This window comes from Salmo salar, chromosome 11, assembly GCF_965601325.2.
Source record: "Salmo salar chromosome 11, fSalSal1, whole genome shotgun sequence".
NCBI classification, from domain to species: Eukaryota; Metazoa; Chordata; class Actinopteri; order Salmoniformes; family Salmonidae; genus Salmo; species Salmo salar.
In genome coordinates, this window is record NC_138301.1 from 52,012,102 (window position 1) to 52,083,484 (window position 71,383).

A 71,383-nucleotide genomic window follows, 5' to 3' on the forward strand; every position below is an offset into this window, starting at 1 on the left:
ACAATGACCCAAAACACACGGCCAAGGCAACAAAGGAGTGGCTCAAGAAGAAGCACATTACGGACCTGGAGTGGCCTAGCCAGTCTCCAGACCTTAATCCCATAGAAAATCTGTGGAGGGAGCTGAAGGTTCGAGTTGCCAAACGTCAGCCTCGAAACCTCCAACACAACAAGACATAATTTACAAAGGAGCATTTGTGTTTAGTGAATCCACCAGACCAGAGACCTATGAACGAAATTACAAACAACTTTTTTTTGTTCAAGCCCTCAAGAACTGTTGTCTGCTAAAGATGATGGTCTGTTTGCATCTGCAAATGTATGGGCTGTCCAGTATCCAGACAACCTGTCCCCAGAGCTTCCTACAAAGTTCATCTCTTTCCATAACGTGTTGAGAGCGGGAATTAAGGAGAATGCGAGGCTCAATTAAAGATGGTACAGAATAGATTTGAAGTATTTGAAGAACAATTCCCTTCTGCCCATTTTCCCTGAAGTTACAAAGGCAATCAAGCATTTTTTTTTTTTTTTTACCTTCCCTGTAACTGTTGCTTCTGCGGAGGTAGAGCTTCGTGAACTGTTAGGCTTTAAGAGAAAATGGCGAACAAATAGGTCTACCAATCAACGTGTATCATTAGCTAAAACAAAGCTAAGCCCTGGCACCACACAAGTCCTATCATCGATCCGATAGGCACGCAGCCGCATACACATGTCGCGATTTCAGCACCATGGACAACGATCAGTAGTGTATACCTTGCGGGGGACCAGAGAAGGTGCGTTATGTCAGTCCATGTAGTCTAATTAAATCACTATGGAGCGGAGGGCAGACCAAGCCGTAACAGTTTGAGCCCGACACATGGGGCAATACTTGGCTGTGCAATCACACAGTTCCATGGTTAGTGCAGGCAATAGACGGCATAGCCTACTATTGTACACTATTCACTATTCTCCCTATTCTAATTATATATACACTAAGCGTCCATCATTACCATGGGTTAAATAACTATTTCAGTGGATGGCTTAAGATAAATGTACTGAAAACCCTTGGTAGCAAGTTGGGAGGGTTTTCAGCGGTTGAATTAGGACTACGTTTATTTATTCAGCAAGCGCAAGGGAACCACACCTGCAAACCCCGTTAATTACGCACCTTCATAAGGTAGGTCTGAATATCAGCTAGGGAGAAGTAAGAAGGAAAGGCGTGATGCGGCGGTTGACTCATAACCCGCATAACCCCGCGTTATCCGCAGTCTCCCGCGTTATCTGCGGGGCGGGTGGGTTTAGGGTTATGGAATATTGTGTGGATGAATGCCGTGTGGGTGGCGAGCGGGTTGAATAAAGAGAAAATAATACCTTAAAAAAGATCCATAAATGTATCATTATTGTGCAATTTATATCTATAGACTACATTGAGGTTTTTCGTTTTAGGCTATCAGGCATTATTAGTAGCCTATTGAAACCTAAACTTCAGGGCGCGCACCAAATAACATATCTTATTGCCAAATGATTTTGGGAAGGGAAGAAAAAGTTCATGTCGATCCACAGAGGCTAAAAGGACAATGTCGGAGTTGAATTAAATAAGTGAAAAGCTGCGGAATGCAGAGTTCAAAATGAAGATTAGGGAGGCCCAGAGAAGTAGTCTAATGTTTGGGAAAGATTTGGTAGAGTGGTAGAGGATGACAGCAGTGCCAGGCTAGCTATGTTTTTTTTTTTTTTTTTTTTTACAATATATTTATTGGTATTTTTTACAATTTAACAATCATCAAAATATGACACAGATAATGCCCCGTTATTCCTTCCACCTACACAAAACACTATGCTACACGGGAGCACATCGAACAAAAGCCTTCCCTCCCCAACACAGGAACACCCCCCCCCCTCCCCTCTACAGGTATTAGCTTCAATGACAACAACAAAAAGAAACAGAATGAACTTCACATTCAATGCACGAAAATAAATGATTAAACGCAAAAAACAAGGAATAATAATAATACATTAATGAAGAAAATTATAATTAGCTGCTAAGGTGACGACTCTAGAAACTGCTGAAAGTCCCCCCACACATCGGTAAATTCAAAGGGTTTATTACGTAAATTGTACTTTATTTTTTTCAGCAAGCTATGTTATGTGTGATGATTGTGAGGCGCTAAATTCGACATTTACAAGATGGGGACTTCGAATATGCCTATGGCGTGTCAAGGGAACTGTACTCTACTATTCTGATGGGTTAAACGAAAAACGGAAATCTGGACACTGATTGTAGGTCTATAACCTCTCGCGTAGCCTTAATATTAACTCTTGCACAATTTCTTGCAGTAAAACGATAGGCCGAAACCAAATGTAAGCTACATTTTAACTTGGGAAGAGGAGTGGAGAAATATGATTTATTTATTTCAGCATCTTGACAGTATGTGAATGCTCAGCATGCGAATACGTAGTTAGATACACTACATGGCCACTACTCGACAAACCATTTCTGTATGCACCTCGCTTTAAGCACGGGGGCATTGTCATGCTGAAACAGGAAAAGGCCTTCCCCAAACTGTTGCCACAAAGTTGGAAGAACAGAATCGTCTAGAATATCATTGTATCCTGTAGCGTTAAGATTTCCCTTCAATGGAGCTAAGGGGCCTAGCTCGAACCATGGAAAACAGCCCCTGACCAGTATTCCTCCTCCACCAAACTTTACAGTTGGCACTATGCATTCGGGCAGGTAGCGTTCTCCCGGCATCTGCCAAACCCAGATTCGTCAATCGGACTACCAGATGGTGAGGCGTGATTCATTATTCCAGAGAACGCATTTCTACTGCTCCAGAGTCCAATGGTGGTGAGCTTTACACCACTACAGTCAACGTTTGGCATTGCGCATGGTTATCTTAGTCTTGTGTGCGGCTGCTCAGCCATGGAAACCCCTTTCATGAAGCTCTCGACAAACAGTTATTGTGCTGACATTACTTCCAGATGCAGTCGGTAGGGAGTGTTGTGAGTGTTGCAACCAAGGACAGATGATTTTTACTCGCTATGGTGCTTCAGCACTCAGCAGTCATGTCCTGTCAGCTTGTGTGGCCTACCACTTCCCGGCTGAGCCGTTGTTGCTTCTAGACATTTCCACTTCACAATAACAAGACTTACAGTTGACCGGGGCAGCTCTAGCAGGGCAGACATTTGACGAACTGGCTTGTATGACGGTGCCACCTTGAAAGTTACTGAGCTCTTCAGTACGGCCCATTCTACTGACAATGTTTGTCTATGGAGATTGCATGGCTGTGTGTTCGATTTTATACACCTGTCAGCAACGAGTGTGGCTGAAATAGCCGAAATACAGTCATTTGAAGGGGTGTCCACATACCTTTGGCCATGTAGTGGACCATCTGTAGAGATGCTGTCTTTATCAGCATCATAAATCCTGATAGCGTGGATAGGGACCGTCTCTAAAGGTGAAGGTACTGTCTTTATCAGCATCATAAATCCTGATAGCGTGGATAGGGACCGTCTCTAAAGGTGAAGGTGCTGTCTTTATCAGCATCATAAAACCTGATAGCGTGGATAGGGACCGTCTCTAAAGGTGAAGGTGCTGTCTTTATCAGCATCATAAAACCTGATAGCATGGATAGGGACTGTCTCTAAAGGTGAAGGTGCTGTCTTTATCAGCATCATAAAACCTGATAGCATGGATAGGGACCGTCTCTAAAGGTGAAGGTGCTGTCTTTTTCAGCATCATAAAACCTGATAGCGTGGATAGGGACTGTCTCTAAAGGTGAAGGTGCTGTCTTTATCAGCATCATAAAACCTCATACTATTTCAAACACATAAAATATGCATCTAAACCAAACTGAAATCTTATCAGAAACATGTTGGGTCGTTTTCACAGATTTCTATTTTCTTGCATTTTATCGCTGATCCCTAAAGGTCTTGGAGAAAGAATCAGAGATGACAGAGAAAACGTTACGGATGTCAACTATATTGAAGCATTCTATCGATCTATCAATTACATTATTCTGTTGAGCAAGGGTTGATTTAATCTTCTAGGTCAATTTATAATGACAGAAGAGAAGCTGCATCTAATTATAGACAAGTTGACTAACAAATAGCCTACCAAAATGTTGGAAATTATAAGCAGAAACATATCTAAATCAGGCAACAACAAAAATATCCTGCACCTCCTGTTTATTAAAAAAAATCCTTCTGCTGTCTCTGACTGTAGCCTACAGCACATTTTGTATATTAGTGGGTTAGGGTTGGGTGCGGGTCTCAGATGTTCACTTTATCACATATAGTCGGGCGGTTGCTGATGGGTTATTAGCAATTGCGGGCGGGTGCGGGTGAGCCAACAGCTGACCTAAGCACGGCTAGCGTGTGGAGGAAAGGCATAACTTCCTAAGTCAGAATCAGGCCCATGGTCAGTATGACGTACAGGCCTCAAGGCCTGTGAAACAGTGACAGAGGTACTTATCAATGTATAAAACCATTTTTGATAGAGGTCAGATTGCACTGTGCTTGAGTACAGTATCCCCCCCATTAACAAAGAAACCAAAATCCACAACCCCTCTCATAACACACCAAGATGACCACCTGACCAAAACAGCCAATAGAACATCACTACTCACGTTTCTCAGCTGGACAAAGTATAGAAAGTAAAAACAACACCAGACAACCCAGGAGGATATTTGCAGTTTGCTGTTTTCCTTTATAATTATATAGTTCCATGTCCTGGTTTTCAAGACGACACAACAAATGAAGTCCGTAGAGAGGACGAGGAGAGGAGACGATGGTACCAGCTGGTACTCACTGGGCATAATGCTTTGTCTGTGTTGCCCTGCCTGACGTGTGGGAGTCGACTACAGTTGCAATGTTTGTGACTTCATCTTAGGGTCATATTATGCCTAAAGAGCCTGCCAATAGTGGTCCGCTAGCCTCCTACTAAAATACTTGCATCTGTTTTGCTGCTTGAAGGGATCACACTGGAAGCGTCTGAAATGGCATCCTATTCCTTATGGGCCCTGGTTAAAAGTAGTGCACTATATAGGGAATAGGGCCCTGGTTAAAAGTAGTGCACTATATAGGGAATAGGGCTCTGGTTAAAAGTAGTGCACTATATAGGGAATAGGGCCCTGGTTAAAAGTAGTGCACTATATAGGGAATAGGGCCCTGGTTAAAAGTAGTACACTATATAGGGAATAGGGTGCCATCCATCCCAGATTACCTCCACTCAAAAAGAGACCGCTTCTGGATGGATCAGTGGGTGGATGGATGGATGGATGAATGGGTGGATGGGTGGGTGGATGGATGGATGAATGTGTGGGCGGGTGGATGGGAGGATAGATGGATGGATGGATGGATGGATGGATGGATGGATGGATGGATGGATGGATGGATGGATGGATGGAAGGAAGGATGGATGAATGGATGGGTGGGTGGATGGGTGGGTGGGTGGGTGGGTGGGTGGGTGGGTGGATGGATGGATGGATGGGTGGGTGGGTGGGTGGGTGGATGGATGGATTGGTGGGTGGGTGGGTGGATGGGTGGATGGATGGATGGGGCATTTGAATACCTTTTATTTAATATTTGTGAAACTGAAATGTCAGATCCAACCAGTCAGATGTAACCAGTCAGATATAACCAGTCAGATGTAACCAGTCAGATATAACCAGTCAGATATAACCAGTCAGATGTAACCAGTCAGATATAACCAGTCAGATATAACCAGTCAGATGTAACCAGTCAGATATAACCAGTCAGATGTAACCAGTCAGATGTAACCAGTCAGATGTAACCAGTCAGATATAACCAGTCAGATGTAACCAGTCAGATGTAACCAGTCAGATGTAACCAGTCAGATGTAACCAGTCAGATGTAACCAGTCGGATGTAACCAGTCAGATGTAACCAGTCAGATGTAACCAGTCAGATGTAACCAGTAAGATGTAACCAGTCAGATGTAACCAGTCAGATGTAACCAGTCAGATGTAACCAGTCAGACGTAACCAGTCAGACGTAACCAGTCAGACGTAACCAGTCAGATATAACCAGTCAGATGTAACCAGTCAGACGTAACCAGTCAGATGTAACCAGTCAGATGTAACCAGTCAGATGTAACCAGTCAGATATAACCAGTCAGATGTAACCAGTCAGATATAACCAGTCAGATGTAACCAGTCAGATGTAACCAGTCAGATGTAACCAGTCAGATGTAACCAGTCAGATGTAACCAGTCAGATGTAACCAGTCAGATGTAACCCGTCAGATGTAACCCGTCAGATCTAACCCGTCAGATCTAACCAGTCAGATGTAACCAGTCAGATGTAACCAGTCAGATGTAACCAGTCAGATATAACCAGTCAGATGTAACCAGTCAGATGTAACCAGTCAGATGTAACCAGTCAGATATAACCAGTCAGATATAACCAGTCAGATGTAACCAGTCAGATATAACCAGTCAGATGTAACCAGTCAGATATAACCAGTCAGATATAACCAGTCAGATGTAACCAGTCAGATATAACCAGTCAGATGTAACCAGTCAGATGTAACCAGTCAGATGTAACCAGTCAGATATAACCAGTCAGATGTAACCAGTCAGATGTAACCAGTCAGATGTAACCAGTCAGACGTAACCAGTCAGACGTAACCAGTCAGATGTAACCAGTCAGATATAATCAGTCAGATATTACCAGTCAGATGTAACCAGTCAGATGTAACCAGTCAGATGTAACCAGTCAGATGTAACCAGTCAGATGTAACCAGTAAGATGTAACCAGTCAGATGTAACCAGTCAGATGTAACCAGTCAGATGTAACCAGTCAGATGTAACCAGTCAGATGTAACCAGTAAGATGTAACCAGTCAGATGTAACCAGTCAGATGTAACCAGTCAGATGTAACCAGTCAGATGTAACCAGTCAGATATAACGAGTCAGATATAACCAGTCAGATGTAACCAGTCAGATATAACCAGTCAGATATAACCAGTCAGATGTAACCAGTCAGATATAACCAGTCAGTTGTAACCAGTCAGATATAACCAGTCAGATGTAACCAGTCAGATATAACCAGTCAGATATAACCAGTCAGATATAACCAGTCAGATGTAACCAGTCAGATATAACCAGTCAGATGTAACCAGTGTAATGTTTAGAAGTACTGACTCTACAACAACTCGTGGATCACATTAACCCATGGCTGAAATCAAAAGCTCTGCGTGCCATCATGATCAAAAACACCTCATCTTATTACTAAATCATATTGAGGTGTTTATAAAAGGACTTGTTTTCTGGACTTGGTCCTGTTTAGAGCGTCACTAGGACATATTTCACATGAATATAGCCACCACCATCCACTTTCTCCCATTCTCTCAAGGGGTTTGAAAAAAAAATAGGCACCCTATTACCTATATAGCGCCCTGCTTTTCACTAAAGTGTACTATAAGGTATAGGGTGCCCAACCCGTCCCCCGTCCCCCGTCTCCGTCCCGTTGGACATCTAATGACATACACACTGATACACAATGGGAGACATGTACCCCTCCACACAGGAACCATATATCACCCCCCCACACACACACACCACTCACACGCCCGTCCACCCCCCACTATAGACCTGCTGTGTGTCATAGTGTAATAGTGTCACATGAAACAAACACATTGTGTTGTGGGAGGCTGCCATACACCAGACACCATGGCATAATGACATGCAATAGGAGGGAGGGAGCCCCTAGCAACACTTGGAACAGTGTGGCCTCATTCTTCATGTCATTGCAGATTGAACTGTATGACTTACCTGGATGAATTGAATTGATTTACCTGACTACCCAGTGCTTGACTTGGGCTGGACCTCACAGGAACTGAGTTCCCGGGCCAGCACATCAAATGTTCTACTGAGTTCCTGAACCTCTTATCAGGTCAAAAGTATTGTGGAGTTCCGGAACCTCTTATCAGGTCAAAAGTATTGTGGAGTTCTGGAAACCTCTTATCGGGTCAAAAGTATTGTGGAGTTCTGGAAACCTCTTATCAGGTCAAAAGTATTGTGGAGTTCCGGAACCTCTTATCAGGTCAAAAGTATTGTGGAGTTCCGGAACCTCTTATCAGGTCAAAAGTATTGTGGAGTTCCTGCACCTAAATATATAAACAGTACCACCACCTATTTCAGTCCAAGTCAAGCACTGGACTTACCATGAAATGTAAAACTGTTGACACTTTAAAAGGTGAAATCGAGAATAGTTAATTGTCTCTCACGTGAGTGCTGTGTAACCAGGACACTGGGGAGGTGTGATGTCATTGTGAATATGTAATGAAGCTTAATTTTGCCAGCCAAGTGCTGTGGCATGGCGTCAGACAGACAGGTCTACAGTAACCACTACTACCAGGACTGTAGCATGGTGAGACAGACAGGTCTACAGTAACCACTACTACCAGGACTGTAGCATGGTGAGACAGACAGGTCTACAGTAACCACTACTACCAGGACTGTAGCATGGTGAGACAGACAGGTCTACAGTAACCACTACTACCAAGACTGTAGCATGGTGAGACAGACAGGTCTGCAGTAACCGCTACTACCAGCAGAGAGCAGCACAGTAGAGGTTAGAACAGAACAGCCTGTGGTTAAAGTAACAGCTCTTTCATTTTCAACATAGTTGAAGTTTCAAGTCAGATAAAGCAGGACTATGCTGGGTGATGAACTATGAACAGTCTCACAGACTAGCTGAACAACCTAGCCCACTCAAACCAATCACAACAATAGATTGCAGTAGGAATATCATCCCATTATCCCACACTGGTCTGGCTCTAAGGGTATAACTGTTCTGAGTGTGATTTGATTCAGCTGTTGCTATGTAACCAGTCAACATGCACTGACAGGCCTAATTAACTTAATCAGACAAGGTAAACAATCTAAACAGTGAGACTTTCAGACAGGCAGTTTCCAGGATAGGATTTGAGTATCCCTGCCCTTATAGGCCCAAGACAGTAGGAAAACGACCCGGGCCCAGGTTCCATACCCTGTCATCTCATACAGTAGGAAAACGACCCGGGTCCAGGTTCTAGACCCAGTCAGTCTTATACAGTAGGAATACGACCCGGGCCCAGGTTCCATACCCTGTCATCTCATACAGTAGGAAAACGACCCAGGTCCAGGTTCTAGACCCAGTCAGTCTTATACAGTAGGAAAACGACCCGGGTCCAGGTTCTAGACCCAGTCAGTCTTATACAGTAGGAATACGACCCGGGCCCAGGTACCATACCCAGTCAGTCTTATACAGTAGGAATACGACCCGGGTCCAGGTACCATACCCAGTCAGTCTTATACACTGCACAGCTCCAGTATCGAGGTACACAGCCCAGGGCAACACAGTTTCAACAGCAACAAAATGAGCCTCAGCAGTCTTAAGACTCCCTCCCAGAATTCTTTGCGCTAATCTACAGTAGCTGCTTACAGTGGCTGGAGGCTCACCCTGGGTTAGGGTTAGAGTTAGACGAGGTTAGCCATGCATGAGTCCTGTTTGGGACAGGATCACTGCCTGGTCTGTTGTTGTCTAAGGACGCTTGTCTAGGTCAGCCATGTATGAGTCCTGCTTGGGACAGGATCACTGCCTGGTCTGGTGTTGTCTAAGGACGCTTGTCTAGGTCAGCCATGTATGAGTCCCGCTTGGGACAGGATCACTGCCTGGTCTGGTGTTGTCTAAGGACACTTATCTAGGTCAGCCATGTATGAGTCCCGCTTGGGACAGGATCACTGCCTGGTCTGGTGTTGTCTAAGGACACTTATCTAGGTCAGCCATGTATGAGTGCTGTTCAGGACAGGATCACTGCCTGGTCTGGTGTTGTCTAAGGACGCTTATCTACTAAACTCTTATGAGGTGAGACAGAGTCCATCTGAGGACAAGGAGATCCTATAATCCTACCTTACATACAGTATATCCTCAGTGAGAACTCTTATGAGCTGAGACAGAGTCCATCTGAGAACAAGGAGATCCTACACGCATACAGTCTAGGGACTTGAACCCACAAAACTTGACATGTAATTGAACTTGCATAATGTTCACTTTAGCGATTATGTGATGTATTGAATTGAATAGAAGGTGGTGCATAATTGCTGTTGTTTGTTATCATATTGGAGGGTATTATTACAGGACCACATGACTTGCATCAGAGAAGGTCGCTTTTTCTAAACAGGTTGTTCATCAGATCACACTGCGTGCACAATTATTAGGCAAGTGAGTATTCTGATCTTATCATTACTTCTATGCACATTTTCCAACTCCAAACCATATAAACTTGAATGCTTATAGGATGTAATCATTTTCAGGTGATATGAATTTGTGTCACACCCTGATCTGTTTCACCTGTCCTCGTTATTGTCTCCACCCCCTCCAGGTGTCGCTTATTTTCCCCAGTGTATTTATCCCTGTGTTTCCTGTCTCGCTGTGCCAGTGTATTTATCCCTGTGTTTCCTGTCTCGCTGTGACAGTGTATTTATCCCTGTGTTTCCTGTCTCTCTGTGTATTTATCCCTGTGTTTCCTGTCTCTCTGTGACAGTGTATTTATGCCTGTGTTTCATGTCTCTCTGAGCCAGTGTATTTATGCCTGTGTTTCCTGTCTCTCTGTGCCAGTTCGTCTTGTATGTTTCCATGTCAACCAGCGGTTTTCCCCATTTTCCTGCTTTTTGCATTCTCCTTTATCTAGTCCTCTTGGTTTTGACCCTTGCCTGTTTCTGGACTTTGTACCCGCCTGCCTGACCATTCTGCCTGCCTTGGCCACGAGCCTGTCTGCCACTCTGTACCTCCTGGACTCTGATCTGGTTTTGACCTTTTTGCCTGTCCATGACCATTCTCTTGCCTATCCCTTTGGATTAATAAACATTGTAAGACTCCAACCATCTGCCTCCTGTGTCTGCATTTGGGTCTCGCCTAGTGTCATGATATATTTGTGTAATGAGGGAGGGTGTGGCGAAAGTGAATATCACCTTATATCAAGGTGTGCATAATTATTAGGCAGCTTCATTACCTCAGGTAAAATGGGCCAAAAAAGAGATTTAACTGACACTAAAAAGTAAAAAATTGTAAAATGCCTTTCAGACGGATGCAACACTCTTGAAATAGCTAAACTATTGAGGGGTGAACACCGGACAATCAAACGTTTTGTTGCGAATAGTTAACCAGGGGCGAGGGGGAAAAAAACGCATGGAGAAGAAAGAGCGCAAATTAACTGCAAAAGACTTGAAAATAATAAAATGTCAAGCTACCAGGAACCCATTATCCTCCAGTGCCACCATATTCCAGAACTGCAACCTACCTGGAGTGTCCAGAAGTACAACCTACCTGGAGTGTCCAGAAGTACAACCTACCTGGAGTGTCCAGAAGTACAACCTACCTGGAGTGTCCAGAAGTACAACCTACCTGGAGTGTCCAGAAGTACAACCTACCTGGAGTGTCCAGAAATACAACCTACCTGGAGTGTCCAGAAGTACAAGGTGTCAAGTGCTCAGAGACATGGCCAAGGTCAAGAAGGATGAAACACGACCACCCCTGAATAAAATTGACAAGAAGAAGCAGATCGAGAAACTGACAGACTCCATGGCTATATTGGTCACTGAATATTTTTTAAAGGCCAAAAATGTTATTTAATTGTCATTTTGTGTTACTTATTTGTTACACTTACTCTAACAATGGAGAATAAACAAGTGAGTTGGGAGACATTATTTTTGTAATTTAGTTGACTAATAATTGTGCACACATATATTCCCCTGAGAAAGACAAAACTCCCTTTTTCTTTGTTAAACATTCAGGTTTGAGATTCATTAACATTTTGGATTGACTGAGAGCATTGTGTTTGTTCAACAATAAAATTAATCCTGAGGAATACAATTTGCCTAATAATTGTCCACGCAGTGTACATGCCAGCGGATTGACTTGTTGATCTGTAAAACACACTAAAGCAACTTTGTTTTTTGCCCTTTCATAACCATCAACAACAAGACATTTCACACAGAATATAAGGTGTTAGTCCATAAGCTACAGTGGTATGCAAACAGAAAGAAGATTTCATACTTCTCAACTGTTTTTCCGAAGGATGAAGTTGGTCCTAGAATACTGATCTTAGATCAGTTTTGCATTCCCTCCCTAAGAATGAATTCATGTTTAGGATGAGGGCAAGCTGATCCTAGATCAGTGTTTAGGGCCAACTTCTACTCAGACTGTGTTGCTCTCCTCTCAGAGCTCTGGGCTAAAGGAATGCTGGTTCAGTTAGTAGATTCTGAATCATCTCCAGAGGAATTAGCATTGGGTTACTAGCTGCAATAAACCTACTAGCGTAAATGTGAGTCCTAAATGGCACCCTATTCCCTATACAGTGCACCAAATGGTGCACTGTATAGGGAATAGGGTGCCATTTAGGACTCACATATGGTGAGTCCCTATATGGTGCACTACTTTTGACCAGGGCCCATGGGGAAAGGGTTCCATTAAGGATGCCGCCACTGTTGTGTCCCCTGTCACTATGTAGTACACAATCCTACTTCACAAACCAGTGCATGGAATGGGTCAGAACTGAACCAATAGAAGACATGCTATACTGTGGAAGTGTACCATACCTTACGCCAACATGTGCTTAATATTCTGTTAAGAGACAAAAGACCAATTAAAAAATATATTCTGAATGAAAAAAAACAGCTTGATGTTTGTTCTGAATAAAACAATATTATTGTGTTTTGTGTTTTGATACTGACTATAATTGGGGAACATTCTGAAGTTTCTGGGCAATCATGCCGATATACTTTCTGAAGTAGAGATGCTTGTCTCAATACTAACTACTACTCTGTCAGAAAGAAAACCTAACAGAAGTATGAATTGACCTTTTCTGGAAGAGTTGAGGTTCCTTTGACATTGACTCTCATTTACTTAGATATAGAACAGACAGTTTCAGAAGATCCTATATGTTTCAGAAGATGCCATATGTTTCAGGAGATCCTATATGTTTCAGAAGATCCTATATGTTTCAGAAGATGCCATATGTTTCAGAAGATCCTATAAGTTTCAGAAGATGCCATATATTTCAGGAGATCCTATATGTTTCAGAAGATGCTATATGTTTCAGAAGATGCTATATGTTTCAGGAGATCCTATATGTTTCAGAAGATGCCATATGTTTCAGGAGATCCGATATGTTTTAGAAGATCCTATACGTTTCAGGAGATCCTATATGTTTCAGGATATCCTATATGTTTCAGAAGATGCCATATATTTCAGGAGATCCTATATGTTTCAGAAGATGCTATATGTTTCAGGAGATCCTATATGTTTCAGGAGATCCTATATGTTTCAGGAGGTCCTATATGTTTCAGGAGATCCTATATGTTTCAGGAGATCTTATATGTTTCAGGAGATCCTATATGTTTCAGCCAATCCTATATGTTTCAGAAGATCCTATATGTTTCAGCAGATCCTATATGTTTCAGAAGATGCCATATGTTTCAGAAGATGCTATATGTTTCAGAAGATGCTATATGTTTCAGGATATCCTATATGTTTCAGAAGATCCTATATGTTTCAGAAGATGCCATATGTTTCAGAAGATCCTATACGTTTCAGGATATCCTATATGTTTCAGGATATCCTATATGTTTCAGAAGATGCCATATATTTCAGGAGATCCTATATGTTTCAGAAGATGCTATATGTTTCAGGAGATCCTATATGTTTCAAGAGATCCTATATGTTTCAGGAGGTCCTATATGTTTCAGAAGATGCTATATGTTTCAGGCTGTTTCAGAAGATGCTATATGTTTCAGGAGATCCTATATGTTTCAAGAGATCCTATATGTTTCAGGAGATCCTATATGTTTCAGAAGATGCTATATGTTTCAGGCTGTTTCAGAAGATGCCATATGTTTCAGGAGGTCCTATATGTTTCAGAAGATCCTATTTGTTTCAGGAGATCTTATATGTTTCAGGAGATCCTATATGTTTCAGCCGATCCTATATGTTTCAGAAGATCCTATATGTTTCAGCAGATCCTATATGTTTCAGAAGATGCCATATGTTTCAGAAGATGCTATATGTTTCAGAAGATGCTATATGTTTCAGGAGATCCTATATGTTTCAGCAGATCGTATATCTTTCAGAAGATCCTATATATCCCCTTGATTAGAGAGGAACAGCTCTTAGGATTCTGTAACCTGAGAGTTTGGAGTGAACATTTGATCAAAAACTGCCACCCCAGCAGATAAGGTGATTAGATATCAATACGACCTGGAGAGCAGCTTCCTGATCATCTCTGCTTTCAAGCTTTCTCAGTATTCCACTCTACATCTCAAATACGTCTATGGCCTGTTTCTTAGACACAGATCAAGCCTAGTCATCAACTAGAAACCTCTTTCAATGGAGAAACGTCCATTGCTTTTTAGTCCAGGACTTAACTTAGTCTGTGTCTGGGAAACCAGCCGCAAAAGTCACAAAGTTCCATATCTCCTTTGTTTCCTTGTTGTCATTTTGCCATGGGCGGAGAGAAGTTAAGCAATTTAATAACTAACTTCCTGCAATTCTACAAATTTTGCCAATACTTGCCATGCTAATGATATCTAAGTGTCTAACGGAATCAATGGGACACTCTCTAGAGACAGCAGGAGCGGTAGAGATACTCTGAATGATCGGCTATGAAAAGCCAACTGACATTTACTCCTGAGGTTCTGACTTGTTGCACCCTCGACAACCACTGTGATTATTATTATTTGACCATGCTGGTCATCTATGAACATTTGAACATCTTGGCCATGTTCTGTTATAATCTCCACCCGGCACAGCCAGAAGAGGACTGGCCACCCCTCATAGCCTGGTTCCTCTCTAGGTTTCTTCCTAGATTCTGGCCTTTCTAGGGAGTTTTTCCTAGCCACCGTGCTTCTACACCTGCATTGCTTGTTGTTTGGGGTTTTAGGCTGGGTTTCTGTACAGCACTGTGTGACATCAGCTGATGTAAGAAGGGCTTTATAAATACATTTGATTGATTGAATTTGATTGACACCCCTGGTCAGCGACCCTGGGCATGCCCAGGTCTGTACTCGGACATGATTACTACAAGTTTAGATAGCTGGCTAGAATAATTTACCGATCTACAATTTTTTTACCTGACATGCCCAAATCATGTGACTGTCAGTGACTGACATAACAAGAGGAAAACTGCTGATGCACAACCACATTTTGAAATCGCACCATGTGAATTCTACTGTTCTACCTAGCAACAGGAAGTTGAGACCCCGACTGAGCTCCTTTTTTTGGGGTCGGGGGGCCCCCTAGCGGCCGGGGGCCCTAAGTGACCTCTTATGTTTCTAATGCCTGGAGCCGGCCCTGCTTCTTCTATAGGTGTAAAAACCTAGCTCCCATGACCCTAAACATCTTCTATAGGTGTAACTGTAACCGATGTGAAATGGCTAGCTAGTTAGCAGGGTGTGCGCTAATAGTGTTTCAATCGGTGACGTCACCGCTCTGAGACCTTTAAGTAGTTGTTTCCCTTGTGCTGCAAGGGTGGGGCTTTTGTGGAACTATGGGTAACGATGCTTCGAGGGTGGCTGTTGTCGATGTGTGCAGAGGGTCCCTGGTTTGAGCCCAGATAGGGGCGAGGAGAGGGACGGAAGTGAAACTGTTAGATATAGGTGTAACTACCTAACCTGACGATTCACACTACATTTTGGAGGAGACAGTGGTCTGGATGGTGGGAAGTCTGGAGGAGACAGTGGTCTGGATGGTGGGTATCATGGAGGAGACAGTGGTCTGGATGGTGGGTATCATGGAGGAGACAGTGGTCTGGATGGTGGGAAGTCTGGAGTAGACAGTGGTCTGGATGGTGGGAAGTCTGGAGGAGACAGTGGTCTGGATGGTGGGTATCATGGAGGAGACAGTGGTCTGGATGGTGGGTATCATGGAGGAGACAGTGGTCTGGATGGTGGGTATCATGGAGGAGACAGTGGTCTGGATGGTGGGTATCATGGAGGAGACAGTGGTCTGGAGGGTGGGTATCATGGAGGAGACAGTGGTCTGGATGGTGGGTATCATGGAGGAGACAGTGGTCTGGATGGTGGGTATCATGGAGGAGACAGTGGTCTGGATGGTGGGTATCATGGAGGAGACAGTGGTCTGGATGGTGGGTATCATGGAGGAGACAGTGGTCTGGATGGTGGGTATCATGGAGGAGACAGTGGTCTGGATGGTGGGTATCATGGAGGAGACAGTGGTCTGGATGGTGGGTATCATGGAGGAGACAGTGGTCTGGATGGTGGGTATCATGGAGGAGACAATGGTCTGCATGGTGGGTATCATGGAGGAGACAGTGGTCTGGATGGTGGGTATCATGGAGGAGACAGTGGTCTGGATGGTTTGGAACATCACTTGGTTGTTCCTGTTCCTTCACCTCACGGTCGCCCTCCACTGCAGACTAGGTCCATACTAAATCCTTTACCTGTCTGTTGCTGACCTGACCAACAGTATGGTATGGGTTATATCCCAAATGGAACCCTACTGCCTATATAGTCCACTACTTTTGACTAGGACCAATAAGGCACTATTGTGCACTATATAAGGAGTAATTTGCCATTTGGGACACACTCATGGAGAACATTGTCTGGTTTTGGGAACAGATTGCCCTGTTCAGACCACAGCCAGCCTGAGAGGTGGTAGTTGTCTTCCTGGACACAGGGGGTAAAGAGATCCTTTATAGAGCCATTTACCACTGGAGTAATAGTTCCTTCAACCTGATGAGAGGTTGAAACTCAACTTCAGAGAGTCACTGACACAGAAACACGTCATGACTTGAGAACAGCGGGAGAGAAAACTTGTGTGTGTGTGTGTCAAAATTTTTGAGAGTACGCTGTCGTTCTCATGATCAGTCTAGACACTTTGACAAGGGTATGGATCAGTGAGTGTGACAACAGAAGAGGTGAACCTCCTCCGTATGGGAACACTTGGCAAAATTGCTTTTTTTAATCAACCCCCGTATGGCCTTGCTAGAGCCGAGGCAATTTTCCCACTGCTCACCTGGGCTCAGGAGGTTTATATATAGTAGTATCATTAATAGGAGCTACACTTCACCATTCCCCTCTCAACTGGTCATGGAGATGGAGTGAAGGAAAGACATTAGCCTGTAATAAAGTCAGCGATGTGTCACAATCACATGGCTCTTGTCTTCCCCTCTCTCTCGTCTCTCTCAATTCAATTCAATTCAATTCAAGGGGCTTTATTGGCATGGGAAACATATGTTAACAATGCCAAAGCAAGTGAAGTAGATAATAAACAAAAGTGAAATAAACAATAAAAATTAACAGTAAACATTACACTCACAGAAGTTCCAAAATAAATGTTGTCTCTCTCTCTGTCTCTCTCTGTCTCTCTCTCGGTCTCTCTCAGTCTTTCTCGCTCTATTTTTTTCTTAACTTCTTAAAGTATTGTTAGTCAAGGGCTTGTAAGTAAGAATTTCACTGTAAGGTCTACACCTGTTGTGTTCGGGCGCTTTTGACAACAAAAAAATTGATTTGTCTGCTGTCTCCCTCTCTCTCTCCTCTCCCGAGACAGTCAGCTATGTCTCTCAGTGCATGGCTCGTGTCTGCTGTCTCCCTCTCTCTCTCCTCTCCCGAGACAGTCAGCTATGTCTCTCAGTGCATGGCTCGTGTCTGCTGTCTCCCTCTCTCTTCTCTCCCGAGACAGTCAGCTATGTCTCTCAGTGCATGGCTCGTGTCTGCTGTCTCCCTCTCAATCCTCTCCAGAGACAGTCAGCTATGTCTCTCAGTGCATGGCACGTGTCTGCTGTCTCCCTCTCTCTCTCCTCTCCCGAGACAGTCAGCTATGTCTCTCAGTGCATGGCTCGTGTCTGCTGTCTCCCTCTCTCTCTCCTCTCCAGAGACAGTCAGCTATGTCTCTCAGTGCATGGCTCGTGTCTGCTGTCTCCCTCTCTCTCTCCTCTCCAGAGACAGTCAGCTATGTCTCTCAGTGCATGGCTCGTGTCTGCTGTCTCCCTCTCTCTCTCCTCTCCAGAGACAGTCAGCTATGTCTCTCAGTGCATGGCTCGTGTCTGCTGTCTCCCTCTCTCTCTCCTCTCCAGAGACAGTCAGCTATGTCTCTCAGTGCATGGCTCGTGTCTGCTGTCTCCCTTTCTCTCTCCTCTCCAGAGACAGTCAGCTATGTCTCTCAGTGCATGGCTCGTGTCTGCTGTCTCCCTCTCTCTCTCCTCTCCCGAGACAGTCAGCTATGTCTCTCAGTGCATGGCTCGTGTCTGCTGTCTCCCTCTCTCTCTCCTCTCCTGAGACAGTCAGCTATGTCTCTCAGTGCATGGCTTGTGTCTGCTGTCTCCCTCTCTCTCTCCTCTCTTGAGACAGCTATGTCTCTCAGTGCATGGCTCGTGTCTGCTGTCTCCCTCTCTCTCTCGTCTCCAGAGACAGTCAGCTATGTCTCTCAGTGCATGGCTCGTGTCTGCTGTCTCCCTCTCTCTCTCCTCTGCCGAGACAGTCAGCTATGTCTCTCAGTGCATGGCTCGTGTCTGCTGTCTCCCTCTCTCTCTCCTCTCCCGATACAGTCAGCTATGTCTCTCAGTGCATGGCTCGTGTCTGCTGTCTCCCTCTCTCTCTCCTCTCCAGAGACAGTCAGCTATGTCTCTCAGTGCATGGCTCGTGTCTGCTGTCTCCCTCTCTCTCTCCTCTCCCGATACAGTCAGCTATGTCTCTCAGTGCATGGCTCGTGTCTGCTGTCTCCCTCGCTCTCTCCTCTCCAGAGACAGTCAGCTATGTCTCTCAGTGCATGGCTCGTGTCTGCTGTCTCCCTCTCTCTCTCCTCTCCAGAGACAGTCAGCTATGTCTCTCAGTGCATGGCTCATGTCTGCTGTCTCCGTCTCTCTCTCCTCTCCAGAGACAGTCAGCTATGTCTCTCAGTGCATGGCTCGTGGCTGCTGTCTCCCTCTCTCTCTCCTCTCCAGTGACAGTCAGCTATGTCTCTCAGTGCATGGCTCGTGTCTGCTGTCTCCCTCTCTCTCTCCTCTCCAGAGACAGTCAGCTATGTCTCTCAGTGCATGGCTCGTGTCTGCTGTCTCCCTCTCGCTCCCCTCCTCAGACACAGTCAGCTATGTCTCTCATTGCATGGCTCGTGTCTGCTGTCTCCCTCTCTCTCTCCTCTCCAGAGACAGCCAGCTATGTCTCTCAGTGCATGGCTCGTGTCTGCTGTCTCCCTCTCTCTCCTCTCCAGAGACAGTCAGCTATGTCTCTCAGTGCATGGCTCGTGTCTGCTGTCTCCCTCTCGCTCCCCTCCTCAGACACAGTCAGCTATGTCTCTCATTGCATGGCTCGTGTCTGCTGTCTCCCTCTCCTCTCCAGAGACAGTCAGCTATGTCTCTCAGTGCATGGCTCATGTCTGCTGTCTCCCTTTCTCTCTCCTCTCCAGAGACAGTCAGCTATGTCTCTCAGTGCATGGCTCGTGTCTGCTGTCTCCCTCTCTCTCTCCTCTCCCGAGACAGTCAGCTATGTCTCTCAGTGCATGGCTTGTGTCTGCTGTCTCCCTCTCTCTCTCCTCTCCCGAGACAGCTATGTCTCTCAGTGCATGGCTCGTGTCTGCTGTCTCCCTCTCTCTCTCGTCTCCAGAGACAGTCAGCTATGTCTCTCAGTGCATGGCTCGTGTCTGCTGTCTCCCTCTCTCTCTCGTCTCCAGAGACAGTCAGCTATGTCTCTCAGTGCATGGCTCGTGTCTGCTGTCTCCCTCTCTCTCTCCTCTCCAGAGACAGTCAGCTATGTCTCTCAGTGCATGGCTCGTGTCTGCTGTCTCCCTCTCTCTCTCCTCTCCCGAGACAGCTATGTCTCTCAGTGCATGGCTCGTGTCTGCTGTCTCCCTCTCTCTCTCCTCTCCACAGACAGTCAGCTATGTCTCTCAGTGCATGGCTCGTGTCTGCTGTCTCCCTCTCTCTCTCCTCTCCCGACACAGTCAGCTATGTCTCTCAGTGCATGGCTCGTGTCTGCTGTCTCCCTCTCTCTCTCCTCTCCAGAGACAGTCAGCTATGTCTCTCAGTGCATGGCTCGTGTCTGCTGTCTCCCTCTCTCTCTCCTCTCCCGATACAGTCAGCTATGTCTCTCAGTGCATGGCTCGTGTCTGCTGTCTCCCTCTCTCTCCTCTCCAGAGACAGTCAGCTATGTCTCTCAGTGCATGGCTCGTGTCTGCTGTCTCCCTCTCTCTCGCCTCTCCAGAGACTGTCAGCTATGTCTCTCAGTGCATGGCTCGTGTCTGCTGTCTCCCTCTCTCTCTCCTCTCCAGAGACAGTCAGCTATGTCTCTCAGTGCATGGCTCGTGTCTGCTGTCTCCCTCTCTCTCTCCTCTCCAGAGACAGTCAGCTATGTCTCTCAGTGCATGGCTCGTGTCTGTTGAAGAACCATCATTACTCTACTCTTCTTTTCTCTCTCTCTCTCTGTCTCTCTCTCCTTTCTCTCTTCCTTGTCTTCCCTCTGTTGTCTCTCTGAAGTTAACATCTGCGCTGCGTTCCAACAGCATGGTGAGCCTGTCCTACAGTTCCGTCAGGCACCACCAGATGCTCCCTCTCCTCCAACGGTTGTTTTGCTCCGGGCCTCAGCTGAGGAAATGTGTTAGATGCTAATTACCAGGATTTTTATTCTAATCAGATTCATGCCATGGGTACAGTACAGCAAGGCAGCAGCACTATAGGTAGTGTCCAAAATGGCACCCTATTCCCTATATAGTACACGGTTTTTGACCAGAGCCCTATGGGGGCTAATCAGGGAATGGTATGTTATTTGGAATGCAGCACCTGTCTTTATGTTTAAGACTCAATGAGGAGAACAGGAGAGCGAAAAGTTTTCCGCTTCTGTTGCCGGCTGTGTGTGTGTGTGTGTATGTGTGTGTGTGTGTGTGTGTGTGTGTGTGTGTGTGTGTGTGTGTGTGTGTGTGTGTGTGTGTGTGTGTGTGTGTGTGTGTGTGTGTGTGTGTGTGTGTGTGTGCGTGTTTTTTGTTGAGGTGCTGGTGTATTTAGAACTGAGAGATGCGTACCAGATATTTGGCCTCCAATTCACAGATCAGTGGGTTGTTTCTGAAGAACTGCACTTTCTGTGAATTTGGAGGACTTTGAAGGAAGCAGCTGGACCGTGCACTGCATTGTGATGTACTTAGAGATCCAGAACACTGAAGGCCCAGAATATTACAGATCCAGAACACTGAAGGTCCATCAGAATATTACAGATCCCGAACACTGAAGGCCCAGCAGAATATTACAGATACAGAAAACTGAAGGTCCATCAGAATATTACAGATCCAGAACACTGAAGGCCCAGCAGAATATTACAGATACAGAACACTGAAGGTCCATCAGAATATTACAGATCCAGAACACCGGAGGCCCAGCAGAATATTACAGATACAGAACACTGGAGGCCCATCAGAATATTACAGATACAGAACACTGAAGGCCCATCAGAACATTACAGATACAGAACACTGAAGGCCCAGCAGAATATTACAGATACAGAACACTGAAGGTCCATCAGAATATTACAGATACAGAACACTGAAGGCCCAGCAGAATATTACAGATACAGAACACTGAAGGCCCAGCAGAATATTACAGATACAGAAAACTGAAGGTCCATCAGAATATTACAGATCCAGAACACTGAAGGTCCATCAGAATATTACAGATACAGAACACTGAAGGTCCATCAGAATATTACAGATACAGAAAACTGAAGGTCCATCAGAATATTACAGATCCCGAACACTGAAGGCCCAGCAGAATATTACAGATACAGAAAACTGAAGGTCCATCAGAATATTACAGATCCAGAACACTGAAGGTCCATCAGAATATTACAGATACAGAACACTGAAGGTCCATCAGAATATTACAGATACAGAACACTGAAGGCCCAGCAGAATATTACAGATACAGAACACTGAAGGCCCAGCAGAATATTACAGATACAGAAAACTGAAGGTCCATCAGAATATTACAGATACAGAACACTGAAGGCCCAGCAGAATATTACAGATACAGAACACTGGAGGCCCATCAGAATATTACAGATACAGAACACTGAAGGCCCAGCAGAATATTACAGATACAGAAAACTGAAGGCCCAGCAGAATATTACAGATACAGAACACTGAAGGTCCAACAGAATATTACAGATACAGAACACTGAAGGTCCATCAGAATATTACAGATCCAGAACACTGAAGGTCCATCAGAATATTACAGATACAGAACACTGAAGGTCCATCAGAATATTACAGATCCAGAACACTGAAGGTCCATCAGAATATTACAGATACAGAACACTGAAGGCCCATCAGAATATTACAGATCCAGAACACTGAAGGTCCATCAGAATATTACAGATACAGAACACTGAAGGTCCATCAGAATATTACAGATCCAGAACACTGAAGGTCCATCAGAATATTAAATTACAAACAGAAAGTAAAGTAGTCTGAACAATAAAGAGAACCTAGCTTTGTTAAAAGCTTCTCTTTTCTTGAAGCTTTTCTTAACTCTCTCTCTCTCTCTCTCTCTCACACACACACACACACACACACACACACACACACACACAACGAACTTAATAAGTTTGCAGTTTGTCTCATTGAAAGAGGCATTTCGATGTATATTCAAGCCAGTAAAGCAGACACGCTCTGTCACTGTAGGAGAACGACTAGCCAAGCCTAAACTAACCAACAGCTGGAGGCCCACAGATTCTCACTACAACCCAAACACATGTGGCATGTTGAAGAAAACCACACACATGGGAGAAGTACTATTTTCATGGACTGTCACCTTACAATGACTATCTCTCTGTCTCTGTCTCTCTGAGAGCCCGGCATTCCACTCAACAATGACACGATTCACTGCGTCCAGCACAATGCATTAGCGCTGCGCGTCGTCAATGGGATTAAATGTCATTGATGAAATTCCTCGTTTAATCGCTTGAGAACTACTCTCGTTTAGCCATCGCCAATTCAATGAAAGCCACAAACTTTCCGTCGCACTTAACGCGCGTATTATTTCTGGAGCAGGCGGAAAGGGCCCGGTATCTTCTGGTTTAAAGTGTTGAATCTTCTTCATCGTGCCATGCAACTTGAGGGGCAAGAATCAACCGTCAGATCTAAGCAGCTTTGGGCCGTTGGATATATAGAACTGTGTCGCTGATTTATCCGTTCAGGTCGCTACCTACACAACCGCCAGTCTGCTGAAATAGAGCACCTCACCTCTGTTAAACACGCAGGAACAAGCTGCTCTCAACCGCCGGGCTCCAGGAAAAACGTTTCAACTATGATACAATTAGTCTGGGTACTTCTACATATTTGAAGGAGGCACTAGCTGGATTGCTTGAATTTCAGAGTCATTTTCTTGGGAAATAGGAAAGCGCTTTCAGACGCATTTGTGTCCTCTACTACTCTCCGCTGGTCTGGTGCTGATCTCCTGCAAAAAGCATCAGTCCTGGATGGGTCTCACTCAAGAAGAGTAAACTTTGCGATTTTAGCACAGACCAGACACCGGACCACGCGTGCTGCAGGACGACTGGAAATAATGCATAGATGAAAGCCCGTTCCAGTAACGCCGTTCTCGCACGGAAAAGGCGTCGCAGAGGGACTCTGTCAATCTCCGGGCGACAATGTCGGACAACTTCACCGATTTCGATTTCAACAGCACGACGCAGCCGGTGGCTGCTGCCGTGGCTCCAGACTACAACTTCCCTGCTCTTATATTCGGGATATTGCTAATCATTGTGATTATCGGTGGAAATGTGCTTGTGTGTCTTAGTGTTTACATGGAAAAAGCTTTAAAAACTACAACAAACTATTTCATTGTGAGTTTGGCTGTTGCGGACCTACTCTTGGCAGTGCTGGTGCTGCCACTGTTCGTGTACGCAGAGGTAAGTAGCTTAGGTTTGAGCCCTTAGCCTACCTGAGATATTTTGTTTAGTTAATTAATAATACCTGCTTGGCCTATTTCAGATATTTAGTCATGTGGTGGCCGGTTGGAAGGCTATATATATATATATTTATTTGAAGTTAATTTATTTCACTAGGGAACGACTAGACTATCGGTTATGATTATGAATCATATTAGATTATTTATTAGCCTCTAAATTACCATAATTAAAATCATGCATAATATCAGCTGTCTAATAGTTCATTTCGCGGTATTATATCCTGGTAAATAATAGCGGCTTAACCCTCTAATCACCCAAATCAGAGCCATCAGACCAACCCTTTAAGTTCATTACTAAAGAACATCCCGTTCCATTCTCTTGTTCTCTCTGTATCTCTCACCTGTTCATTTCTCAATTACTATCGAACTGGGAAAGGTCCTTCGTTTTATACTAGGCCTACTGCAAAACGTCTTCTGCGTCATTTTCAAACGCTATAGACTACGGCCAGTTGGTTTTTATTAACCTATCAACAACTACAGACTAACAGTGGAATAAGATCAATCAAGGAGGTTAACTCAAAGCTTTCAAATGACAATTACTGACATATTACATAACATTCATTGATAGTGTCTATTGTTGAGAACAGGTCTGTCTGTCTGTCTGTCTGTCTGTGTGCCTGTGTGCCTGCCTGGTCCCGTGTGGCTCAGTTGGTAGAGCATGGTGTTTGCAAGGGTGCAAGGGTTGTGGGTTCGATTCCCACGGGGGACCAGTATGGAAGAAAAAAAAATGTATGAAATGTATGTATTCACTACTGTAAGTGGGGATAAAAGCGTCTGCTAAATGACTGTAATGTAAATGTCTGTGTGTTTATCTCTCTCTCTATTGTGGTTGACTACTGAATAGTCTTTACTTCGAGAATTAAGGGATGCCTGTGAGAGACCAGTGCCTAAGTCTTCCTAAATTGGGATGCCATTATCTCGTTACAGGAGAGTTGTTACAGCTAGGTAATCTACTGAGCCAGCCAGGCAGAGTGTTAACATGTTGGTATTAACATGTTGTTAGTGTTTTGTTATCCATCTTGGTTATTGGTTAACATTACAGCCTTTAGTTTTTGGCTTGTTCACCTGGTGGTGAAGGGCAGTCTGAAAGTCAACTTCATCATACTATTGATAAGCCAAGAGAGGCTGATCAATAGTATGGCCAATAGAAGAAAGAGAGAGAGTAAGGGGAGAGTATGGAGACAGACAGAGAGTGAGAGAAAAAGAGAGAGAGAGAAAGGGGAGAGTATGGAGACAGACAGAGAGAGAGAGAGAGAGAGAAAGGGGAGAGTATGGAGACAGACAGAGAGAGAGAGAAAAAGAGAGAGAGAGAGAGAGAGCGATAGAAAGGGGAGAGTATGGAGACAGACAGAGAGTGAGAGAAAAAGAGAGAGAGAGAAAGGGGAGAGTATGGAGACAGACAGAGAGAGAGAGAGAGAGAGAGAAAGGGGAGAGTATGGAGACAGACAGAGAGAGAGAGAAAAAGAGAGAGAGAGAGAGAGAGCGATAGAAAGGGGAGAGTATGGAGACAGACAGAGCGAGAGATAAAAAGAGAGAGAGAGAGAAAGGGGAGAGTATGGAGACAGACAGAGAGAGAGAGAGAGAGAGAGAAAGGTTGAGAGTATGGAGACAGAGAGAGAGAACAGGGAAGGTATGGAGACAGACAGACAGAGAGAGAGAGAGAGAGAGAGAGAGAGAGAAAGGGGAGAGTATGGAGACAGACAGTAAGAGAGAGAGAGAGAGAGAGAGAGAGAGAGAGAAAGGGGAGAGTATGGAGACAGACAGAGAGAGAGAGAGAGAGAGAGAGAGAGAGAGAAAGGGGAGAGTATGGAGACAGACAGAGAGAGGAGATAGAAGCAGCACTACACATGTTTTCTGAGATTAACGAGATTTGACACCTGATCAACCGAACATAATCAATGTCCACACGTTTTCATAGACATGACCTGTGTGTTGTGTTCAGTTCCAGGGTGGTGTGTGGTCCCTTGAACATGACCTGTGTGTTGTGTTCAGTTCCAGGGTGGTGTGTGGTCCCTGAACATGACCTGTGTGTTGTGTTCAGTTCCAGGGTGGTGTGTGGTCCCTGAACATGACCTGTGTGTTGTGTTCAGTTCCAGGGTGGTGTGTGGTCCCTGAACATGATGCTGTGTGTTATGTTCAGTTCCAGGGTGGTGTGTGGTCCCTGAACATGATGCTGTGTGACGGTCTGATGTCCATGGATGTGATGCTGTGCACAGCCTCCATCTTCAACCTCTGCGCCATCAGCGTCGACAGGTCAGTCAGACACAAACACACACACAGACATGCCCCCCCCACACACACACACACACACACACACACACACACACACACACACACACACACACACACACACACACACACACACACACACACACACACACACACACACCACACACACACACACACAGCAAACCCCAGGTCCCTCTGGTTGAAGTCGTCAGGTTTTCAGACAAGGTTCTTATTAGGCGAGAAAGGTTTTTGGATCCAACTCTGTTAAATGATGGAAATGTGATGTTTACTTGGTGCTTTACTTTGAACTGTGTATTTCCTGTCCCAGGCTTCCTAGCTGTGTAATTATCAAGAGTCCCAACTATCCACATAGTGTCCAGGGCTAACAATATCTGAAGCGTTAGCAGAAATACTTAATCTAATGATCTGCTTCCTGTAACAGACAGAGACATTCCCCAACTGATGTTTGATGCATTGAAAATGTATAAATAACCATTCATAGCTAGTCAGGACGTGTAGCCTGAATCTCGCTAGCAGACAGACACATCTCATCTTCTCCTTACTGAGTCCCTCTACTTCTAATGGTGTTGACCCCTCTACCTCCTGAGTCTCTACTTCTAATGGTGTTGACCCCTCTACCTCCTGAGTCTCTACTTCTAATGGTGTTGACCCCTCTACCTCCTGAGTCTCTACTTCTAATGGTGTTGACCCCTCTACCTCCTGAGTCTCTACTTCTAATGGTGTTGACCCCTCTACCTCCTGAGTCTCTACTTCTAATGGTGTTGACCCCTCTACCTCCTGAGTCTCTACTTCTAATGGTGTTGACCCCTCTACCTCCTGAGTCTCCACTTCTAATGGTGTTGACCCCTCTACCTCCTGAGTCTCTACTTCTAATGGTGTTGACCCCTCTACCTCCTGAGTCTCTACTTCTAATGGTGTTGACCTCTCTACCTCCTGAGTCTCTACTTCTAATGGTGTTGACCCCTCTACCTCCTGAGTCTCTACTTCTAATGGTGTTGACCCCTCTACCTCCTGAGTCTCTACTTCTAATGGTGTTGACCCCTCTACCTCCTGAGTCTCTACTTCTAATGGTGTTGACCCCTCTACCTCCTGAGTCTCTACTTCTAATGGTGTTGACCCCTCTACCTCCTGAGTCTCTACTTCTAATGGTGTTGACCCCTCTACCTCCTGAGTCTCTACTTCTAATGGTGTTGACCCCTCTACCTCCTGAGTCTCTACTTCTAATGGTGTTGACCCCTCTACCTCCTGAGTCTCCACTTCTAATGGTGTTGACCCCTCTACCTCCTGAGTCTCTACTTCTAATGGTCTTGACCCCTCTACCTCCTGAGTCTCCACTTCTAATGGTGTTGACCCCTCTACCTCCTGAGTCTCTACTTCTAATGGTGTTGACCCCTCTACCTCCTGAGTCTCTACTTCTAATGGTGTTGACCCCTCTACCTCCTGAGTCTCTACTTCTAATGGTGTTGACCCCTCTACCTCCCGAGTCTCCACTTATAATGGTGTTGACCCCTCTACCTCACCTCCCAGTAGCTCAGGGTCTGCTGCTGAGAGATAAATAAACACATTGTGTGAAATGTTGCAAAATAGACAGAAAGATGGAAGGGGAACAAACTAAAAACCATTATTTAGTTGGAGAAAAATAAGCCGCGGCATAGCAATGTCTGATTCTAATAGATTTTTAACATTAACATTTTTACCATTTTGAGAGTATAAATATATTTACATAAATTAATAAATTAATTGAATAATGTTTACCCTCAGTCAATAGTGACCTGATGCAAATGCAATTTCATAACAGAAATAGACTGTTGACGCAAGGGAAACATGTATTCTTGTTTATTAACAGGAAAACTATATAAATAAACAATAAACAAGCGTACATTTTTCCCTTGCGAGAAATGTATTATTGTTTATTAACAGGAAAACACTAATAATAAACAATAAACAAGCGTACATTTTTTCCTTGTGTCAACAGTCTATTTCTGTTATGAATTTTCATTTGCATCAGGTCACTATTGACTTGCATCGGGCTGAGAAACAACCAATTCATAACTTTCACTCAAATCCTGCATTTGTATCAATAGAGGTTCTGCACTAAAGTTTAAATGAATCAAAGTGAAGGCATACTGCAGGTAAAGGGTCATACTGTAGGTAAAGGGTCATACTGTAGGTAAATGTCATACTGCAGGTAAAGGGTCATACTGTAGGTAAAGGGTCATACTGCAGGTAAAGGGTCATACTGTAGGTAAAGGGTCATACTGCAGGTAAAGGGTCATACTGCAGGTAAAGGGTCATACTGTAGGTAAAGGGTCATACTGTAGGTAAAGGGTCATACTGCAGGTAAAGGGTCATACTGCAGGTAAAGGGTCATACTGCAGGTAAAGTGTCATACTGCAGGTAAAGTGTCATACTGTAGGTAAAGGTTATACTGTAGGTAAGGGTCATACTGTAGGTAAGGGTCATACTGTAGGTAAAGGTCATACTGTAGGTATAGCGTCAAACTTTAGGTAAAAGGTCCTACTGTAGGTAAAGGTCATACTGTTGGTAAAGTTCCTTTGTCACTAAAGAGTCTCTAGAATAATATTTTACTTAAGATGATCGTGATAGGTGTTTTTTTTATATATATACTTCTATTTACATTAGTTGAAAGGGTCATACTGCAGGTAAAGTGTCATACTGTAGGTGAAGGGTCATACTGCAGGTAAAGGGTCATACTGCAGGTAAAGCGTCATACTGTAGGTAAAGGGTCATACTGTAGGTAAAGGGTCATACTGCAGGTAAAGGTCATACTGCAGGTAAAGTGTCATACTGTAGGTGAAGGGTCATACTGCAGGTAAAGGTCATACTGCAGGTAAAGGGTCATACTGCAGGTAAAGCGTCATACTGTAGGTAAAGGGTCATACTGTAGGTAAAGGGTCATACTGCAGGTAAAGGTCATACTGCAGGTAAAGGGTCATACTGTCGGTAAAGGGTCATACTGCAGGTAAAGGTCATACTGCAGGTAAAGGGTCATACTGCAGGTAAAGGTCATGCTGTAGGTAAAGGGTCATACTGTAAGTAAGGGTCATACTGTAAGTAAAGGTCATACTGCAGGTAAAGGGTCATACTGCAGGTAAAGTGTCATACTGTAGGTGAAGGGTCATACTGCAGGTAAAGGGTCATACTGCAGGTAAAGTGTCATACTGTAGGTAAAGGGTCATACTGTAGGTGAAGGGTCATACTGCAGGTAAAGGTCATACTGCAGGTAAAGGGTCATACTGTAGGTGAAGGGTCATACTGCAGGTAAAGGTCATACTGCAGGTAAAGGGTCATACTGCAGGTAAAGCGTCATACTGTAGTTAAAGGGTCATACTGTAGGTAAAGGGTCATACTGCAGGTAAAGGTCATACTGCAGGTAAAGGGTCATACTGTAGGTAAAGGGTCATACTGCAGGTAAAGGTCATACTGCAGGTAAAGGGTCATACTGCAGGTAAAGGTCATGCTGTAGGTAAAAGGTCATACTGTAAGTAAGGGTCATACTGTAAGTAAAGGTCATACTGCAGGTAAAGGGTTATACTGCAGGTAAAGGGTCATACTGTTGGTAAAGGGTCATGCTGTAGGTAAAGGGTCATACTGCAGGTAAGGGTCATACTGTAGGTAAAGGTCATACTGCAGGTAAAGGGTCATACTGTAGGTAAAGGGTCATACTGTAAGTAAAGGTCATACTGCAGGTAAAGGGTCATACTGTAGGTAAAGGGTCATGCTGTAGGTAAAGGCCATACTGTAGGTAAAGGTCATACTGCAGGTAAAGGGTCATACTGTAGGTAAAGGTCATACTGTAGGTATAGGGTCATACTGTAGGTATAGGGTCAAACTTTAGATAAAGGGTCATACTGTAGGTAAAGGGTCATACTGTAGGTAATATGGTCATAATTTGGCAGGAGGTTAGGAAGTGCAGCTAAGTTTCCACCTCATTTTGTGGGCAGTGTGCACATAGCCTGTCTTCTCCTGAGAGCCAGGTCTGTCTACGGCTGCCTTTCTCAATAGCAAGGCTATGCTCACTGAGTCTGTACATAGTCAAAGATTTCCTTAATTTTGCGTCAGTCACGGTGGTCAGGTATTCTTCCTGACACGTGTGCTCCCTCTCCGGCCTCTAGGTCACCAGGCTGCTCGTTATGGCGCACACCTGTCACCATCAGTACGCGCACGTCATCAGACTCACCTGGACTCCATCACCTCCCTGATTACCTTCCCTATATATGTCACTCCCTTTGGTTTCTTCCCCAGGTGTTATTATTTCTGTTCCTGTGTCATGTCTGTGCTTTGTTTGTGTTTCTTATTTTGTATTTAGTTGCATTTATTTATTAAAACACTCACTCCCTGAACTTGCTTCCTGACTCTCAGCTTACACGTCCACTGTGTACTCTCTGTTTAGGCCATAATAGCGTTCTAGTTTGTCCTGTTTTTTGGTAAATTCTTTCCAATGTGTTGTAATTATCTTTTTGTTTTCTCATGATTTGGTTGGGTCTAATTGTGTTGCTGTCCTGGGGATCTGTGGGGTCTGTTTGTGTTTGGTGTTCTATGTTGTACATGGAGGATATTTTTGCAGAATTCTGCATGCAGAGTCTCAATTTGGTGTTTGTCCCATTTTGTGAATTCTTGGTTGGTGAGCAGACCCCAGACCTCACAACCATAAAGGGCAATGGGTTCTATAACTGATTCAAGTATTTTTAGCCAGATCCTAATTGGTATGTTGAATTTTATGTTCCTTTTGAGGGAATAGAATGCCCTTCTTGCCATGTCTCTCAGATCCTTCACAGCTTTGTGGAAGTTACCTGTGTCGCTGATGTTTAGGCCGAGGTATGTATAGTTTTTTGTGTGCTCTAGGGCAACGGTGTCTAGATGGAATTTGTATTTGTGGTCCTGGCGACTGGACCTTTTTTGGAACACCATTCTTTTTATCTAACTGAGATTTACTGTCAGGGCCCAGGTCTGGCAGAATCTGTGCAGAAGATCTAGGTGCTGCTGTAGGCCCTCCTTGGTTGGGGACAGAAGCACCAGATCATGAGCAAACAGTAGACATTTGACTTCAGATTCTAGTAGGGTGAGGCCGGGTGCTGCAGACTGTTCTAGTGTCCTCGCCAATTGGTTGATATATATGTTGAAGAGGGTGGGGCTTAAGCTGCATGCCTGTCTTACCCCCCGGGCCCTGTGGAAAGAAATATTTGTTTTTTGCCAATTTTAACCGCGCACTTGTTGTTTGTGTACATGGATTTTATAATGTTGGATGTTTTTCCCCCAACACCACTTTTCATCAATTTGTACAACCCTCATGCCAAATTGAGTCAAGCTTTTTTGAAATCAACAAAGCATGAGAGAACTTTGCATGTTTGTTTGTCAATTAGGGTGTGCAGGCTGAATACATGGGCTGTCGTATGGTAATTTGGTAAAAAGCCCATTTGACATTTGCTCAGTACATTGTTTTTGCTGAGGAAATGTATGAGTCTGCTGTTAATGATAATGCAGAGGATTTTCCCAAGGATGCTGTTGACGTATATGCCACGGTAGTTATTGGGGTCAAATTTGTCTCCACTTTTGTGGATTGGGGTGAGCAGTCCTTGGTTCCAAATATTGGGAGAGATACCAGAGCTGAGGATGATGTTAAAGAGTTTAATAATAGCCTAATTGAGTTTGTGGTCTGTATATTTCATTTCATTTAGGATACCATCAACCCCACAGGCCTTTTTGGGTTGGAGGGTTTGTATTTTGTCCTGTAGTTCATTCAATGTAAATGTAATTCTGTAATTCTCTCTCTCTCGCCCCCCCCCCCCCCCCCCCCCAGGTTCATTGCAGTGTCAATCCCTCTGAACTACAACAGGAAGCACGTTGACCAGCGTCAGATCATCCTGCTGTCAGGCACCTGGCTCATAGCCCTGGCCGTGGCCTCCCCAGTCATGTTGGGTATCAACAACATCCCACACCGGGATACCACCGAGTGTAAACTGGAAGATGACAACTACGTAGTGTACTCCTCTGTCTGCTCCTTCTTCATCCCCTGCCCCATCATGCTCCTCCTCTACTTCGGCATGTTCCAGGGCCTGAAGAGGTGGGAGGAGGCGCGCAAGGCCAAGCTGAGGAACAGCATCCAGACATGTAGGAAGCTTCAGCATGCAGCCGCAGCCGCCGCCATGCCAACCTCAGGGACCATCCCCGGGCCTCTGCCCATGCCCCTGCCCAGGATCATCGAGAGGGACCTGGCTCAGGCCCGGCTGGGGCTGGAGGATACCGATGACTATCTGCAGCCGGACTGCCCCCCGTTCCCCTCGGCGTACAGGGAGCGGATCAGCTCCGTGCCGTCTATCTCCTACCAGCAGCAACCGCCGCAGAAGAGGAAGCGAGCCAAGATCAATGGCAGGGAGAGGAAGGCCATGAGGGTTCTTCCTGTTGTGGTGGGTAAGTGCCACAGATTAAAGTTACAGACTTGTCAAAAACTCACAAAGGCTCCTCTGACTTGTCAAAACTAATAAGTTCCCCTCAAACCTGTCAAAAACTTACAAAGGTTTCCTTCAAACTTCAAGTCTTAGAGTATGAGTCAGAATCAAGTTCCAAGTCTTTGTGACTGACACAAGTCCCCATCTCTGCTTCCTCCCTTTCTCTTTTCTACTGAGGGCTCATAGGGTAGGTTCTGACTGGTCGTGATCAGACCTGGGTCAAATACATGTTTTGGGCACATACTGTATAAACCCCTTATGGCCGACCTCAAAGCACACATTGCTTTCCCCAAAGGCTTTAAAAAAAATATATATACTTTAAAATATATAATTAAAACACACACATTGGGAGCCCTAAAAGCTAGACTAGACAGTCACTCTCAGATAGTACTGGGAACCGGTTCTCCAGTTATAATGACAGGCTACATTTATAAAAGGATGAAAGTATTGTGTTTCCAGCTTCTGATTCACTGACCTGCTTAATGGATGATAATGTTTATCAAACCAGGACCTGGAAATTGATAGAAATGTTAAATCATGAGATGAAGTGATGAAAAGGATAAAATACCCAGCAGGCCAAGCTGATTGAAATGATGTCATTATGTTATTTTAACCAGTTTGGCCCACTGGGAGAGTATTGTGTTTTCGGGCCTCTCTGGAGTCACACTGACCTGGAAATTGATTAAGGAGACCTAACGGTCTAAATGGAAATGATGCAGTGATAGACCGAGGGGGAATTCTCTAGCTCCCATTTCTGAAGTTATACACTTTTGGCCACAGCATCATCGTTCATGAATAATTTGAGGTGGTTGAGTCATTTTCTCAGTGTCAGGCTGATGAGGTGCATTTTTTATGAAACATGCATTATGTTTGAGTGGTGGATGCTGGTGGCACATCCTTCATCTTCATCGGTGAGAGAAAATAAAATCCTTCTATAAAAAGGTGCTATGTCCTGCGGTGCTCTCATGGCTTCCTGATCTGTCATAATGAACTGGTTCACACTTTAAAAAGGCTTTCAAAAGAGGATATTTGGCTGTCCTAGTAGGAGAACCCTTTTGAATAACTTTTTGGGGTTCTGGGTAGAACCCTCTGTGGAAAGGGTTCTACGTGGAACCCAAAGGGTTTTGCTTGGAAAAGGACAACCAAATAACCCTTTTAGGTAGAACTGTAAGTGTGGTGTGCCTACTGCCATGAGCTACTTTTATATTTAAATGATTAATGTGAGAAACAACCTTTCTAATGTACAATGATGAGAGTGCAACAGTGTTGACAGCAGATACACAGCTTGTTAGGAAAATACAGAATGCTACAGTGTTGACAGCGAATACACAGCTTGTTAGGAAAATACAGGATTGGTGACAGCAGATGCAAAATTATTATGCACTTATTATCAATAATGAAAAGTTAATGATAAGTAATGATAAGCAACTACATGTCGGCAAGCAACACAACTAAATGGTTAAAAACATTTACTAATCAAATCATACCAAAGGTCATCAAACCCAGCCAATAGCTAATATACCTTGGAGGCTGTATTTACTAAGCCCAAATTATTAGGAAAGCTCGTGGATATCAGTAGCATCTTATGGGAGAAACTGATAACGAGGAACTACACTTTATCATGTAGGGTCCTGTAGACGTCCCTGTGGTGCAGCCAGGCAACATAACTAAGGTAAAGGTCTGTAGTCATCAGATGCTAGGTCTGACAGAAGGTCTGTAGTCATCAGATGCTAGGTCTAACAGAAGGTCTGTAGTCATCAGATGCTAGGTCTAACAGAAGGTCTGTAGTCATCAGATGCTAGGTCTGACAGAAGGTCTGTAGTCATCAGATGCTAGGTCTGACAGAAGGTCTGTAGTCATCAGATGCTAGGTCTAACAGAAGGTCTGTAGTCATCAGATGCTAGGTCTAACAGAAGGTCTGTAGTCATCAGATGCTAGGTCTGACAGAAGGTCTGTTAGACAGAAGGTCTGTAGTCATCAGATGCTAGGTCTAACAGAAGGACACTAGGTCTAACAGAAGGTCTGTAGTCATCAGATGCTAGGTTTGACAGAAAGTCTGTAGTCATCAGATGCTAGGTTTGACCGAAGGTCTGTAGACAGAAGGTCTGTAGTCATCAAATGCTAGGTCTAACAGAAGGTCTGTAGACAGAAGGTCTGTAGACAGAAGGTCTGTAGTCATCAGATGCTAGGTCTAACAGAAGGTCTGTTAGACAGAAGGTCTGTAGTAATCAGATGCTAGGTTTGACAGAAAGTCTGTAGTCATCAGATGCTAGGTTTGACCGAAGGTCTGTAGACAGAAGGTATGTAGTCATCAAATGCTAGGTCTAACAGAAGGTCTGTTAGACAGAAGGTCTGTAGTCATCAGATGCTAGGTTTGACAGAAGGTCTGTAGTCATCAGATGCTAGTTCTAACAGAAGGTCTGTAGACAGAAGGTATGTAGTCATCAAATGCTAGGTCTAACAGAAGGTCTGTAGATAGAAGGTCTGTAGTCATCAGATGCTAGGTCTAACAGAAGGTCTGTAGTCATCAGATGCTAGGTCTAACAGAAGGTCTGTAATCATCAGATGCTAGGTCTAACAGAAGGTCTGTAGACAGAAGGTCTGTAGTCATCAGATGCTAGGTCTGACAGAAGGTCTGTAGTCATCAGATGCTAGGTCTAACAGAAGGTCTGTAGTCATCAGATGCTAGGTCTAACAGAAGGTCTGTAGTCATCAGATGCTAGGTCTAACAGAAGGTCTGTAGTCATCAGATGCTAGGTCTGACAGAAGGTCTGTTAGACAGAAGGTCTGTAGTCATCAGATGCTAGGTCTAACAGAAGGACACTAGGTCTAACAGAAGGTCTGTAGTCATCAGATGCTAGGTTTGACAGAAAGTCTGTAGTCATCAGATGCTAGGTTTGACCGAAGGTCTGTAGACAGAAGGTCTGTAGTCATCAAATGCTAGGTCTAACAGAAGGTCTGTAGACAGAAGGTCTGTAGACAGAAGGTCTGTAGTCATCAGATGCTAGGTCTAACAGAAGGTCTGTTAGACAGAAGGTCTGTAGTAATCAGATGCTAGGTTTGACAGAAAGTCTGTAGTCATCAGATGCTAGGTTTGACCGAAGGTCTGTAGACAGAAGGTATGTAGTCATCAAATGCTAGGTCTAACAGAAGGTCTGTTAGACAGAAGGTCTGTAGTCATCAGATGCTAGGTTTGACAGAAGGTCTGTAGTCATCAGATGCTAGTTCTAACAGAAGGTCTGTAGACAGAAGGTATGTAGTCATCAAATGCTAGGTCTAACAGAAGGTCTGTAGATAGAAGGTCTGTAGTCATCAGATGCTAGGTCTAACAGAAGGTCTGTAGTCATCAGATGCTAGGTCTAACAGAAGGTCTGTAATCATCAGATGCTAGGTCTAACAGAAGGTCTGTAGACAGAAGGTCTGTAGTCATCAGATGCTAGGTCTAACAGAAGGTCTGTAGTCATCAGATGCTAGGTCTAACAGAAGGTCTGTAGTCATCAGATGCTAGGTCTAACAGAAGGTCTGTAGTCATCAGATGCTAGGTCTAACAGAAGGTCTGTAGACAGAAGGTCTGTAGTCATCAGATGCTAGGTCTAACAGAAGGTCTGTAGTCATCAGATGCTAGGTCTAACAGAAGGTCTGTAGTCATCAGATGCTAGGTCTAACAGAAGGTCTGTAGACAGAAGGTCTGTAGTCATCAGATGCTAGGTTTGACAGAAAGTCTGTAGTCATCAGATGCTAGATCTAACCGAAGGTCTGTTAGACAGAAGGTCTGTAGTCGCTAGATGCTAGGTCTAACAGAAGATCTGTTAGACAGAAGGTCTGTAGTCGTCAGACACTAGGTCTAACAGAAGGTCTGTAGTCGCTAGATGCTAGGTTTGACAGAAGGTCTGAAGTCATCAGATGCTAGTTCTAACAGAAGGTCTGTAGACAGAAGGTCTGTAGTCATCAGATGCTAGGTCTAACATAAGGTCTGTAGACAGAAGGTCTGTAGTCATCAGATGCTAGGTTTGACAGAAAGTCTGTAATCATCAGATGCTAGGTCTAACAGAAGGTCTGTAGACAGAAGGTCTGTAGTCATCAGATGCTAGGTCTAACAGAAGGTCTGTAGTCATCAGATGCTAGGTCTAACAGAAGGTCTGTAGTCATCAGATGCTAGGTCTAACAGAAGGTCTGTAGACAGAAGGTCTGTAGTCATCAGATGCTAGGTTTGACAGAAAGTCTGTAGTCATCAGATGCTAGATCTAACCGAAGGTCTGTTAGACAGAAGGTCTGTAGTCGCTAGATGCTAGGTCTAACAGAAGATCTGTTAGACAGAAGGTCTGTAGTCGTCAGACACTAGGTCTAACAGAAGGTCTGTAGTCGCTAGATGCTAGGTTTGACAGAAGGTCTGAAGTCATCAGATGCTAGTTCTAACAGAAGGTCTGTAGACAGAAGGTCTGTAGTCATCAGATGCTAGGTCTAACATAAGGTCTGTAGACAGAAGGTCTGTAGTCATCAGATGCTAGGTTTGACAGAAAGTCTGTAGTCATCAGATGCTAGATCTAACAGAAGGTCTGTTAGACAGAAGGTCTGTAGTCGTCAGACACTAGGTCTAACAGAAGGTCTGTAGTCGCTAGATGCTAGGTTTGACAGAAGGTCTGTAGTCATCAGATGCTAGTTCTAACAGACGGTCTGTAGACAGAAGGTCTGTTGTCATCAAATGCTAGGTCTAACAGAAGGTATGTAGACAGAAGGTCTGTAGTAATCAGATGCTAGGTTTGACAGAAAGTCTGTAGTCATCAGATGCTAGGTTTGACAGAAAGTCTGTACTCATCAGATGCTATGTTTGACCGAAGGTCTGTTAGACAGAAGGTCTGTAGTCATCAGATGCTAGGTCTAACAGAAGGTCTGTGGTCATCAGATGCTAGGTCTAACAGAAGGTCTGTAGACAGAAGGTCTGTAGTCATCAGACACTAGGTCTAACAGAAGGTCTGTAGTCGCTAGATGCTAGGTTTGACAGAAGGTCTGTAGTCATCAGATGCTAGTTCTAACAGAAGGTCTGTAAACAGAAGGTCTGTAGTCATCAGATGCTAGGTCTAACAGAAGGTCTGTAGACAGAAGGTCTGTAGTCATCAGATGCTAGGTCTGACAGAAGGTCTGTAGTCATCAGATGCTAGGTCTGACAGAAGGTCGTTAGACAGAAGGTCTGTAGTCATCAGATGCTAGGTTTGACAAAGTCTGTAGTCATCAGATGCTAGATCTAACAGAAGGTCTGTTAGACAGAAGGTCTGTAGTCACTAGATGCTAGGTCTAACAGAAGATTTTTTAGACAGGTCTGTAGTCGTCAGACACTAGGTCTAACAGAAGATCTGTAGTCGCTAGATGCTTGGTTTGACAGCAGGTCTGTAGTCATCAGATGCTAGTTCTAACAGGTCTGTAGACAGAAGGTCTGTAGTCATCAGATGCTAGGTCTAACAGAAGGTCTGTGGTCATCAGATGCTAGGTCTAACAGAAGGTCTGTAGACAGAAGGTCTGTAGTCATCAGACACTAGGTCTAACAGAAGGTCTGTAGTCGCTAGATGCTAGGTTTGACAGAAGGTCTGTAGTCATCAGATGCTAGTTCTAACAGAAGGTCTGTAGTCATCAGATGCTAGGTCTAACAGAAGGTATGTAGTCATCAGATGCTAGGTCTGACAGAAGGTCTGTAGTCATCAGATGCTAGGTCTAACAGAAGGTCTGTAGTCATCAGATGCTAGGTCTGACAGAAGGTCTGTAGTCATCAGATTCTAGGTCTGACAGAAGGTCTGTAGTCATCAGACACTAGGTCTGACAGAAGGTCTGTAGTCATCAGATGCTAGGTCTAACAGAAGGTCTGTTAGACAGAAGGTCTGTAGTAATCAGATACTAGGTTTGACAGAAAGTCTGTAGTCATCAGATGCTAGGTTTGACAGAAAGTCTGTAGTCATCAGATGCTAGGTTTGACCGAAGGTCTGTAGACAGAAGGTCTGTAGTCATCAGATGCTAGGTCTAACAGAAGCTCTGTTAGACAGAAGGTCTGTAGTCATCAGATGCTAGGTTTGACAGAAAGTCTGTAGTCATCAGATGCTAGGTTTGACCGAAGGTCTGTTAGACAGATGCTAGGTTTGACCGAAGGTCTGTTAGACAGAAGCTGTTAACAGAAGGTCTGTTAGACAGAAGGTCTGTAGTCATCAGATGCTAGGTTTGACAGAAAGTCTGTAGTCATCAGATGCTAGGTTTGACAGATGGTCTGTAGTCATCAGATGCTAGGTCTAACAGAAGGTCTGTAGACAGAAGGTCTGTAGTCATCAGATGCTAGGTCTAACAGAAGGTCTGTAGTCATCAGACGCTAGGTCTGACAGAAGGTCTGTAGTCATCAGATGCTAGGTCTAACAGACGGTCTGTAGTCATCAGATGCTAGGTCTAACAGACGGTCTGTAGTCATCAGATGCTAGGTCTGACAGAAGGTCTGTAGTCATCAGATGCTAGGTCTAACAGAAGGTCTGTAGACAGAAGGTCTGTAGTCATCAGATGCTAGGTCTAACAGAAGGTATGTAGTCATCAGATGCTAGGTCTGACAGAAGGTCTGTAGTCATCAGATGCTAGGTCTAACAGAAGGTCTGTAGTCATCAGACACTAGGTCTGACAGAAGGTCTGTAGTCATCAGATGCTAGGTCTGACAGAAGGTCTGTAGTCATCAGATGCTAGGTCTAACAGAAGGTCTGTAGTCATCAGATGCTAGGTCTGACAGAAGGTATGTAGTCATCAGATGCTAGGTCTGACAGAAGGTCTGTAGTCATCAGATGCTAGGTCTGACAGAAGGTCTGTAGTCGTCAGACGCCAGGTCTAACAGAAGGTCTGTAGTCGTCAGATGCCAGGTCTAACAGAAGGTCTGTAGTCCTATTAGAAGTGTGACTTTAGACTGCCGTGTTCTCTACCTGACTAAGTTTAGCTTAAAGCCTTCAATCCAATCATTATGTACCACTTTGGATCGTCTTTCCCCTACAACACACATGACCACAGGTTTAAGTATAGAGATGCCTACTGATTTGTTCACGGCTTCAACTAATGAGCAGAAAGAGATGGAAGTGTTGAGGAGAGTTAAATGTCTTCATTAGTCTCCAGTTACACAGCCAGACTGACTGATGTTCCTCTGTCTTTGGTCATCTATGTGGGAGACCATGTGGGTGGTGACTCATTACACAGATAGTCATTTCACACTACCATGCCCAATCCAAACATAATGTGGATATGTTCAGCAAAGTTCCAGAAACTATGATTGTGATATGCGTAATCAGGTCAGCTGTGTACAGCTTGGTTTGGTTCAGCAGTGTGAAAAGCCCATCTGCGTTTCTAACAAACAGAGTTTAAAGTAAGAAAAAAAAGGATCGCTGCTGTTCACAGATCAGTTTTTTATTTCAGCTGACTTTGAATTGAAGTTGATCTTTAATTTGATCATGTCCCAGGACAGGAAGCAGTTGGTATCAGGTAACACTCAGAGCGTCACATCAATTAGTACAAGCAGGAAACCCAGTTAACCACGCAGGGCCCGCTGCTGTGGACACCACAGGCTGTCCCTCATAACACCAGGCAGTCAGTGAGGGTGGTTCATGTTGAAGACAACATGTCTTCCCTGTGGCACAGTTGGTAGAGCATGGTGTTTGCAACGCCAGGGTTGTGGGTTCGATTCCCACGGGGGGCCAGTACAAAAAAATAAAAAAATGTATGAAATGTATGCATTCACTACTGTAAGTCACTCTGGATAAGAGCATCTGCTAAATGACTAAAATGTAAATGTAAACAACACAGACCAACACCACTGTCAGCCGTCTCCACTCAGTAGATCACCGGCTGGGTGGCGATGAACGGTGGCGATTCAACATGTCAAATCGTTGGGAAATGAACAGAAAATGTGGCTGTTCTGTGGTCAGAGATGAGGTTGTGCACGGCCAACGTTGGTGTTGGTCTTGTTCTTTACATTGAGGGTAGATGTTAAGATGTCACTGAGGGTAGTGATTCCTACACGGAAAGTTGGGAGCATAAGAGGGGAAAGGAAGGAGAAGCATTTAGCTTATACTAGACAGACAGACAGACGATCCTCTCCTACTCGACAGAGACACAGACAGACAGATCTATTTTTCCTCTTTGGCAACAACACTTATTCTATGAAAGGGTTAAATAACAGACAATTTTCTGGTTCCAATTTGTAAAAAGCATTTGTTGACTGTAATTGTTCTCCACATTCGTCAAATGAAATACGCTCTTGGAGGTGAGCTAAATTAAGTTTTCTGGACCAATGTTGATACTTTGATTAATTTATGGGGAAGCTCAATAAGGAAGCTCGATGGAGTAGCACACAATCATATTTTAATTTCTTCCAGGGGTGCTCCAGATTAGTTAGGGACTGGCAAGCAGGGTTCAAATTACCCAGTGGAAATTGGAAACATTTATGAAGGTTAATCTAACTGACATTTTGGGACGTTCTAGGGGGGTGCTCATAATCTCTAGGGGGTGCCCAACATATCTTGGGGGGGCCTGACATCAAAGTGTTTGACTTGTGGGGGGGGGGTCCACATCGATATTAAAATGATCACCCCTCTAACGCCAACCACGTTTATGCATGCAGATGAAGACAGGCTGTCTCTTAAGACTAAAGTCTCTCCGCCTCCCAGAGAGTTGAGGTATAAATTCAGCCCCTCGTCCAATGAACACCCAACCAATGAATCACAAGACACACGGCAACACATGGAGACGCTCCAGACAAATGGCTTCTATCTACTGTCAGTTGTCCCTTGATTAAGTGTCTGTCCAGGGAAGCTCTGATTCACAGCTGTAGGTGGTTGGTTGGTCTTGATTAAGTGTCTGTCCAGGGAAGCTCTGATTCACAGCTGTAGGGGGTTGGTTGGTCTTGATTAAGTGTCTGTCCAGGGAAGCTCTGATTCACAGCTGTAGGTGGTTGGTTGGTCTTGATTAAGTGTCTGTCCAGGGAAGCTCTGATTCACAGCTGTAGGGGGTTGGTTGGTCTTGATTAAGTGTCTGGCCCAGGGAAGCTCTGATTCACAGCTGTAGGGGGTTGGTTGGTCTTGATTAAGTGTCTGTCCAGGGAAGCTCTGATTCACAGCTGTAGGGGGTTGGTTGGTCTTGATTAAGTGTCTGTCCAGGGAAGCTCTAATTCACAGCTGTAGGGGGTTGGTTGGTCTTGATTAAGTGTCTGGCCCAGGGAAGCTCTGATTCACAGCTGTAGGTGGTTGGATGGTCTTGATTAAGTGTCTGTCCAGGGAAGCTCTGATTCACAGCTGTAGGTGGTTGGTTGGTCTTGATTAAGTGTCTGTCCAGGGAAGCTCTGATTCACAGCTGTAGGTGGTTGGTTGGTCTTGATTAAGTGTCTGTCCAGGGAAGCTCTGATTCACAGTTGTAGAGGGAAACTAAGCTTATTAGGTTGCAGTGTCAGTTCCAGAGGGAGGAAGAGCTTCCCTGTTCAGGAGCTGGTACTACCTAGGTTGTATCCCAAATGGCAGCCTATTCCCTATTTAGTGCACTATTTTTGTCCAGAGGTTTATGACGGCTCTAGTCAAAAGTAGTGCACTACATAGGGAATAGGGTACAGTTTAGGACACAAACTCTAATCTGTATCGCTACTCCACCCCGACCTCCAAGCGCTTGACTGAGTATTTATAGCAATCCCATCAACATTCCTGCATTATTCACCTCACCAGAGAGGCAGGCAGGTTTCTAATCTACAAGGACATCAGCCATGCTGTTCATTTTTCTCACTCTTATCGCCATATTGTAAACGCTTTTTTGGAGGGATTCGGCCCAAATGGCACCCTATTCCCTACATAGTGCACTACTTTTGACCAGGAATAGGGTGCTATTTGGGATTCCCCCCGAGGTAATGTTGACAGGGTCTGGGCAGTGTAAATGAGTGTTACCCAGCCGCTGAGGTGTCGTTGTGAATTGATTGCGTGTGAAATAGTTTGGGATGCTAACCCTGTGGCAACATTAAATGATCAACCGCTATACACTTACTGGTTGGAAAAGAATATTAACAATTATTTTCCACAGAATGAGTTCTCTCTCTCTCTCATTAGTGTGTGTCGGTCTTTGTAAAATGTCAACATGCCACTTTATAAAATGGAATGTTTTCTGCTTCAGGGGCAAAAAGAGAATATAAGCTAATTGTAAAAAATGTGTGAAGGTTAAACTGCTGGTTAATGTTCCTAGAGTTAAGACTCCATGAAATAGCAATAAGACTGACATGGTAGATTGGCTGTGCTTTACCAATCAGATCAAATGGGGCTGGCAGCGCTACAGTAAAGTCTGGTGGCTGGAGGGAGATTTTACACCACTTTGATTCAGCTTCTGCTTGGTCTTGGTAACAACGGTTATAAAGGGATACAGTATGAAGATAAAGGACTACAGTATGTAGATAAAGGACTACAGTATGAAGATAAAGGACTACAGTATGCAGATAAAGACCTACAGTAAGTAGATAAAGACCTACAGTAAGTAGATAAAGACCTACAGTAAGTAGATAAAGACCTACAGTATGTAGATAAAGGACTACAGTATGCAGATAAAGGACTACAGTATGTAGATAAAGACCTACAGTATGTAGATAAAGACCTACAGTATGTAGATAAAGACCTACAGTATGTAGATAAAGGGATACAGAATGTAGATAAAGACCTACAGTATGTAGATAAAGACCTACAGTATGTAGATAAAGGGATACAGTATGTAGATAAAGGGTTACAGTATGTAGATAAAGGGCTACAGTAGGTAGATAAAGGGATACAGTATGTAGGTAAAGACCTACAGTATGTAGATAAAGGGATACAGTAGGTAGATAAAGGGATACAGTATGTAGATAAATGGCTACATGAGGTAGATAAAGGGATACAGTATGTAGGTAAAGACCTACAGTATGTAAATAAAAGGATACAGTAGGTAGATAAAGGGATACAGTATGTAGATAAAGACCTACAGTATGTAGATAAAGGGCTACAGTATGTAGATAAAGGACTACAGTATGAAGATAAAGACCTACAGTATGAAGATAAAGGGATACAGTAGGTAGATAAAGGGATACAGTAGGTAGATAAAGGGATACAGTATGTAGATAAAGACCTACAGTATGTAGATAAAGGGCTACAGTAGGTAGATAAAGGGATACAGTAGGTAGCCCTTTAGTAGATATAGTAGATATAAGTTGATTGATTTATAATTGATGGGATATTTTCCAGATTCTCAATGCGTTTACATAGTAAGGAGGTAAAGTCACCATCTAATCAATCAATCATCCGTGAATCAATTAATGGATCCATTTATCAGAACAGTCCCCTAACCTCTCCTCCTCCTCCCCTTCCTCTTCCCCTCAGGTTGCTTCCTGTTCTGCTGGACCCCGTTCTTCGTCGTCCACACCACGCGGGCCCTGTGTGCTACCTGCTACATCCCACAGGCCCTGATAAGCACCGTCACCTGGCTGGGCTACGTCAACAGCGCCCTCAACCCCATTATCTACACGGTCTTCAACACAGAGTTCAGGAAGTTCTTCAAGAAGTCCCTCCACTCATTCAGCTGCTGCTGACATCAGCCCCAGACCAGAGGGACAATGGTAGCTCTAACTGTACTCTCACAGAAGGCGTATACTACTGCACAGGCATGTCAAGGGCCAGGGTCAATTCCAGTCAATTCAGAAGGTACACAAAAAATGTCAAATTATCTTCAATGCGTTTCAATAAGGAAAATGTGCAATTGGATTTTGGTTTGACTTTCTTAATTGTCTGGGGATGGCCCAGGGCTAAATCTGTATGTTTAGCTCTGTGGTGGCCAACCCTCCTCCTGGACAGCTACTTAGTGAGCAGGTTTTTGCTACAACCCTACCCTAAACAAATGACCTTGATTAGCTGATTTAGCAGGGATGGAGTAAAAGCCAGCACACCCTGTAGGTCTCCAGGAGGAGGTTACAAGGGCAGGACTATGTTTTAATGGAACTTTTATTTAACCAGGCAAGTCAGTTAAGAACAAATTCTTATTTACAATGACGGCCTAGGAACAGTGGGTTAACTGCCTTGTTCAAGGGCAGAACGACAGATTTTTACCTTGTCAGCTCTGGGATTCGATCCAGCAACCTTTAGGTTACCTGCCGCCTCAACCCCATAGTCATGCCACCGAGATATGGGTATATGAGTGTTTATCTGGTGTGTATCACATTTGAGACCATACCAATTGTTCTAAAGTGACATCTCTAACCATCCTGGACACCGGGCGATGCCAGACGAGCATGCCCAGTATTCCTTAATATTGTTTATTACAGGTGTGGTATGAGGCTTAATATTAGCATTATAACAGTTATTACAGCCCTGTGAATACACCTTTAATCTGAAGTTATTTAGCTTAAGACAGCATTATGAAGAACAGAAGCTAATCAATGAATGCATTCATACAGTATGTACAATACTAAAGCTATAGCCTGTAACCTCATATACAAATCCATTCAAATGTTGTTTTTTTTAAAGATTGTTGTAATATTGTTTTGCCATTTTACTGAAGCCAATACTTTGACTGTATCTGCCTGTAACAGCAGTGTGTTTGTCAGGTCATTGACAGTGCCTACTGTTTACCATATCCACGTTTTATGTGGTAAGCTTTCCAATAAAAAAGACACCTCTTTGTAAAGCAATGACCTGTTCTCATCAGTGTCAGCAATAACACCAGTATTTCAGCTAAAAGTCCTTGTAAAGCAATGACCTGTTCTCATCAGTATCAGCAATAACACCAGTATTTCAGCTAAAACTCCTTGCAGAAACAACAACTTGGGCGGTCGATTATACATATGCACACAAAAAAAGAACTAGGTCTATATATCAACACAGCTTTCCCAGCTAAATAAACTATCTAGCAAAACTTGGCAGAATGTATTTTAAATAGAAATGACTTTCAGTCAGTCAGACAAAGTGGCTGACGAAAATGAGGAGATTTCTAAAGTGCCTTTTCTCCCAGTTCTGTGGCTAGTAGTTCAGAGAGCAATTTAAACACTCAGGCAGAGAGACAGAGAGGTGGAAACAAGGACAGATGAAACCATGAGAAACTCTGGGAACATCAGAGATCCAGCTGCAGTTGGTGACATGTTTTACTGAGAGAGAAGAGAGAGAGAGAGATAATTGAATTGAGAGAGAGAGCAAATGTGACCATTTTGATGACGTACATAATGCAAGAGAGAGACGTGATGACACACTATCATGATCGTCACCCAGCACCACCAGCCACCTAGCCATGCTGAGTGGTTTGGAGGCTCTCTCTTCTCTCTCATGTACGTTCAAACTGGATCATTTCCTGGATATGATTCAATCAGAGTTCCCCCAGGGCTCTGATAACAATCTGAGATAGTGATAACAGTTTATCCATCTATCTCCCTAACCAGGTGTCCTGGTCCAGGTCTGTCCCAGGCTCTCTCCCTATAACCAGGTGTCCTGGTCCAGGTCTGTCCCAGGCTCTCTCCCTAACCAGGTGTCCTGGTCCAGGTCTGTCCCAGGCTCTCTCCCTATAACCAGGTGTCCTGGTCCAGGTCTGTCCCAGGCTCTCTCCCTATAACCAGGTGTCCTGGTCCAGGTCTGTCCCAGGCTCTCTCCCTATAACCAGGTGTCCTGGTCCAGGTCTGTCCCAGGCTCTCTCCCTATAACCAGGTGTCCTGGTCCAGGTCTGTCCCGGGCTCTCTCCCTATAACCAGGTGTCCTGGTCCAGGTCTGTCCCGGGCTCTCTCCCTAACCAGGTGTCCTGGTCCAGGTCTGTCCCGGGCTCTCTCCCTAACCAGGTGTCCTGGTCCAGGTCTGTCCCGGGCCCTCTCCCTATAACCAGGTGTCCTGGTCCAGGTCTATCCCAGGCTCTCTCCCTATAACCAGGTGTCCTGGTCCAGGTCTGTCCCAGGCTCTCTCCCTATAACCAGGTGTCCTGGTCCAGGTCTGTCCCAGGCTCCCTCCCTATAACCAAGTGTCCTGGTCCAGGTCTGTCCCAGGCTCTCTCCCTAACCAGGTGTCCTGGTCCAGGTCTGTCCCAGGCTCTCTCCCTATAACCAGGTGTCCTGGTCGAGGTCTGTCCCAGGCTCTCTCCCTATAACCAGGTGTCCTGGTCCAGGTCTGTCCCAGGCTCTCTCCCTATAACCAGGTGTCCTGGTCCAGGTCTGTCCCAGGCTCTCTCCCTATAACCAGGTGTCCTGGTCCAGGTCTGTCCCAGGCTCTCTCCCTAACCAGGTGTCCTGGTCCAGGTCTGTCCCGGGCTCTCTCCCTAACCAGGTGTCCTGGTCCAGGTCTGTCCTGGGCTCTCTCCCTATAACCAGGTGTCCTGGTCCAGGTCTATCCCGGGCTCTCTCCCTATAACCAGGTGTCCTGGTCCAGGTCTGTCCCAGGCTCTCTCCCTAGTACTAGGTGTCCTGGTCCAGGTCTGTCCCAGGCTCTCTCCCTATAACCAGGTGTCCTGGTCCAGGTCTGTCCCAGGCTCTCTCCCTATAACCAGGTGTCCTGGTCCAGGTCTGTCCCAGGCTCTCTCCCTAACCAGGTATCCTGGTCCAGGTCTGTCCCAGGCTCTCTCCCTATAACCAGGTGTCCTGGTCCAGGTCTGTCCCAGGCACTCTCACTAACCAGGTGTCCTGGTCCAGGTCTGTCCCAGGCTCTCTCCCTAACCAGGTGTCTTGGTCCAGGTCTGTCCCAGGCTCTCTCCCTAACCAGGTGTCCTGGTCCAGGTCTGTCCCAGGCTCTCTCCCTAACCAGGTGTCCTGGTCCAGGTCTGTCCCAGGCTCTCTCCCTAACCAGGTGTCCTGGTCCAGGTCTGTCCCAGGCTCTCTCCCTATAACCAGGTGTCCTGGTCCAGGTCTGTCCCAGGCTCTCTCCCTATAACCAGGTGTCCTGGTCCAGGTCTGTCCCAGGCTCTCTCCCTAACCAGGTGTCCTGGTCCAGGTCTGTCCCAGGCTCTCTCCCTATAACCAGGTGTCCTGGTCCAGGTCTGTCCCAGGCTCTCTCCCTATAACCAGGTGTCCTGGTCCAGGTCTGTCCCAGGCTCTCTCCCTATAACCAGGTGTCCTGGTCCAGGTCTGTCCCGGGCTCTCTCCCTATAACCAGGTGTCCTGGTCCAGATCTGTCCCGGGCTCTCTCCCTAACCAGGTGTCCTGGTCCAGGTCTGTCCCAGGCTCTCTCCCTAACCAGGTGTCCTGGTCCAGGTCTGTCCCGGGCTCTCTCCCTATAACCAGGTGTCCTGGTCCAGGTCTATCCCAGCCTCTCTCCCTATAACCAGGTGTCCTGGTCCAGGTCTGTCCCAGGCTCTCTCCCTATAACCAGGTGTCCTGGTCCAGGTCTGTCCCAGGCTCTCTCCCTATAACCAGGTGTCCTGGTCCAGGTCTGTCCCAGGCTCTCTCCCTATAACCAGGTGTCCTGGTCCAGGTCTGTCCCAGGCTCTCTCCCTAACCAGGTATCCTGGTCCAGGTCTGTCCCAGGCTCTCTCCCTATAACCAGGTGTCCTGGTCCAGGTCTGTCCCAGGCTCTCTCCCTAACCAGGTGTCCTGGTCCAGGTCTGTCCCAGGCTCTCTCCCTAACCAGGTGTCCTGGTCCAGGTCTGTCCCAGGCTCTCTCCCTATAACCAGGTGTCCTGGTCCAGGTCTGTCCCAGGCTCTCTCCCTATAACCAGGTGTCCTGGTCCAGGTCTGTCCCAGGCTCTCTCCCTATAACCAGGTGTCCTGGTCCAGGTCTGTCCCAGGCTCTCTCCCTATATCCAGGTGTCCTGGTCCAGGTCTGTCCCAGGCTCTCTCCCTATAACCAGGTGTCCTGGTCCAGGTCTGTCCCAGGCTCTCTCCCTATAACCAGGTGTCCTGGTCCAGGTCTGTCCCAGGCTCTCTCCTTATAACCAGGTGTCCTGGTTCAGGTCTGTCCCAGGCTCTCTCCCTAACCAGGTGTCCTGGTCCAGGTCTGTCCCGGGCTCTCTCCCTAACCAGGTGTCCTGGTCCAGGTCTGTCCCGGGCTCTCTCCCTATAACCAGGTGTCCTGGTCCAGGTCTGTCCCAGGCTCTCTCCCTATAACCAGGTGTCCTGGTCCAGGTCTGTCCCAGGCTCTCTCCCTATAACCAGGTGTCCTGGTCCAGGTCTGTCCCAGGCTCTCTCCCTATAACCAGGTGTCCTGGTCCAGGTCTGTCCCAGGCTCTCTCCCTATAACCAGGTGTCCTGGTCCAGGTCTGTCCCAGGCTCTCTCCCTAACCAGGTATCCTGGTCCAGGTCTGTCCCAGGCTCTCTCCCTAACCAGGTGTCTTGGTCCAGGTCTGTCCCAGGCTCTCTCCCTAACCAGGTGTCCTGGTCCAGGTCTGTCCCAGGCTCTCTCCCTAACCAGGTGTCCTGGTCCAGGTCTGTCCCAGGCTCTCTCCCTATAACCAGGTGTCCTGGTCCAGGTCTGTCCCAGGCTCTCTCCCTATAACCAGGTGTCCTGGTCCAGGTCTGTCCCAGGCTCTCTCCCTAACCAGGTGTCCTGGTCCAGGTCTGTCCCAGGCTCTCTCCCTATAACCAGGTGTCCTGGTCCAGGTCTGTCCCAGGCTCTCTCCCTAACCAGGTGTCCTGGTCCAGGTCTGTCCCAGGCTCTCTCCCTAACCAGGTGTCCTGGTCCAGGTCTGTCCCAGGCTCTCTCCCTAACCAGGTGTCTTGGTCCAGGTCTGTCCCAGGCTCTCTCCCTAACCAGGTGTCCTGGTCCAGGTCTGTCCCAGGCTCTCTCCCTAACCAGGTGTCCTGGTCCAGGTCTGTCCCAGGCTCTCTCCCTATAACCAGGTGTCCTGGTCCAGGTCTGTCCCAGGCTCTCTCCCTATAACCAGGTGTCCTGGTCCAGGTCTGTCCCAGGCTCTCTCCCTAACCAGGTGTCCTGGTCCAGGTCTGTCCCAGGCTCTCTCCCTAACCAGGTGTCCTGGTCCAGGTCTGTCCCAGGCTCTCTCCCTAACCAGGTGTCCTGGTCCAGGTCTGTCCCAGGCTCTCTCCCTATAACCAGGTGTCCTGGTCCAGGTCTGTCCCAGGCTCTGTCCCTAACCAGGTGTCCTGGTCCAGGTCTTTAGATCCAGTAACAAGATAAAACAAAAAAACGAACAAAATAAAAAACGTCAGCGCTGGCGATGTTGCATAGCCTGGTGGAACCAGCCTGGTCACTGCATTTGTTGCACATGGGGATGTGTGAAACTTACTCCTCAGCCTGAACAGACCCCACTTACGCCAGTGAATAGCTGGCTTTTTGCATGGCACCGACTGGTAAGACGTTTCAGGAGGGCGGTCACATGTGCTAGCAAGGCAGAGGTCCCGAGTTTGTTCCAGGTATGGGCTGAATCAGGAGAAAGTGGTACTCACTAAGCAAACAGCGTGATGTCGTTTACACGACCGCCATTCTGTTTTACTGGGCTGGTTCTACCAGGCTAGATGTAGCGTGTTTTGTTTACCTTTTGCTTTGACCTACAGGTTTATTTTTAAATAAAAGTTCAAGAGGCTGTTGAGAGTATCAATTTTAAGAGTCTCGATGAAATGTAATTTGATTTAAAATCACATTTTTTGTTGACCCTTGGAAACTGCAGTTCTATTTATTCACTTTATCTCCACGTTACCAGATGGAATGTTACGCTCGTTGATGGAAGGATTGGACCAAGGTTCAGCGTGGTGGGCGTACATCTTTCTTTATTCAATGAACACCGAAACAAAACAAATACAAACGAAATGTAACGTTCAGTAGGGTTACACAGCACAGTACCAAAAACACGATCCCACAAACTAAAGGTGGAAAAAAAGCTGCCTAAGTATGATCCCCAATCAGAGACAATGATAGACAGCTGCCTCTGATTGGGAACCATACCCAGCCAACAACGAAATAGAAAACATAGATTGCCCACCCTAGTCACACCCTGACCTAACCAAATAGAGAATAAAAGGGATCTCTAAGGTCAGGGCGTGACATGGAAGGCAATCTGTTGAGGTTGAGAGAGCCTTTAAACGTGGATGGGAACGACGGTTGTCATTCATTTTCCACGGTTAGATTAACACACGGTTTGTTCAGCAGTAAAGTGGAGCGGGACGATGATCCAACAGAAGCTAATCCAGATTAAATGAGTAAGGATGAGTGGGCTTCCCTCTGGACTGGACAGCTGAGTGTCACTCATCTCTGATTGACAGGTGAGTGATCATGACGATGGTTGCCATGACGTTGTGACTTGGAAATGGAATGTTGCATTATTCATCTGGGTGAAAGGATTCCTTTTAGTTCCACTTTGTTATTGTCAAGTGTCAGTGGTGCAGAGATGAGGACGGAGTTAGACGCAGGACACAGAACTGAGTAAAATAACGTATTTTACTCAAGGAAAAACACTCATCCAAAATAAATCCACGCAGGGAATACAAAACCTTAACACAAACGACTAACACAAATCCAGGAAACAATCACGCACAAAACATAATGGGAATGAGAGGGTTAAATAGGGAAATAATCAAAACGTAATGGGAACCCGGGTGTGAACAATCAAGACATAACAAATGGAAAAAGAAACGTAGATCGGTGGCAGCTAGAAAGCCGGTGACGACGACCGCCGAACATCGCCCGAACAAGGAGAGGCACCAACTTCGGCGGAAGTCGTGACAGTTAGTGTGTTAGTGTGTCTCCCAAATGTCCCCTATTTATAGTGCACTCCATTTGACCACAGCCCTATGGGCACTATCAAATAAAATGTTATTTGTCATATGTGCTGAATACAACAGATTTTACTGTGAAATGCTTAATTTCAGAGCCCTCCCTTACGATGCAGAGTAAAAACAAAAGGAATACATTGTAACACAAGAGGAATAAAATAAAATACACAAGAATGGTGCTATATACAGGAAGTACCAGATCACTGTGGAGCTATATACAAGAAGTACCAGTACCAGATCAATGTGGAGCTATATACAGGGAGTACCAGTACCAGAACACTGTGGAGCTATATACAGGAAGTACCAGATCACTGTGGAGCTATATACAGGAAGTACCAGATCACTGTGGAGCTATATACAGGGAGTACCAGATCAATGTGGAGCTATATACAGGAAGTACCAGTACCAGATCACTGTGGAGCTATATACAGGGAGTACCAGTACCAGATCAATGTGGAGCTATATACAGGGAGTACCAGATCAATGTGGAGCTATACACAGAGAGTACCAGTACCAGATCAATGTGGAGCTATATACAGGAAGTACCAGTACCAGATCAATGTGGAGCTATATACAGGGAGTACCAGTACCAGATCACTGTGGAGCTATATACAGGGAGTACCAGTACCAGATCACTGTGGAGCTATATACAGGGAGTATCAGATCACTGTGGAGCTATATACAGGGAGTATCAGATCACTGTGGAGCTATATACAGGGAGTACCAGTACCAGATCACTGTGGAGCTATATACAGGGAGTATCAGTACCAGATCACTGTGGAGCTATATACAGGGAGTACCAGATCACTGTGGAGCTATATACAGGGAGTACCAGTACCAGATCACTGTGGAGCTATATACAGGAAGTACCAGTACCAGATCACTGTGGAGCTATATACAGGGAGTACCAGATCACTGTGGAGCTATATACAGGGAGTACCAGTACCAGATCACTGTGGAGCTATATACAGGGAGTACCAGTACCAGATCACTGTGGAGCTATATACAGGGAGTACCAGTACCAGGTCACTGTGGAGCTATATACAGGGAGTATCAGTACCAGATCACTGTGGAGCTATATACAGGGAGTACCAGTACCAGATCACTGTGGAGCTATATACAGGGAGTACCAGATCAATGTGGAGCTATATACAGAGAGTACCAGATCAATGTGGAGCTATATACAGGGAGTACCAGTACTATGTACAGGGAATACCAGTACAATATACAGGGAGTACAAGTGCTATATACAAGGAGTACTAGTACTATATACAGGAAGTACCAGTATTATATATAGGGAGAACCAGTACTATATACAGGGAGTACCAGTACTATATACAGGGAGTACCAGTACTATATACCAGTAGCAGATCACTGTATACACTGTACTCCGTCACTGCACCCCTCTACTAGCTTGAACCAGAAAATGGCTGCTCATTGCTTGACTCCAGATGAGCGTAAATGGATGCTAGCCACCGTGCTTCTACATCTGCATTGCTGTTTGTGGTTTTAGGCTGGGTTTCTGTATATCACTTAGTGACATCGGCTGATGCGTGTTGGAACCTGAAAGAAGGATTAGAATCATTCTCGGCGTGCCTACTTTCTTCCCCCTCGTCCGGACGTAAGACTTTCAAATCGCTTTGAGCCCCTGTACCAGCTGTCTTCTGCCGGGGACTTGGATGTTCCCTCCATGGCTGTCCCTCCAGCTACCTCTCCCTGTCCTAGTCAATCAACTGCCTGAGCACAGCCTGGACCCCTCCGCTGGACCCCCTCCGCTGGACCCCCTCCGCTGGACCCCCTCCGCTGGGCCGTGCTCTCTGGATCAGAGCTCTGTACCTTTGGCTGATGTGGCCTGCACGCAGCCGGCGTCTCAACAGCCCTCTTCTCAGGTGAGCACTGTGGCTCTGGCCTCGCAATCAGCATCGAGACACGGCAGAGGACGGATCATTCTGGCTATTGTGATAGGGAGTTCGATGGTGAGGTATTTATCTGTACCTGGGGTCAAAGACTTTGTGGATATCACCAGGTTGATTCCCGAGGCTGTGAGTCAGTCACCTGGGCCTGATACTGTCATGGTTCATGTGGGGTCAAAGTTCAGGATATGACCAGGTTGATTCCCGGGGGGGCTGACACTGTAATGGTTCATGTGGGGTCAAAGTTCAGGATATCACCAGGTTGATTCCCGAGGGGGCTGACACTGTAATGGTTCATGTGGGGTCAAAGTTCAGGATATCACCAGGTTGATTCCCGAGGTTGTGAGTCAGTCAACGGGGGCTGACACTGTCATGGTTCATGTGGGGTCGAATGACATTATGAAGGGCAGTTTAGAGCAGCTGAAGATGGATTTTAATGAACTGATTGGGTCACTACTTGGCACCAACAAACACCCCATAATATCTGGCCCTCTGCCCTCCCTAAAGCGTGGCATTGAACGGTTCAGCAGACATTTAGCCCTCCATAACTGGCTACGAGACTATTGCAGCTCTGTGGGTGTAACATTAATTGACAATTTTGATACCATCTGGAAACAAACCTCGTATTATAAGGAGGATGGTATCCACCCGAATCTGCAGAGCAGAACAGAACAGAGCAGAACTGAGTATAACAGATTAGAGTAGAGTAGAGGAGAACAGAGTAGAACAGAACAGAGCAGAGCAGAACAGATTAGAGTATGACAGAGTAGAGTAGAACAGAGTAGAGTAGAACAGAGTAGAGTAGAGTAGAGAACAGAGTAGAACAGAACAGAGTGGAACAGAGTAGAGTAGAACAGAACAGAGTAGAACATAACAGAGTAGAGTAGAGGAGAACAGAACAGAGTAGAGTAGAGGAGAACAGAGTAGAACAGAACAAACTAGAACAGATTAGAGTGGAACAGAGTAGAACAGAACAGAGCAGAACAGAACAGAACATAGCAGTCGAATAGAGTAGAGCCTGATTTCCCCTGACATGACTGATCAATACTGATCATCAACATCCAACAACCAGCCCTATAATGAACAGGTTGAATAAGCTCTTCTCCTGTGTTAAGTTTTTTCCTCTGCTGCTGCAAGAACACAATATATAAAAAATGCCAAAAGGACAATATTGGAGTCGGTCAACTTTGTATGCAAGCCTATACCCTCTCCTTTATTGAACTGAATAGGCGCTCACTGAGGCTGTCCTAATATGGACACCATACATGAAACTACAAGATACTGCTTTAACAAAGTCCAAACCTCCTCATACAGTATATACTGTCTGTATAATGCGGTACTGACTCTCTCTCATGCGCTTTTACTTTGCTCTCTGCATACGCAGCAAACAATTATCAGTGGCTGAGACAAAGCGTGTTTAGTCCTTTTTGATGCTATGGACTTTAAGATTAAACATACCATCTGAAGCATAGAACCAATCTGTCTGACAGGAAAACAAACACATTCACTCTTCCAGTACATTTGTTTTGACCATTGACCTGTCATCCTTCTGATCCAGATGAAGAGGGGTGTTGACCATTGACCCGTCATCCTTCTGATCCAGATGAAGAGGGGTGTTGACCACTGGCCTGTCATCCTTCTGATCCAGATGAAGAGGGGTGTTGACCACTGGTCTGTCATCCTTCTGATCCAGATGAAGAGGGGTGTTGACCACTGGCCTGTCATCCTTCTGATCCAGATGAAGAGGGGTGTTGACCACTGGCCTGTCATCCTTCTGATCCAGATGAAGAGGGGTGTTGACCACTGGCCTGTCATCCTTCTGATCCAGATGAAGAGGGGTGTTGACCACTGGCCTGTCATCCTTCTGATCCAGATGAAGAGGGGTGTTGACCACTGGCCTCTCATCCTTCTGATCCAGATGAGGGGTTTTTACAGTTTCACTTTCCTACTCACATAAAGTCTCAACTTCCACTTGTATGAATAAGGCACCATTTTGTAATTCGAGTCTATAATTCAATGCTTGAAAGAACTCTGAAATAATATATTTTTTCCCTGATAAAGTATTTCAGTACCTTCAACAACAGACAGACAAATACAGTTGAAGTCGGAAGTTTACATACACTTAGGTTGGCGTCATTAAAACTTGTTTTTCAACCACTCCACAAATTTCTTGTTAACAAACTATAGTTTTGGCAAGTCGGTTAGGACATCTACTTTGTGCATGATATAAGTCATTTTTGTTTCCAACAATTGTTTGCAAACAGATTATTTCACTAAATCACAATTCCAATGGGTCAGAAGTTTACATACATCAAGTTGACTGTGCCTTCAAACAGCTTGGAAAATTCCAGAAAATGATGTCATGGCTTTAGAAGCTTCTGATAAGCTAATTGACATCATTTGAGTCATTTGGAGGTGTACCTGTGGATGTATTTCAAGGCCTACCTTCAAACTCAGTGCCTCTTTGCTTGACATCATGGGAAAATCAAAAGAAATCAGCCAAGACCTCAGAAAACAAATTGTAGACCTCCACAAGTCCGGTTCTTCCTTGGGAGTAATTTCCAAATGCCTGAAGGTACCACGTTCATCTGTACAAACAATAGTACGCAAGTATAAACACCATGGGACCACGCAGCCGTCATACCGCTCAGGAGAAGACGCGTTCTGTCTCCTAGAGATGAATGTACTTTGGTGCGAATAGTGCAAATCAATCCCGAACAAGAGCAAAGGACCTTGTGAAGATGCTGGAGGAAACAGGTACAAAAGTATCTATATCCACAGTAAAACGAGTCCGATATCGACATAACCTGAAAGGCCGCTCAGCAAGGAAGAAGCCACTGCTCCAAAAGCGCAATTAAAAAGCCAGACTACGGTTTGCAACTGCACATGGTGACAAAGATCATAGTTTTTTCAGAAATGTCCTCTGGTCTGATGAAACAAAAATATAACTTTTTGGCCATAATGACCATCGTTATGTTTGGAGGAAAAAGGGGGAGGCATGCAAGCCCGAAGAACACCATCCCAAATGTGAAGCACGGGGGAGGCCGCATCATGTTGTGGGGTGCTTTGCTGCAGGAGGGACTGGTGCACTTCACAAAATAGCTGGCATCATGAGGCAGGAAAATTATGTGGATATATTGAAGCAACATCTCAAGACAGTCAGGAAGTTTTATCTTGGTCGTAAATGGGTCTTCCAAATGGACAATGACCCCAAGCATACTTCCAAAGTTGTGGCAAAATGGCTTAAGGACAACAAAGTCAAGGTATTAGAGTGGCCATCACAAAGCTCTGACCTCAATCCCATAGAAAATTTGTGGGCAGAACTGAAAAGCGTGTGCGAGCAAGGAGATCTACAAACCTGACTCTGTTACACCAGCTCTGTCAGGAGGAATGAGCTAAAATTCACCCAACTTATTGTGGGAAGCTTGTGGAAGGCTACCCGAAATGTTTGACCCAAGTGAAACAATTTAAAGGCAATGCTACCAAATACTAATTGAGTGTATGTAAACTTCAGACCCACTGGGAATGTGATTAAAGAAATTAAAGCTGAAATAAATCATTTTCTCTGCTATTATTCTGACATTTCACATTCTTAAAATAAAGTGGTGATCCTAATTGACCTAAGACAGGGAATTTGTACTAGGATTAAATGTCAGGAATTGTGAAAAACAGAGTTTAAATGTATTTGGCTAAGGTGTATGTAAACTGTATATGCTACTCTATCATATTGGTAGTAGTTTACATCAGGATGCTACTGGGTCAGTTATTACATTATTCTATCATATTGGTAGTAGTCTACTGGGTCAGTTATTACATTATTCTATTGGCAGTAGTTTACTGGGTCAGTTATTACATCGTATTGGTAGTAGTTTACTGGGTCCGTTTTTACATTATTCTATCGTATTGGTAGTAGTTTACGTCAGGATGATCCTCCTTCACTGGGTCAGTTATTACATGATTCTATCATATTGGTAGCAGTTTACTGGGTCAGTTATTACATCGTATTGGTAGTAGTTTACTGCGGTCAGTTATTACATTATTCTATTGGTAGTAGTTTACGTCAGGATGATCCTCCTTCACTGGGTCAGTTATTCCATCATTCTATCATATTGGTAGTAGTTTACTGGGTCAGTTATTCCATCATTCTATCATATTGGTAGTAGTTTACTGGGTCAGTTATTACATCATTCTATCATATTGGCAGTAGTTTACTGGGTCAGTTATTACATCATTCTATCATATTGGTAGTAGTTTACTGGGTCAGTTATTACATCATTCTATCATATTGGCAGTAGTTTACTGGGTCAGTTATTACATCATTCTATCATATTGGTAGTAGTTTACTGGGTCAGTTATTACATCATTCTATCATATTGGTAGTAGTTTACTGGGTCAGTTATTACATCATTCTATCATATTGGTAGTAGTTTACTGGGTCAGTTATTACATCATTCTATCATATTGGCAGTAGTTTACTGGGTCAGTTATTACATCATTCTATCATATTGGCAGTAGTTTACTGGGTCAGTTATTACATCATTCTATCATATTGGTAGTAGTTTACTGGGTCAGTTATTACATCATTCTATTATATTGGCAGTAGTTTACTGGGTCAGTTATTACATCATTCTATCATATTGGCAGTAGTTTACTGGGTCAGTTATTACATCATTCTATCATATTGGCAGTAGTTTACTGGGTCAGTTATTACATCATTCTATCATATTGGCAGTAGTTTAATGGGTCAGTTACTACACATCTCCTAGTGATTCTGTGTTTCTATATTCAGCTCCATGTCTCTGTCAGCCTCTGTGTCATTTAACCACCCTACCGGAGATGATGGTGGGCCTACCAACGCAGAAATACAATTATAACTCACAAAATGGACACACAATCTCTATTGATTACAACAGATTGAGGTCTTCTGTTGGCGTGTGTTTCAGTGAGCAGGGCAACATCAGTACCTTCATTATGTGTGACAATCAATACTGTCAGCAGCCAATAATGTAATGGCTGTGGGCTACAACATAGATTAAACTCAATCTAATGGCTGTGTGCTACAACACAGATTAAACTCAATCTAATGGCTGTGGGCTACAACATAGATTAAACTCAATCTAATGGCTGTGTGCTACAACACAGATTAAACTCATTCTAACGGCTGTGGACTACAACACATATTAAACTCATTCTAACGGCTGTGGAATACAACACATATTAAACTCATTCTAACGGCTGTGGACTACAACACATATTAAACTCATTCTAACGGCTGTGGACTACAACACATATTAAACTCATTCTAGCGGCTGTGGACTACAACACATATTAAACTTATTCTAATGGCTGTGGACTACAACACATATTAAACTCATTCTAATGACTGTGGACTACAACACATATTAAACTCATTCTAATGACTGGACTACAACACAGATTAAACTCATTCTAACGGCTGTGGAGTATAACAGAATAACATCTTAAGGATCCGCTCACTTTTTTCTATTTTCTTCTAAAATGACATACCCAAATCTAACTTCCTGTAGCTCAGGCCCTGAAGCAAGGATATACATATTCTTGGTACCATTTGAAAGGAAACACTTTGAAGTTTGTGGAAATGTGAAAGGAATGTAGGAGAATATAAATCTGATAATACAAAGAAAAAAAAAAAACGTTATTTTGTATTATTTTTTACCATCATCTTTGAAATGCAAGAGAAAGGCCATGATGTATTATTCCAGCCCAGGTCCAATTTAGATTTTGGCCACTAGATGGCAGCAGTGAATGTGCAAAGTTTATACTGATCCAATGAACCATTGCATTTCTGTTCAATATTTTGTATCAAGACTGACCAAATGTCAACTTCTGTCAGTAAAATGAATCCACTGTGGTGTGACTAACTTTCTATCTAGAGGTATTTATGAGCTAGTTAAGTTTCTCATTGCCTCGGTCCAATCACCTACTACTATTGAGAGAATCTGACATCGTTTCGTACCCAATGTGCATCTCTTTGATGCAAACCTGTCAGGACAGTATAGAAACAAGTTCAATTATTAATGGTGTTATTTAACATTAGGATGGGGTGTGACAGGTAGTCAAGGCTGTGTAGCAGGGTGGAAGCCGTGGAAGGGCATTTCAAAGTGTCCTGTAGTATGACCATCTCGTGTGTGTGTGTGTGTACACTCACGTTGGGGGGGGGGGGGGGGGGGGGGGTAGCCATAGCCCTGGAAGATCTACCATTGTCCTCATCCTGTGACTTTCAGCAGCATTGTCCATTAGGAAGTTCACAGGTCAATGGATTTGACCTTAAACAAAGTATAACTGCATTGATTGAATTCCATTTAATGAATCAATGACCAGTGGCGGTTCTAGACCATTTCAACTGGCCAAGCTGGGGCCAGTTGTACTGTTAGAGGGGCCAGTTACATTAGACGTTATTGTTGTCATATCGTTTTCTTCACTGCATTGCAGGCATTAGCAGGCAAAACACCATGTTCATAATCATTAGTTTTCCGCGTTGCCACTGTCTAATAACAGATGTAAAAAAAAGAACGATAGCAAAAATTAGTTATGTAAAAATTATTTCATACTCCACATTTAGGGGGGCCTCAAGGGGGTCCACAGGGGCACTGCCCCCCCCCTGCCCCCAGAACCACCCCTGTCAATGACCTATTTGAGTTCAAGAGGGCTGAACGGAGTTCACAATACTGTACTTTAGCGCCATCTGGTGGCCACATGGCACACACACACACACACACACACACACACACACACACACACACACACACACACACACACACACACACTAAGAGTTCCAATTGTTGCTCAGCTTTATTAGCAGCATAATCTCTTGTGACTGACAAAACAGAGTAGCTGATTTGGTTTCGAAGTGCCAAGATCATTAGCAGCATCATGGTCTGCAGGTCTGGTCAATGACATTGACAACAAAACCAGCTCTGTACGGATCTTTATGGTAATTATTTACTGCAAAAACTGTACATGAGACAGAATAAAAAGCATAAAAGAATATCTCAAGATATTTACACATTTCACAGAAGACTAATAAATATAATAAATTAACCAACCCAATACATTCCCAATTTGTACTAAATATCTTCCTCCAAAAGCCAGACAGGAAACAATTGCTGCCTCTGTGTTGTGCTGATTGACCGGTGTGTGGATCAAAGTCTGTTGAAGAGAGTTCATTTAATTATAGATTCTCTGCTGAGTAGACCCTGAGTAGACCCCCGCTGTAGTCCTGAGCTATGAGGCAGGTGGACTGAGGTGGACTGCAGCGGTGAGGCATTCTGAATGGTATCTTAAAGACACTGACCGTCTCATTCCTCCTTCTCTGTAGCCTGCAAATTAAAAAAGAAACACAAAATCCACATAGTGAGGTTGAATTTATATTTTGAAGTGGTCCTTTGTAGCTCAGTGCAACTCTAGGATAGTGCTGCTTGATTCCCAGGACCACACGTATGTAAAATGGATGTAAGCATGACTAAGTCACTTTGGATAAAAAAAGTCTGCTCAATGGCATACATTATAATACATCAGGATTCTTGAAAGATGAGGAAATAAACTTTTTTCACAAATATTTTTGTTAATATTACAAATGAATAGTCAACACCATCAGACACCTTAAAAGGCATTACATTTTTACGTTTATTGTTCAACAAGTGTTTAAATGCCTTGATTGTTTAATTCTAACATTCCATTATTCAAGAGCTGTTCTTTCGCACGACGAAAGAACATTATTGCTATTATTGACTGGTTACCAATGTAATTAGAGCTATAAAAATAAATGTTTTGTCATATCCGTGGTATGTGTGTGTGTGTGTGTGTGTGTGTGTGTATATATATATATATATATATATATACATATATATATATACACACACACACACACACAATGGCTTTCAGCTAATCTGAATTCAGCCAATCTGAATGCTGATTGGCTGGCACCGCGTTGTGTCCTGCCTAAGAACGGCCCTTAGCCGTGGTATATTGGCCATATACCACACCCTTATTGCTTAATTATACCATGGGCATTGTTGAATACTTGTTTCTGATTGGCTTGAAGGGCATTCTAGAGTGTGCATTATTTCCCTATATCACATGGTATATTTGCATGATAGAATTCATTGGCTATAGTTCATTCTTACATGTTCTATGTTTGAGCTGCTTTTGAAAGCAAAAGTCCAATTGAAAACATGATTGCCATTGTTGAATTTGATGTTCATAATAGCAAGCTGGGACTGATGGTTTGGTTAGCTAAGCTAGCAAGTCTGTTTGTTTGGTTACCATGGCAACTCCTGAAGCTGTCTAGTAAACTCGCTAGCTACTTCAGTGGATGTTGAACACATTTCTACCGGAAAATGAACACATTCCTAGCGGAAAATATGTTAAAATTATAGCTTTGGTATAAAAGGGATAATCAACTCGAGATTCTATACATTCTTTGGAAAATAATGTAACTCTGTGGACGGTCAGTTCCACTCCGTGAACACACCTTCCACGTCGTTCATTATTTTCCATAGATTGTCCCTTACATTAAATTAAAATCTACAAACTTCCGTTTGTTTTATTTTATAGCGCTATATAATGCTCCAGGCTAATTTCATTAGCATGTTGATATGTTTTTCTACATTCAGAACATAAAACAAATGTATAAAGCAAACATTATCCATTAGGTCTAACACAGCAAGTACTTCAATAGTTGAAGTATATGTTTCAGAACGACGTATCTTAGGGGGGTTAGCCATCTGTGACGGAGTAGCCAAGTCACTGATGGAGTCGACAACAAATACTCAAAACAGACTTTTTTTGGCCTCTAAAAATAGAAGTTCAACACAAACGTTTAGTAAAATATAGAAAATAATTCATTAGAAAATTTGGCAATAAAAGCATCAATCTATCAGATGTTTTAGACAGAATTGACATTATATGAAAATCTGAGGAGTTTGTATTATGGAGTTGACAAAAATGTAAAGCCTCCAGCTTTATTCATTCAAGTGGTATACAAAGTAGCAATTTAGTTTTTCCTCAGGTGCTTTATGACTCTAAAACCTCATTAAAATAAACATATTTGAACCAAAATGAATATCCTATCAGGGAGATGGAGTTGACAGTTTATGGTTGTGGCCATAGTGATTTCAATATTGTTTATTAATTCTATCAACATTTGAGAACTTTCCAGACCATAACTGGCCTTGTTGCACTCCATGTAATGAGGACATGAATAAGGGGTCCTTATAGTAGAGCTGTCTCTGCTCATTCCTGATTCATTTAGGACTTCAGACAAATCTGACTGAGTCGACCAAATCTGCAGATACATTTTTTAGGAATCACAGTTTTGAGAGAAATATTATTTAAAGTCAAATAACGCAACAATTGTTTTTTTTTTTTAAATATAGAAATACATTTTTCCTGCCGGACAAGGATTGTCCAGACTTTGAAGAATCCCTGATATATATTAAGTCTCTGAATGCTCTGAAAATCAGTGAATGCAAAGAACCCAGGGTTTAGGTGTGTTTGTGTGTTAAATGTGTACGTGACACGTGTGTAAATCATATGATTTCCCATAACCAACCTTCTTAGCATTGGCAGCCATGAGAGCCTCCAGCTGGTGGTTCCAGCCCAGGGCATCAGCCAGCATCTGCACCCCACCGACCACATCCCCTAGCTGGGCCACATCGTTGTGTCGCGGGGTCCCCCAAGCGAAGGGCCCCATCAGGTCTCTGTTGATAAGCAGGCGAGGGACAGAGTCCCTCACAGCTCCAGCCAGACTGGCAAAGGGCTCCACCTAGTGTATTGACAAGGAACAACATGCTTTTATAAGTCTCCAGTAAAAAATATATATATCGGAGATATCTTTTATAGGACCCCTGGACTACTGAGTGAAACCCTGTCCTTCCTGATTGACAGGTGAACAGGAGAATAGCGTATTAACTGGTTTATAACATGTTTATAACCGTGAATAACAGCTTAATAACAGCCAATTAACATGTATAACAACACATTAATAGCAGTGTTCCTCACCTCCAGAGAGGTACCCATGATAATGAGGAGGTCTGCCAGGGGAAAGTCCTTCAGGTAGCTGAAGTAGTGAGGAGGTAGCTCCTCCCCAAAGAAGACAACGTCAGGCTTCACCACACCCTTACAAGTGGGACACTTAGGGACTGTCCCCTTCATAATATCAGGCTAAACCAGGGACAGAGAAGCAGACAAACACACAGGAGAAATACAGGAAATCAAAAGTAGATATATTTTAACAACAAGCCACTGCATCAAAGTATTCTCTTTCAAACTTAAGAAACTTTCACAAATGACAGTATCAGAGCTAGATGGATTGACCTTCTCAATAATATGAATAAGTTATAACAGGGAAATGCTCTGAGAATGGTGCGATTGTTAACCAACTCACACATAGCTCCTCCCCCTTGTAGTCTCTCAGACACACAGTACAGGTAGCAGTAGCAAATGAGCCGTGTGCCTCCACCAGTTTCTCAGGGGGGATTCCTGCCACTAGAGTCACACACACAGTGAAACACAGCGAGCGAGAGATGACAGGCTCCTGTGTGTATTATCTGAACTGTTTTTCAATATGGTCATACTAGAGGATCAACTTACGTCTCTCCAGGCCGTCGATATTCTGCGTGTACATTCTGAGGAGCTGGCCCTTGTCATGAAGGAGCCGTACAAAATAGTGTGTGAGGTTGGGTTGGTAGTTGCCTGGGTACAGCTCTTTGGCCAGGGCAAAGAAAGGGTTGGGGTTGTGATGGAAGTAGTTGATCTCGAAGATGGCTTCTGCGTAAGGAAGATTATACTGCTGGAGGTTGTCATAGAGACCACTGCCAGGGGACCTGTCCAAGGTAATTAGGGAGAAAAAGGTTTCCTACAAAGTCTGTGCATTCATTGTATTCCTGACATGGGTTGACTGAAAATCTCAAAACACTTTCCAAATACTTGAGGTTGCATTTGATTGAACTTCAACCAATGGAATCATCCCAAAAGTGCAAACCCGCACCCTGCCCACAGGTCAAGTGCACCTCAAGCATTTAAAATATACCACTTGTCACCTGAAGTCTGGGATACCACTAGGCGTGCTGATCCCAGCCCCGGCCATCACTATGATCCTCTTGTACTGTCTGCATCTGATGTTCTTAGTGAGGTCCTCTAGCGTCTGCTGCTTGGAGCCCTCCACTCCTCCTCTACAGAACAGTCTTCGAAACCCAGGCCACCAGACTGTCCTGTCTTGGCTTGGACGTAGACCGTGGACATCCCTTTGCCTTGGAGCAAGGAATAATGTTCTTTGCTGTTGATCTGAGAAGGTAATGCATGTGGTGAAGTTACTGAGTAACTAGCTACTATCCTCATCCATCATATTACCTGTAGGTCTATGCAATGTTCACATCAATCTCAAAAGCAGCTTTCAAATTACAATTCGTTTCAATTCGATGTTTACGCTCTTACTTACGTTTCAGTTTGATGAATCTAGCTGTACTCGATGTAATAGTGTGATACAGACATAACCTGCCCTTGTGGACCAGTGGGGAGGACATGAAATAAGTCACAGCTTGCTGCAAGAAATACACCGTATATTTGTAGCTTTTCTAGAGCGGCGTCTTCATTTTGGAAGCAGGCAGTTTAAGCGCATGTTTTTACACAAGAAGAACCATTTCAATAGCATAACTCTCCTAAGTTTTAGCTACATTTCATAATGCACAACATTCGCTCAAAACAAATGTGAGCCGCTGCAGTAGTCTGTTGTTGCTCTGATTACCTTTGAACTCGTGACGATGGCTGATTATACTGTAAAATATGTACAATTATATTACAGTTTAGAATAAACAATTTAAATATAAATGCTCACTGTCATTATTTTATAAATTGTAAATACCAGTTTGGTTCACTAATATCGAGTAATTAAACCACCTATCGTGATTACATCTAAAAATATATGGGGTAATAAAAACACGTAAAACACGTAAACGCGTATTTGTTAGAAACATTACGGTAGACGTTCCTGTGTCAGCTCAGCTCCCATGATTCTTTGCTTGTGGTGCTAGCTGTACAGTTAGCTAGCTAGGTCCAGAAATTACAGATAAAAGTTGGCAACACGTTTCTTATTTGGTATCTAAATCAAACTTACCGCGACAATGAAAGATGTTACCGGGTACCTCAAAACGCAACAGAGCATGAGCTCAACTCCGGAGATGGCATCGGAATGGCACACACTAGAGGAGTTTTACAACAAAAAGTAAGGATATCGTCTGTCTACGTTAGCTAGCTTTTGTATGTCATTCATGCGCTGAGTCATGGAGTTAGCTTGCTAATGCTACAGTAGCTAGCTAAACACCAACCATCAATGAATGACACACAATCCATCAAATGTGAATTGTGTAGAGTGGAATAAAACATATGAAACATGTGACTAACGTTACCGAAAATGTATTGTTATGATAGTCGTCATGGCCACAATCTTCCCTGATGTTATGCGGTTAACGGTTGCTAAAATGCATCAGTAGACAGGGAGGCTAGCTAATTAGCCAATGTCAGCTAGTTAACGTTAGTTTTTTTGCGTTTGGGGACTTTTGATTTTGCAATCTTGCAAGGCATAGGTATTCATAGTCTCCGTCTTCCCTTCATCTGGCGGCAGGTAGCCTAGTGGTTAGATCGTTGGATTAGTAACCGAAAGGTTGCAAGATCGAATCCCCAAACGGACAAGATAAAAATCTGTTGTTCTGCCCCTGAACAAGACAGTTAACCCACTATTCCTAGGCCGTCATTGAAAATAAGAATTTGTTCTTAACTGACTTGCCTAGTTAAATAAAGGTAAAATAAATCTGACCAGCTTGCTACTAACCTCATTCAGTGCAGGATTGTTTGTTATTCATCAGGTAATGCCCATATGACTGTTAGTACCTAACCATACCTGTCTTTCCATTGACAGGTTGTGGCATCAGTTGACCCTAAAGCTCACAGACTTTGTAAAAGACCCTTGCTTTGCCACAGGAGATGGCCTCATACAGCTGTACGATAACTTCCTCAGTGACTTTGACCACAGGTAGGACCAAAACCAACCTACAGTTAATAACTGCTTCTCTGGCAATTGGAATAGTAGCTAGAATTACAACACTGTTTAGTAGTCTAATCTCAGGGTGTTCAGTCATAACCTTTTTTTCTCTTTCTCTGTCTTTTCTAGAATCAACCCCCTGTCTCTGGTGGAGATCATCCTGTATGTTGCCAGACAAATGACAGGTAAGAACACAGGACTACGGACTGCACCTTCTTCGCTGATGCTAAGTAATTGAACTTGAATCCACTCAGATACCTCATGGGATTTCCACCAGCTCAACCAAGTTCTCATTTTCAGATCCTAAAGAAGCTATCACTTTCCTTGAGAAGACTAAGGAGAAGGTGAAGAGCAACGATGAGTCGGTCATTCTGTGCAAGACATCTATTGGAGCCCTTAAACTGGAGATAAATGACCTTCCAGCCACAAAGGTAACACACTGTCTGGGCATACAGTAACTTGTAGGTAAAAACCTGGAAAATGAACATCTCAATGGAGACCTGTCCCAAGAAGGCAGTAATCAAAACAAACAATAGCATACAATAGCTTACTGTAGCCAGATGTATATGTATGTACATTTCAATCCAGTGTATATGTATGCAAACCCTGCCTTCCGTCCTGCAGATATTAATTGAGGAGGTAGAGGAGACGCTGAATAACTTGCCTGGTGTGACATCAGTCCATGGGCGATTCTACGACCTGTCCAGCAAATACTACCGCATCGTGGGGAACCATGCCTCTTACTACAAGGACGCTCTGCGCTACCTCGGCTGTGTTGACATCAAAGACCTGCCAGGTAACATCCATTTACAATGTAAAAAGGCAGTATGTTGCACTGAAATCATACAGCAGAATTTAATGTTGGTAAAATCACAAAAGCATCATTAGAAGAAAAAAATTGTTTACAGTTGTTTGAAAGCGTTATTAGTTTTTTGTGTGCTAGTACTCACAAGCTGTCATAACTGATGAGGTCTTTATGCTAGTACTCACTAGCTGTCATAACTGATGAGGTCTTTATGCTAGTACTCACAAGCTGTCATAACTGATGAGGTCTTTATGCTAGTACTCACTAGCTGTCATAACTGATGAGGTCTTTATGCTAGTACTCACTAGCTGTCATAACTGATGAGGTCTTTATGCTAGTACTCAATAGCTGTCATAACTGATGAGGTCTTTATGCTAGTACTCACTAGCTGTCATAACTGATGAGGTCTTTATGCTAGTACTCACTAGCTGTCATAACTGATGAGGTCTTTATATCCATCAGAGACAGAGAAGCAGGAGAGGGCTTTCACACTGGGTCTGGCTGGACTCTTAGGAGAAGGAGTTTATAACTTCGGAGAGCTGGTAAGTACCCATCACCACCCTCATTATAGTTGTGTTTTTGAGGTATCCTCCCAACTGGTGAGATATTAGACTGTCTGATAATAAGCATCAAGCAGCCATTTAAAGCTAGTTTTGGCTGAGCGACAGCCACAAAAGTTTGGGCTCAAGTTTTGCCTTGGAAGCACCAGATGGCTTTGACAGCCTTTGTTTGACAGCCTGCCTCTGCTTGTGTTTTTAGCTGATGCACCCAGTACTGGAGTCCCTAAGGAGCACAGACAAGCAGTGGCTGATAGACACATTGTACGCCTTCAACGGAGGCAACGTGGAGAAGTTCCAGGCCTACAAGTCTGCCTGGGGAGCGCAGGTAACCAGCACAACTGGCTATAGTACTGCCTACAACAGTCGGTTGAATGTACTCTATGGAAACTATCATTGCAAGAAATAAAGAGCGAAAACTATTGTAGCTCCCGTTCTCTCTTTCTAGAATGTGTTATTGTTTATACACATGGACATGGTTTTGTTGAGGTTCTATGATTGGAGGCCCATTTTAAAAATGATAATGCAAGTTAATAATGTTACTATACTCACAGAAGATTAGAAATCACCTGTCATTAACCAACAAACACAACTAATTTCAACGTGTGTCTGTCTGTGTTGCAGCCTGACCTGGCAGCAAATGAAGCCAAACTGATGCAGAAGATTCAGCTGCTGTGTGTGATGGAGGTGGGTTCTCTTCTCTCTCCCACGGCAGAACTAATGCTCTCTCTGCCTCTCTCTAACTGAATGTTTTATAGTGCAGGAGAACTCACGGTTGAGTACGGAAGGTTTTACTTTTCACAATGAATGTGATATGTGGTTGTTTTATCCAAGGGTAGGAACTGAAAACTGAAAAATAACATATTTTTAGAGGAACAGAATCTGAACCGAGAACAAAAGTGATCTATACTGTTCCGGAAATGAACTGTTATTTTAAAAGCTTGGTTAATAACGTTCCTTTACATTTACACTCTGTCACTCAGAAATGTCTTTCAGTGTCTGCCTACCCCTCCCCCTCCTTCTAAAGCCCTCACTCTCACTCAGAAACTTCTTCCAGTGTCTGCCTGTCAGATGATCTTTGCCAGTGTGTGTGTGTAGGCTATTACAGGCATGATTCAGAAGAATGGCTTCAATTTTTCAATGCAAATTAATGATACTATAGTTATCACATTTCACATTGGATGTATTAACTACAAAAAGGTCGAACGTGTTTTTGTTTATTTTAATTCTGGTGCCGCTCTGTACACACAAGCTAGTTAGCTCTAGTCTAACGTTAAACCAACTCTCTGAAGTTCAAAGACATTCAACGTTCCTTCATAGAAGCCGCTCCTCCGTGGGTCTAATTCAGATGTTATGTCATAACAAGATGCCCAGCGCTTCAAGCCTCCACCGTCTCTCGCTCTCTCCCCACCTGCCAAATTTCAGTCGCTTCTCACGCCCTACACTTGTCTGTCCAATGCATGTAAACAATAGTTTGCCCGTTCCACAGCAAGCTGCTCCATTCACACTGATTGGTGAAGTCATTTAATGTTGAGCTAAATGTAAACAATATATAATAATGGTTCAGAACGAAAAAATATGAAAATAAATTTGGTTCCAACACCTGATTTTTTACCGACTTTTACCAACTTACTGTTGAATCCACTGATTGGTCAGTCTCTCTGGATTACAGCGCCTGCTTAATGACGAGGATAAATGTAAATGATGCGCTCAAACAGCCCTAACGTGTCTACCTCTTCTTCTCTCCTCCGTCTAGATGACGTTCACTCGTCCCGCCAACAACAGACAGCTGACCTTCCATGAGATTGGACAGAGTGCCAAGATCCCCGTCAACGAGGTCAGTTGGTCATCAATCCACCAATCGTATGTCACTTATACCAAATCATTAGTATCTGGAGGCTTCTAATGAACATAGGTCTGTATCCGTGGTCACCAGGTCCACAGGTGTTTTCCCAGCACAATAACACCCAATTAAAATAACATTTAGTTGAGTCGGTGCTTTACTGTCTGGAACTATAGGCCTGTACATCCTGTAGCTCCACCTCCAGGGTTGTTGACAACTGGGGTTTATCTGGAGACCAGGGTTGCTGGCAACTGGGGGTTTATCTGGAGACCTGGGTCTGATTGTGGTTCTTGGTTGTTCCCCTGCAGGTGGAGCTGCTAGTAATGAAGGCTCTGTCTGTGGGTCTGATTAAAGGAAACATTGATGAGGTGGACCAGAAGGTTCAGATGACCTGGGTGCAGCCCCGAGTACTGGACCTGCAGCAGGTAAATACATACGCCTTAACATATTCATATTCACGGGCCAAGGAATAATAATCAATGAGAAACACCGGTTCTCAGGGGCTGGACATGACTCCAGGTTTGGACCAGAAACAGGGAATATTCTGTTTTTACTATAATGTCCTTTGTAACACAAGACATTGAGACCAATCCTAGTTGTAGTTCAAATAAGTGGCTTTGAGCTATAGAAATCACCCTAGAGATATAGAAAAGCTTGTGACTGTTAACCTTTGACCCTGACTCTCTTCCCTGTCCCTCTTCAGATCAAGGGCATGAAGGACCGGTTGGACCTCTGGTGTGGGGATGTGAAGAACATGGCTGTGTTGGTGGAACAGCAGGCTCACGATATCCTCACCTAGACAGGCCTCCCCCCTCTGGTCTCCATTGCCCTGTTCAGAACAACCCCTTAACCTCTAGACACTTGTAGAGATCAGAGAAGATTTGATAGGTTTATGCAGTATGATGATAGTACCTTGCCCTCTGATAGGCTAGGTAGTTTTGGCCATGTTGCTTATACCAGTCTGATCCTCTCAGACAAGGGTCTAAGGTGGAGGTGAAAGGATTTTCTTCTGGACAGGGCCCTTCCCTCAGCCTGTTCACCCCTAGAACAGCCACCTTCAACAGACACACCACCATCACAGGAATCCTTTCTTCATTCCTCTACCTATCTCCCAGAAGGACTGATGCATCCAGATTTTTCAGTTTTTTTTATTTGTATTTTTGTTGGGGTGCAGTGTACGTTCTTCTTACTTTATAGCAGTAAATAAATAAAATATAATATTGTTGAATTTTGAGAAAAAAATTAAAAATGCTGGTTGATGAAACATTACCCTTCAAGCATTGTGACTGTGTTTTAGACCTATTGACTAATAGAATGACTCAGTTTCCCAACCCTGGATCCTGAGGTATGTTTGACCAGAAGGTTATATTGACTAATAGAATGACTCAGTTTCCCAACCCTGGATCCTGAGGTATGTTTAACCAGAAGGTTATATTGACTAATAGAATGACATGGTTTCCCCAACCCTGAATCCTGAGGTATGTTTGACCAGAAGGTTATCTTGACTAATAGAATGACATGGTTTCCCCAACCCTGGATCCTGAGGTATGTTTAACCAGAAGGTTATATTGACTAACAGAATGACTCAGTTTCCCAACCCTGGATCCTGCGGTATGTTTAACCAGAAGGTTATATTGACTAATAGAATGACTCAGTTTCCCAACACTGGATCCTAAGGTATGTTTAACCAGAAGGTTATATTGACTAATAGAATGACATGGTTTCACCAACCCTGGATCCTGGGGTATGTTTGACCAGAAAGTTATATTGACTAATAGAATGGCATGGTTTCCCCAACCCTGGATCCTGAGGTATGTTTAACCAGAAGGTTATATTGACTAATA

The 71,383-nt window shown here is 44.2% G+C and overlaps 3 protein-coding genes across 4 annotated transcripts; 2 read left to right on the plus strand and 1 right to left on the minus strand.

Annotated features, from left to right (window-relative positions):
- The first annotated feature begins 22,808 nt into the window (after positions 1–22,808).
- Positions 22,809–45,333, plus strand: LOC106562687 (D(4) dopamine receptor). Its single transcript, XM_014127671.3, has 4 exons — positions 22,809–23,879; positions 26,079–26,191; positions 32,010–32,620; positions 44,040–45,333. Exons 1-4 carry the CDS (start codon positions 23,619–23,621, stop codon positions 44,246–44,248), a joined length of 1,194 nt encoding a protein of 397 aa, XP_013983146.2. The 5' UTR covers positions 22,809–23,618; the 3' UTR covers positions 44,249–45,333.
- Positions 45,334–60,206: 14,873 nt separating this feature from the next.
- On the minus strand, positions 60,207–65,055 carry LOC106587827 (NAD-dependent protein deacetylase sirtuin-3). The gene is made up of 7 exons (XM_014176474.3): positions 64,736–65,055; positions 64,338–64,581; positions 63,889–64,121; positions 63,683–63,783; positions 63,298–63,459; positions 62,849–63,061; positions 60,207–60,614 (listed from the first exon to the last, which is right to left on the minus strand). Exons 1-7 carry the CDS (start codon positions 64,818–64,820, stop codon positions 60,594–60,596), a joined length of 1,059 nt encoding a protein of 352 aa, XP_014031949.1. The 5' UTR covers positions 64,821–65,055; the 3' UTR covers positions 60,207–60,593.
- Positions 65,056–65,274: 219 nt separating this feature from the next.
- LOC100194646 (proteasome (prosome, macropain) 26S subunit, non-ATPase, 13) lies at positions 65,275–70,808 on the plus strand. Of its 2 annotated transcripts, none has more exons than XM_045688799.1 (11): positions 65,275–65,518; positions 66,212–66,325; positions 66,464–66,519; positions 66,635–66,765; positions 66,959–67,130; positions 67,602–67,681; positions 67,899–68,024; positions 68,321–68,383; positions 69,453–69,533; positions 69,894–69,964; positions 70,243–70,808. In XM_045688799.1, the coding sequence occupies exons 1-10, from the start codon at positions 65,418–65,420 to the stop codon at positions 69,927–69,929; spliced, it is 960 nt and encodes a 319-aa protein (XP_045544755.1). In that variant the 5' UTR covers positions 65,275–65,417; the 3' UTR covers positions 69,930–69,964; positions 70,243–70,808.
- The last annotated feature ends 575 nt before the right edge of the window (positions 70,809–71,383 follow it).

What these genes read in the sequence shown, in the direction of transcription:
- LOC106562687 (XM_014127671.3), top strand. Translation starts at nt 23,619, where the DNA reads ATGTCGGACAACTTCACCGATTTCGATTTCAACAGCACGACGCAGCCG. An exon ending in CACTGTTCGTGTACGCAGAG is followed by an intron (nt 23,880 to 26,078) that starts GTAAGTAGCTTA and finishes TGTTATGTTCAG; the next exon opens with TTCCAGGGTGGTGTGTGGTC. An exon ending in GGTTCTTCCTGTTGTGGTGG is followed by an intron (nt 32,621 to 44,039) that starts GTAAGTGCCACA and finishes TCTTCCCCTCAG; the next exon opens with GTTGCTTCCTGTTCTGCTGG.
- LOC106587827 (XM_014176474.3), bottom strand. Translation starts at nt 64,820, where the DNA reads ATGTCCTCCCCACTGGTCCACAAGGGCAGGTTATGTCTGTATCACACT. An exon ending in TAGATTCATCAAACTGAAAC is followed by an intron (nt 64,582 to 64,735) that starts GTAAGTAAGAGC and finishes TTACCTTCTCAG; the next exon opens with ATCAACAGCAAAGAACATTA. An exon ending in TGGCTGCCAATGCTAAGAAG is followed by an intron (nt 60,615 to 62,848) that starts GTTGGTTATGGG and finishes TTTAATTTGCAG; the next exon opens with GCTACAGAGAAGGAGGAATG.
- LOC100194646 (XM_045688799.1), top strand. Translation starts at nt 65,418, where the DNA reads ATGAAAGATGTTACCGGGTACCTCAAAACGCAACAGAGCATGAGCTCA. An exon ending in GAGGAGTTTTACAACAAAAA is followed by an intron (nt 65,519 to 66,211) that starts GTAAGGATATCG and finishes TTCCATTGACAG; the next exon opens with GTTGTGGCATCAGTTGACCC. An exon ending in AGCTGCTGTGTGTGATGGAG is followed by an intron (nt 68,384 to 69,452) that starts GTGGGTTCTCTT and finishes TCCTCCGTCTAG; the next exon opens with ATGACGTTCACTCGTCCCGC.